At 43.7% G+C, this 65,221-nt stretch overlaps 1 protein-coding gene across 1 annotated transcript; it reads right to left on the bottom strand.

Moving 5' to 3' along the window:
• Window positions 1–8,469: 8,469 nt before the first annotated feature.
• On the bottom strand, window positions 8,470–38,853 carry HMGXB4 (HMG-box containing 4). Its single transcript, XM_073644300.1, has 11 exons — window positions 38,606–38,853; window positions 28,470–28,555; window positions 27,818–27,966; window positions 26,114–26,192; window positions 25,021–25,865; window positions 24,247–24,328; window positions 23,714–23,778; window positions 23,317–23,422; window positions 23,038–23,210; window positions 10,982–11,104; window positions 8,470–10,325 (listed from the first exon to the last, which is right to left on the bottom strand). The coding sequence occupies exons 2-11, from the start codon at window positions 28,489–28,491 to the stop codon at window positions 10,281–10,283; spliced, it is 1,689 nt and encodes a 562-aa protein (XP_073500401.1). The 5' UTR covers window positions 28,492–28,555; window positions 38,606–38,853; the 3' UTR covers window positions 8,470–10,280.
• Window positions 38,854–65,221: the final 26,368 nt, after the last annotated feature.

Below are 65,221 nucleotides of genomic sequence, written 5' to 3'. Positions count from 1 at the left end.
TTTCAGAATATAAACCGCATACATGATTAAATAGATCTTAGTCCTGACAGGGCTGGTGTACTTACATTTAGCTACAGCGGGACTCGCTTTAACTCTAGGTAGGAAATTTCTAAAAAGGATTATGCAGCCACTGACATGGATTCTTAAAGTAAGTACACTAGTCTCATCAAGTCTACAATCTATTCAGCAGTGTATATGGTTTATATTGTTAACCCTGTCCATACTGGTCTGAGAATACTGGAGAAAGCAGATTTCATAGAGGCACACAGTACGGACTCAGAGAAGTATATGAGGCCTGAGTTGTAAATCTGCATTTTACACCTAATAAAATAATGACAGACAGAAATGATACGATACATATGGCATTTTTACATTTCCATTCTACAGAGATCGCTGGTGTTTATCAGTGTGAGATTATGCACTGTTTGGGGTTCATGCACACTCACTGACCCATCTGCTGTGATAGACTAAACGCCAAGTAAAAGGCAATAAACACACATATAATATGAGATATACAAGGCAACACCATGCAAACTGCACTCTGCTGGGTGCGGACACAGATTACTTATGTCAGGGTGGATGCAGGCGACAGGCGTGTGTGAGAGTAAACAGTGCTGAAAGAATCCGGACCTGCACCAGGAGCAGACTTCATAGGAAGCAGGTCTATATATACACTGGATCTCATGATTCATTCTACTTATAATGGCTTCATCTGTTATCACATAATACAAAAGCCAAATCCATGCAATGCATGAGTGTTATTGTAATATTACATTCTGGCTGATCTCTAGGTGAATAACTGAATGCAAAAGTATGTGTGATTATCTGCATGATGAACGCATGTCAGGGCTCAGTACCAGTCTATAATTACTGATGAGTGACAGTAAATATAAACGGGTGATCCCCCTATCATAAGTGCAGTCTGTACTTTGCCTTACACCTCTGAATCGCCAATATCCAGTACGGTAATAGGTTGAGAACAATGCACTTGTATATTCTGCCAAATGCAGCACAAGAAAAACTTTGAAATCTGTGTTATATTTGAAGAGTCATAGGGGCGGTGCCACAATCCTGAAGTCATAGGGGCAGTGCCACACTCCTGAAGAGTCATAGGGGCGGTGCCACACTCCTGAAGAGTCATAGGGGCAGTGCCACAATCCTGAAGTCATAGGGGCGGTGCCACAATCCTGAAGTCTTAGGGGCGGTGCCACACTCCTGAAGAGTCATAGGGGCGGTGCCACACTCCTGAAGAGCCATAGGGGCGGTGCCACACTCTTGAAGAGTCATAGGGGCGGTGCCACACTCCTGAAGAGTCATAGGGGCGGTGCCACACTCTTGAGTCTTGCTCGTCTTTTTGACTTGCTTATTGATGTCTCACAGGCTGGGATATGTCTTTAGAAAGTAGCTTGGACAGCAACTGGCACATGTGCAGTAAAGTAAGGTATACTGGTCTCAGCTTTATCCGTACACCACAGAAACAGTGGATTATGTCCGAACAGGTCTGTAATAATGAATGCCAGCCTCGGGGATGTCCATCAAGCAAGGGCTGTTGATGCATTTACCAATCTACTTCTTCCCACTTTAAAATGCAGTGCATTTGGAAGTAGCAAGCGTTAGATACTCCACACTTTGCCAGCTGAGTAGAGCATTTTCTATATTCTATATCCTACTTGCTAAGTACAAGTATAAAGTAAACTGAAGCACAGAGGACTGATATTATGGGCTGAAGCAAAAAGCTCCTTTCTTTAACTAGCTCAAAATGATTTACCTCCAACACCTGTCATAGTACTTTAATGTCCATACTGGCAGAAAGCAAGGTGCAGAGCAGGAAAGACAAGTTTTTAAATTGCACCTTAGAATTTACATAACAGAAGTCCTCCATATAAGAGTATGGTGAATTAGATTATTCAATGTTTGATCCTATGGTGCTGGCTGGCTCTAGGATTTGGACAGTGGCCTTGGAAACAGAGCAGGACGGGGTTTAGCTAACTGCAGTCTTTAGGACAGACTGTGTTCGCTATATAGACCAAAGTATTGAGACACGTACACATTACACTTACAGGAGCTTTCATGACATTTTACATCCATAAGCATTTATATTCAGTTAGTCTCCACTTCACAGCTTCAATAACATTTTGGAGGGCGTTTGTGGGAATTTTTACCCAGAAGAGCATTTGTTAGGCAAGAGGGCGTTCAATGGGGTTGAGGTCAGGGCTTTGTGCAGATCAATCAACTTCTTCCACATCAAACTCTACACAACCACGTCTCTTATGGACCTTGCTTTGTGGCTCTGCTGTTATGGAGTCAGCAGAGCGATGGCGACTTTTATGCACTAAGCTCCGCAGCACTCTTGACTTTGCTCTGTTACTTCACATGGTCTCAACTTAGCGACTGAGTTGCTTTATTTTTTAAATGCTTCAATACCGACTCCTCTTCCTCCACGGGATCTGACAGCCCAATGGTACCGGAGTCAGTCGTCACTGCTGAAATGTCAAAGGCAGGGCCAAGTTCTGCAGTCACCCCTCAATTGTGATATCCCAACAATTCCTTTTCCCCGCAAATTCAGCATTTTCCAGCAACCCCTGGTATAAAAGTTGATGTAGCTAATTTTGATTTTTTCAAAAGTTTTGTTTACCCCAGAAGTCCTACAATTAAATGCCCACGCCGCTGGGTTCAGATAGGGGCAAGACAGGTTACATGAATTCTTTTGAATCCTGGTGGAACCGTTACTCAGGGCGACCATAGACCATGTGCTGCAGCTTCTCTCAGGCACACAGGGGTATTTACCATCACGCACAGACACATAGGTTGTTTCACTTGCTGACCAGAAACACTTGACAATAGTCCTCATAAACGGTAGAACAGTAGCATTTAATAAGAAGCCACACAGCCAGTGCAAGTTAAGTCTTATGAGCAACAGGCTCCAGTGACAAACAATACAGTTTCCTTAGCAGCACAGCAGTTCACAGTCTTCCCAGTAGTACAGGACAGCACAGTTCTAATGCAAAGGCACATTAATGAACAGCATTCTTTACAGCACAGTGAGATGGAGGAGGAGGGTTTGCTGAGGGAGATGATCCCTGTGACACCATTTCTTCCAGTCCTTATCTTTATGCCTAACAATACTCTGCACTGCTAGTTCAGGAACTCTACCTGACCTGTGCTTAGCTTCACTCCTGACTTGAATCCTTTGCACTTGCAAGGGCGCTTCTGTGAGATACAGAACACACAAACCACCTTTCTCTTCCGCTCCAGCCAGACAATAAACAACTTCCCCACAATCCCCCTGTGGCTCTGCTAAAACACTCCCCTTCTCCTGTAACTGTGTTAACCCCTCTAGTTGCTGGATGCTTTTAAAGCACCAGCACTACTTCTGCATGTCACACTCTGCAAAAGCACCACTTCTGCATGTCACAATATGCCCAACAATCTATTTCCCAAAAACCTACTGCCTTTTATTCCCTTTCATGGATCCCCACAAATGTCCCCGAAATAAAAACAATTTTTTAGATATTACCCTAAACATGAATTTAGTAAAAAAAAAAAAAAAAACAGAAAAGAAAAAAAAACACTCTCCGCTTCTACTGGGCAACAGAATCTGTCCACAGTACCCATGTATTAGCAGCTGTCATGGCCCGAGCCCGTTATGAAACCCTAATGAGATTCCTTTATTTTAATGAGAATTCCCAAACCCCCCCCAAGAAATTACCCCAACTACAATCGCCTTAACAAATCGAGACCCCTAATTTCCCTCCTAAAAGGTTCATTTTTAAATTCATATACCCCTGAGCAAAATGTTGCAGTTGACGAGTCCCCCATGAGGTTCAAGGGCCATCCGTATTCCGCCAATTTATCCCCTCCAAGTGCACCAAATACGGTGTAAAACTTTACAAAATGTGCAAGAGCACATCAGGCTACACATCCACCTTCCTAACATATGAAGGTAGGGACCGCCAAAAAAAACCCACCAAACTGCCCCCAGACAATTGGCATCCTGGGTAAAATTGTCTGGGAACTAACTATGCTATTTTTACATCAAGGGTACCATGTGTACACCGATAACTATTACAAGAGTATCCCCCTTTATAAATCCCTTCACACTGCAAATACAGGGGGCTGTGGGAAGTCCAAAAAAAAACGAGTAGGTTTTCCATCGCAGTTGGTGTCCAGACGTTTAGAGAAGGGGGCGTCGTTCCCACTGGCAAGTGACCAACGTCTTGCAGTGAATTGGAATGACAGGACGGACGTGTACATGCTGACCATGCTGCATGCGTGCACCACTGTGACATTCAGAGACAGGGGTGCCACCAGGGACAAGGAAAAACAGACTATAATAAATTTATGGGAGGTGTTGACCTGTTGGACCAGGTGCTTCAACCGTATCTGGTGAAGCAGGAGAGACCAGGGCTTGGTATAAAAAGGTAGCAATCAACCTCATCCAGATTGCTACCGCTAACCACTCGTCCTCTACAAGACGTCTCAAGGAGCACTCATTTTCCTCCAGTTCCAAGAAAAAAATTGCGTGTCTCCTATTTGACTCAATGACACAGGAGGCAGTCTTCAGAGAATGTCCAGAGACTATCAGAGCATCATTTTATTCGCCTCATCGCTGACACTTCCACCCAAAAGTATCCCCAAAAAGATGCCGGGTTTGTAGGAGGCACGGTAGGAGGAGTGATTACCGATATTATTGCCCCATGTGTCCATCTCAACTAAGCCTTTGCATCCCCCCGTTTTGAAAATTAACACACAACTTCCCATTATTATATTGACATGACTAACACCAAATTGTGTGGTAGCATCTTTTTTTTTTCAAATAATTTATTATTTTCTGTTTAGTGGGAATTTTTATTGGACAAGTAATAAAAAGAATATTTTTAATCAGTAAAACACATTTTACCCCATTTCACAATTAATTCCAGAACTTGTACATCACATACCAAGCTATTATTCAGACAAATTCTCATCCACATGCCCATGTTTGTATACTCCAGAATGTGAACCCCACAAATATTCTTGAAAAGTCAGGTCATCTGACAATTCCAGGACTTGATTACTCACATAAACATTATTGACCATTTATCTTAGATTGACAGTTTTTATGACTATGTCTTGCTACACAACTTTAGTTTCCATTTAGATTACTTATATATTTATATTGGTGAAAGGGGCATGATCATTTTATTGGAGGATCTCTAATAATGAGGCTGTTCTGTACTTGCACACACTATGGGCTTTACTGCATGGTTCTTGCAGAACCTCCTGTACCGGACAATACTTTCAGGATTCTATGGGGGATTGGTAGTTTTGTGCATATAGCGGTTCCTGATTTGCGGACGGGAGCCTGCTATTGTGTACCACGTCTATTGACACATTCGTCTCTCATATAGGGCTTGATGGAGCTAAACGGATGTTGTAAGACCAGTCTTTGGCCACAGCCCCACTATCAGTATTTGGTCAATATTTTTTCTCAGAAGTGGGAGCCAAAACCAGGAGTGGGTGATAAACGCAGGATTTTCTTGTTTGCTCAATGTCCCTAAGCTTCGAATGGGTCCTGGAATTCTGTCAATTTTACCATAAAGACCAAATGGTGTGCCATCTATTATAGGCACAGACGTGTGACCAGTGCTCACATTGGTGCCATATTGGATGTATTTCTGAACACCGAAAAACTAGTGCAATAAAATTTGAGGTGTGTTCCTCAGAACGTACAAAAAAAAGATTCATAAAAGACAGTGAAAAAAATTCAAATTGTAAATTTTCAAACTTGTGTTGTATCAACTGCATAAAAAATGGAGGTATCAAACTACTCACTACCTCCCTAAAAAATCCTTAAGGGGTGTAGTTTCCAAAATGGGGTCACTTGTGGGGGGGGTTTCTCCTGTTTAGACACCTAGGGAGCCCCGCAAATGCAACATGGTGCCTGCCATCTTTCAGCCAAATTTGTGTTCCAAAATTCAAATGGTGCTTCTTCCCTTTCAAGCCCTGCCGCTTGTCCAAACAGAGGTTTTTGACTGTATGTGGGGTATCCACGCGCTCAGAAGAAACTGGTTAACAATTTTTGGGGTCAATTTTGTCACACTATTCCTTGTAAACGTGAAAAAATTGGGGTTAAAGCAACATTTTAGAGGTAATTTTTTTTTTTTTTCATTCCACTTTGAATTCTTGTGAGTTTACAATATTTAGGCCTCTCAAAGTCCATTGAAATCTGAATAGGTCCATAAAGAAAGAGGTTTTGTAAATTCGTTGAAAAAATTAGAAATTGCTGCTAAACGTTTAACCCTTTACATCCTAACAAAATAAAATGACGTTTGAAAAAGATGCAGATGTAAAGTGGACATATGGGAAATGTTATTTATTATTTTGTACAGCATGACTAATTGGTGTAAAGATATAAAAATTGAAAGTTTGAAAATTGCGATATTTTTCCGAAATGTTTACCAAAATTACAATATTTTCAAAAATAAACGCAAAAAGTTTCGACCTAAATTTACCACTAACAAAGTACAATGTGGCATGAAAAAAAACAATCTCAGAATCAGTGCGATCCAAGCGTTCCAGAGTTATTACCTCATGTGAGTGACACTTGTCAAAATTTTTTAAAATTTGGCCTGGTCATGAAGGTGAAAATTAGCTCTGTCACTAAGAGGTTAAAAGGAGACGTGTGTCACAATACTTTTGTTCATATAGTGTAAGTAGCCAGATTTTGCTCTTATTTTATTCCTACTGCTCCCGAGTATTCCAGTTTTTGTTATTAAAAAAAAATAAAGAAAATGCCTAGGGGATAAATACTTTCGCCCCCTAAGCATTTTTCGCTTTTTTTTTTAAGGTTTGTATCAGTTCATGTAAAGAACATGCCTACAACTGTGAACGTTTTAGTGGCTTCATAGCAAAAGGGGTGAATACATAATTATGCACATGCCAATTTTTAGTTATTTGATCCCATAAATGTAATTGATGCCTATTTTTTTTTTCACTTCAACAACAGACTATTTAGTGCTGCTGCATCACACACAAAATCGGATTACAAAAATTTAAACACGTGTTGTAATGTAACAAAATAGGTAAAACGCCAAGGGGGTGAATACTTTCACAATCCACTGTATGTCCGTCATACGGTTCTAGAGATATGGGCCTTATTATTTACTGCCATTTATTACGATCCTTACTGTGGCTCACAGAATTCTCTGGGGTCGTGTCTTTAGGCTGTTCTGAATACTTACCCTGTGAGCACTATTTCCTTGGCAAGGACGATAAAAAATTGCACTTAACAAGTCCTTAGCCCTGGAACTGTATGGTGGATTACAAAAAAAAAAAAAACTCAGGAGAATGGCAATAAATTGGTAGCAAAAAGTGGATACTTATTATTGCATCATAAAGAGGACAGGTATGATTAGCAACATATTACTCGTACGATAGCCACCCATCAATTACCATCTACATTAATGTTCTAGAAAAACTGGATTCCGCCAACTACTTAATAGACTAATGAACTGTGTGGAGCACGCGGGCTGCCGCAGAAACGCACAGCAAGCTGATCCATTGTACAGTTATCATTTATAAAAATCACAAAGACGACAATACAAGACAAAAATCGGAATATTCCTCTGCCAGGTTATTTTTTGGATGGGAATAGTTTTACTTGATTGAAAAAATACACTTTTCTACCAATGAAAAAAAGACTTTGGAAACACAGGTTACTTTTGCAGATGTCAAACAAAAGATAAGCGGATGAGGTAGATCCTTTACTGGACCTGAAGGGAAGCCACAATCAGACAATAACTGATAGTTTATGAAATCAGGTTTTTGTGCTACACGTATTTAAAAGAAAATAAAAGTGAATTTTTTCTCATATCATTATCTTTATTAAAAAATACATACAATTTTTCACACTTGCCACTGGGACTACTTTGGACTTCTGAAGACATGTACAATCAAGAGTTGTGGGCAAAGGGGAATTGTCAACTTATCGACAGGAAATGCCATTAAAGTCTATCCATGTGGGTCCTACTATTGGATCTGCAGTTATTTGGAGTTTGGGGGTCTCCCACTGTACCTGCAAACAACATTCATATTCATTAGTAGGACTTTAGGGCACAAGTCCTATACTCACCAGGCGTGGAGTGTTTTCCTCGACAAGTGTAACGCTCAGTGGGCAGTTGTGCAGATTAGACCGGTGACTTTTCCAGGATCAGATACACTTTGTTTATAACTTACAATACACACGTTCCCGTGTATATAAAGCCATTATAAATGTTGGAAGCTCGGTGGTCATATTTCTTTCACAGTTTGATGTAATTATTTATGTTGCCAGGACTAACTTATGCCCCTGACAGTCTTACAGTCCAATGGACTAAGCCCCTGGTGGTGCCTTGTGTAGACATCCATAAATTAACCAATGTAATAACCAGCTGTCCTGTACGTGTCTTATATATTAGAAAACTGTTACTAAAGAGAGAAATGAATGACTTGACTGACTCAATTGTTTATTCCTATTTAATTAGCCCATGGTTGCAGCAGACTGGATACTTCCAAGGGATAGGTCATCAACTGTGTAGAGACAAGGGTTTCTGCACAATATAAGATTTATCCCTGCTTATATAGTGCCAACTATAATCAGTGATGACAATATGTCACAATCAACATTTCCTACCATTTTTTTTGGAGGGTGGGAGGAAACCCTTGCAGATACAAAGAGCGTCGTTGCAGATGTTGATTTGGTCAGATTAGAGCCCTGGACCGCGGCCCTGCTAAGCACAGAAACCCGGCTATGCTGTTTTAATGGGCACATTCTCATTTTAATAAAAACTATGTACCCCACTGCATGACAACTGCTCTAAAATAATCGTAACTTGTACATCCGGATCACTGATGCAGAGCATAAAATATATTAGTCTTTACAATGTCATTCAATCAGATTGCCATGATCTGATCTAGAGTACACAGATTAACAAACTAGAAGCTATTCCACCAATTATCATTCAATTAAAAAACAAAATGCCAGCTCATGTGGTCATGGTCACTCATACAGTTGCTATACAAAGAACGATGAAGCAGAACTCCAATCATCCTGTTCAACTAAAATGTCATAGAAGTATTCCCATCTCTGAAACGTATGGCATTATCTGCCCAACATGGCACAAATGTCTGATAGATATGGGCCGTGTCTTGAGAATGGTGCCCCATCTTGCATGGCTGTGAATGAAGAATTTCTCTCAGAGAAGTGAATAGCGAGAGTGTGTGCAAGGCCATCCATCTATTCACAGCAGCACGAGACAGGACCCCAGTTTCCAGACAGATAAGGGTCTCAAATCTGGGACACACATTTATCAGACATCCAAAAATGTCAGAAAAGAGAATACCCATTTCAGTATTTTATGCAAGTTTTTGGATAAACAATATCTTGCCAAACTGTCTTTACAGGGGAATTGTGGTGAAATATTATCCACAGGCTAGACAATGTTAGATCAGTGGAAGTTCTGCCACTGGGACCCTTACTGTTCGTTAGAAAGTGGAATATCAGCCCCTCAACACCTTTCCATTGAGAAGTACTATGCCTGTACTACTGTTTGTGTATTATCGCTCCTTACTACTCAATATAAGTTACAGCGTGATGCATGGACTGGCCGCGGGTGTCCTGACTCAAAAGTGACTGCCTTGTATATGCCTATGAGACTGGCGATCAGGGTAGGAGACCAGTGGCAGGTTCGTGCATCATGATCCATAGTCAGACCGCCAAACACGGATGTGTGAAAACCGCTTTACAGAAGGTGAGTGAGCGCTGTTGTGTGTACACAGGGGTCCCCATTCTAGCAGTCAGTAATCGTTGCAGCACTTGTACCATCTAAAGTTCATCACCTAGCCAGTGTGCAAGTTTAAAAAAAAAAAAAAGGATTTTAGTGAATTACTTCCTATAAAGCTCTAGTTCACACAGTGCTGTTCTACAGCAGCCATTGCATGCTTTACCGGAGAACTGCAGCAGAACTGTACTGCTGACAATGTAGCATAAGGTTATGTACCATCTGAATGTGCAGAGGAGCAAATGCTTGTGCTTAATCTTAAAAGATGAGTGCAGTCCGACTACTATACAATGAACCATTTTACAGCTCATATTTAGAGACGTGGTTTCATGGAGCTAAGTGTTTTTTCCCATTTCCATTAAAAAACACAATAAAAGTATGAAGGAATATAAAATAGTTTAGACATTCTATACATATAATACAGCATGTACATATATAAAACACACGTGGCTCCAGACGTCACATGTATCACTTCCACTGTCACAAGCCAGGCATCACATAGGCAATGTTATCCAACGTGCTGGACTGGAGAAATAAGAGAAAATGCATTTTTAAGCATTGAATAAATACAAGCAGTTTCTATATGAAGACAATGTGCCAACACTAAAGATGAAGGCATGTAAGACACCAAGGGCATTTTAGTCCCTCTACAAGGACTACAGTACAGCGTGAACATTTCAACTTTTACCGCATAATACTCATGAGTTATATGTATAACCCATTACAGATATGACATACTGATTCATCATATGTCTTTGATGTGGACTCAAGAGCTGAGACGCATCTTTGCCGGAAGATGATGGCTGTTATTCAGCATTATCTGACTAACACCCTAAAATGCATGTTTGGTATCACCACAATCATACTGACCTGGAGACTCATTGTCAGGTCATTTTTACTGTATAATGAATGCTGTAAAAACAAATCCAAAAAACAATGGCACAATTGCATTTTCCTTGAAATTTTGCCGCACTTGGAATTTTTCCCCCAGCTTTCCCAGTACATTGTGTGATAAAAATGGATGGTGTCATTCAAAACAACTCGTCCAGCAAAAATCAAATCACTGTATGGCTGTGTCGATTGAGAAATTAAAAAAAAGTTACGGCTCTTGGAAGAAAAAAGGTGAAGGCACAAAAACGGAAAATGACTGAGAAATGTGAGAAGGTAGTAACTAAACTTACCAAAACCTGCTTCGGGCAGCCATTTAGCTCAGGAACGTGGCTAGTGAGGCATACCAAAGGGCTCATAGCACAAAGAATGGAGTCTAACAGAACAGATAAGCTGCCAGACACTGCAACCATGCCCTAAAGAGAGACATACAATAAGCCAAAAGAGCAAATATCCAATTATCTATATCAACTATTAGAAATTACTGAGTAGATAATAAATCTCTATCTATACATATCTGTAGCCAGAACTAATAATGGTTTGTAGGGGATCAAATACCGTATTTTTTTCGGACCATAAGACACACTTTTTTCCCCCCAAATTTGGGAGGAAAATGGGGGGTGTATCTTATGGTCCGAACGTTGCGTACCTACGGAGGTGGTGGAGCGGGATCGTGGGGACTCCCTCCTTCAAGGACCCGGTGGTGGCGGCAGCAAAGGAGGAGGAGGAGGAGGAGGAGGGATGCTGCGGGTGTCTGGCTGCCGGCGCATGCGCTGACTTGTATCTCGGGCGGCCATTTTCCTGTAGATCACAGCTTCAGGAAGATGGCCACGCACACTGGAAACCTGCGCCGCTCACCAGCCCCGGCCCGCAGCCAGACACTGCCCGTATCCAGTCCAACCCGCGCCGGCCCCCAGCCAGACACCTGCAGCATCTCACCTCCTCCTCCTTTGCTGCTGTCACCACCGCCGCCACCACCACCGGTCCCAGTCCCCAGGCAGGCCCCGATCGCCAAACACTGGCCCCGGTCCTCAGCCAGGCCCCAGCCATGCACCGGGCCTCAGCCAGGACCCCAGCCATCTCTTCTGCTGCAGCCGCCAGGTTCCTTCCCTAAGGGAGGGCCCTGCAGTCCTGCTCCACAGCAACTCCCCACTGCTGGAGAACCAGATTTCTGAAGGACCCTGCCTCATGTGATCCTCGCTCCACCACCCCCCAGGTAAGATACTGTACCTATTAAGACTATAAGACGGACCCCCATCTTATAAAAATATATTTTTCACTATATTCCACCTGAAAATTTGGGGTGTGTCTTATAGTCGAAAAATACGGTATTTATTTCTCACTGCAAAAAAAAATTATATAATTTATACAATGTGTTTTTCTTGTTTTTTGGGGGGGGATATTCTATCTCTCAATGTTAAAATTAACCGATCCTTAAAATTATAGACTGTTCATGTCTTTGTCAGTGGGCAAACTTACAAAAACAGCAAGGGATCAAATAATTATTTCCCCCTCTATATATATTATACACTCGTTCTCTAAAGTTCATGCCATATAGTTGAAAATAAAATGAGCAATTACGTCGTTTTAGGCACCTACTTCTATATTAGATGCATGTTTAGCTTCCAATACAGACACATGTACCATTGTGTGTTTTTGTTCATATGTAGAATATTTGTTATCAATTTGTAAAAGAAAAAAAATAGACTTCTTTCACTGTGACTAGAGAGGCTTGTGATTGCATGTTCTGCCCACACTTCTGCCTAATCTGACCATCTGTATTTGGGCAAAACTCTTCTGCTATTGTCTTTTCCAGGAATTGATCAAAATAATCCATATGAGGTACTAGTTGGGGGAGGTGGGGGGGGCTTAAAAGGGTCAGATTTGAACACTTTCCAGAACGTCCCTCTTGAAAGCACCATCAGTTTGTCGTCCTTCATATCCTTGGTAGAGACAGGAAACCCACAAGAGATTAAAAGGCCCCTCCCTCCACCCCAACTAAAGCGTTTTTCCTGTCACTATGAGGGAGGGACACAGAAGAGGACTCGCATGTTCCAGGAGCAGGACTATCGGGATGGGATCTTCACATTCCTGCCCTCCCTTCTTCCGGAGGCAGACACCCCGCTGAACAAGGGGTCCCTCAGCCTTTTCCGGTAGGAGAGGGGGCTCCCGGAGAAGAACAGTATCCCCCGCAGAGGGGGCTCTGGGTACCAGCTGCTACAGCCCCGCGCGTACAGCTCCGGCGTGTGCTGCAAGTAAGGAAGAAGCAGCACTTCCGGTTACACAGGGAACGATGTGCGGACCTCTAGTAACCAATGTGGAATGCACTTCCGGTCTATTTGAAAAAAAAATGGTGCCAAACCTGAATTAAAGGGGAAATGCCATTTTTTGACGATTCAGAGGAAAGACAGGTGAGATAAATGCTATTTAAGTACGGGGAAGGGACTGAGGTTTTCAGAATAGCCAGATCACCAGTTATGGAAGGTCAAACCACTGGTCGCTCTGATACATGGACTGGAGGTTCAGCTGGTGTAAGTGATGGATAGATCCCCTCTTAAACTCCTGTTCCCATCTGTCTTTGGTAGTAAATTCCGGTGTCCCTTGTCAATTTAAGACAAGGAGACTCCTAAAAGACACATGACAACATTAGTCCCTAGGAAAAGGAGATGCGCCATCTGTAATAAGAAACTACCGGACACATACGGGAAACAACTTTGCACAGTCTGTATCGCTAAAGTAGTTAAGGAGGAACATTCCTCCTTCATGACCAACCTAAGAGCCAAAGTAAGGGAGGAAGTCCAAAGTACAGTCACAGACTTAGTTTCTCCACAAACTCGTCAAAGTGTGCCCCGTCAGAAAAGGCCACGTCGGGAGCTATAATCCAGTTCAGGGGAGGAGGAGCTGTCAGATTACTCCGATCCTGATCAGGACAGGGAAGGATCCATCTCAGTTCCCCCAGAGGAAAAGAAAAAGTACCTCTTCTCCTGGGAGGATAGAGATACACTTATCAGCGGTGAGGAACACAATGCAAGTGGAAGAAACTTACCAGCCCTCATCGGTACAAGATGATGTTCGGGGGGGGGGTTGAGAACCCGAATGAGCAGGGTATTCCCCATCAATAATCACATAAAAGCAATGATTCTGGAGGAGTGGGAGGACGTGGAAAAGAGACTAATCATTCCCAGAAGCTTTAAATCACGCCTGCCATTCGAACCGGAGGACATAAAATTATGGTAAACTCCCAAAATTGATATCTCGATAGCAAGAGTAGCGAGGAATACATCCATTCCATTTGAGGACTCCTCATATTTAAAGGACTCTATGGACAGGAAGGCAGACAGCCTTCTCAAAAAGACCTCGGAAACCTCTGCCGCAATAATAAAGGCCAACCTTGCGTCTACCTCAGTCGCAAGGTCCATGAACATATGGCTGGAGCAGCTGGAGGGTCATCCAAGAAAGAAGACTTCCAGAGAAGAAATCCTAGACTCCATTCCGCTACTTAAGATGGCAATGGGAAGCATTCTTCAGCAGAATCAATTAGATTTGCTGCCAGGAACGGGGCACTTTCTACCGCATCTAGATGGGCAATAAGGCTAAAAGCCTGGTCGGGGGGATAGCCACTCTAAGAGCAAATTATGTGCCATCCCCTTTTCAGGCCTCTGTGTATTTGGTCCAGTACTGGATGAGATATTGGAGAAAGCATTGGATTGAAAAAAAAAAAAAAAAGGGGGGGGGGGGGGGGATTCCCAGAGGAAAGACCTAAAAAAAGTATTATCCTTTCGGAGGTCAGGTTACCAGCAAAAATCAGAATATTCCCGGAAAGGAAAGTCGGGTAGGTGGAGCTACCCGAAAGGTGGTAAAGGGAGAAATACCCTTCCCTCTACAAATGTTAACATGCGTAGACAATGACGCCAAGAAAATGGGAGGAAGATTCCAACATTTCTTCAGGGCATGGACGGAAGTATCCAGCAGCCCATAGATACTCCGATCTATTGCAGAGGGCTACAAAATAGAACTCAAACAGTTCCCTCAAGGAAGATTCCACTTAAAGGCTCAGTCTCCTCAGGTCTCCAGAAGATTACTGACAGACGTGGGAAAATGGATAGACTCAGGGGCAGTGATACCAGTACCAGAGACAGAATGGTTTCTGGGTCATCACTAAAGTCTTTTTTTCAATAAGAAGAAAAAAAAAAAAAAAAAACAACACAGGGGGCGATTATCGCACATTTATAAATCTGAAATCTCTAAACAGATCAGTCGTATACAAAAAATTCAAGATGGAATCGATCAGGTCAACAATTCCTCTAATCAGACCATGGTAATGTGCACGATAGACCTCAAAGAGGCATATTATCATGTACCTATTCACCATCACAGTCAAAAATATCTATATTTCGCGCTGAAGGAAGGAGACACCATACTACACTACCAATTCACATGTCTCCCACTTGGTCTTTCCTCGGCCCCACAGATCTTTACCAAACTAGTAGCCGAAATTATGGCGTTTCTCAGAGAACAATACCTGGACAACTTCCTAGTATTGGCAGAATCTCCACAACAGCTAAGAGCCAGTTTAACCTCAACCATCCTGACCCTAAAAAAATCTGCGATGGATTATAAACTGAGAAAAAAAAAAAAAAAAAAATCACACCTTTTTCCAGAAAACAAAAATCTTTTTGGGAATCCTCCTAGACTCAGAACAGCAGATGTCCTTTCTACCAGGCAAAAAACAAAAAAAGGAGCTCAGGGACAGAGTCAAGGATTTCGGGAAAAAAAACGAAAGTCACCATCAGAGAATGTATGAAGATCCTAGGTCTCATGACAGCCTCCATACCGGGAGTCCGGTGGATCCAATTCCATTTGAGACAGCTACAACAAATTCTGTCAACCTGGAGCAGGAAGATAGGGGATCTGGACAAGAAAATATTCTTAACAAGGATAACGAGGAAGTCGCTAACATGGTGGTCTTCCAAGGCTAACCTACAGAAGGGAGTTGTGTGGAAATTGGCTCCATTTGTCACAGTCACAACCGACGCAAGCAGCAGTGGCTGGGGGTGTTCACGTAAACAATCAGTACATGCAAGGTACCTGGTAAAAGCAAGGCCTTCCCAGATCATCAAATCTAAGAGAACTTCGGGCAGTCTAGGAAGCACTGAAAAGGTGTCAAACCCAGCTTAAAAAAAAAAAAAAAAAAAAAATCAGAATGTCAGGGTGCTGACGGACAATATCACAACAGTGGCCCTTCCTCAGGCATCAGGGGGGTCCACGACATCACCATCTACAGTCCTTAGAGGGAAACATTTTCCAGTGGGCAGAGAAATCAATTCTTTCGATAACAATAAACCTGAAGGGTTCCCAGAATTCAGTGGCAATTTCCTCAGTCGAGAAACAATTCTACAGTCAGAATGGGAATTAAACTGGGAGGTGTTCCTTCACAACAGATCAATGGGGTGCTCCTCAGTGGAATCTGTTCGCCACACGGAAAAACGCAAAGGCGGCCAAATTCTTCTCCCTCAATCCAAGAGACAGACCTACAGGGATAAACGCCTTATCTCAAAAATGGGGGGTAAGATTGGCGTGCACTCTGTCACAGGTTGAGGTGCAGATGTAATGGGCCAGTAAGCCCAAGTTGAGTATAGTAGAGTTAATACATCGCACTCTCGTATAGATGCAAAGTGTGGTTTAATAAAACAGCATAAGTAGAAATACTTAAACCAGACCAGTGGTAGAAGGCGACAATACAAAGAATATAGCGAACAGTGAAGACGTTTTGGCCCACTCGGCTTTATTCAATTCAGTCGTTATTTCTACTGGTTAGTATATGTATAGAAATGATAGCTGTGTATTCAGGTAAGTAGGGTTCTTTAGAAGCTAGACTCTTAGTCCAGGTAGGCGTGTAGGGACTGGTAAAACATCCGGTTATAGGCTGTCAGGTAATGCTGGATAGCGGTGCTGCCAGCACCTTGCTCTGTGGATCAGCTGAGCACCGCTATCAGCATTACCTGACAGCCTATAACCGGATGTTTTAAAAGTCCCTACACGCTTACCTGGACTAAGAGTCTAGCTTCTAAAGAACCCTACTTACCTGAATACACAGCTATCATTTCTATACATATACTAACCAGTAGAAATAGCGACTGAATTGAATAAAGCCGAGTGGGCCAAAATGTCTTCACTGTTCGCTATATTCTTTGTATTGTCGCCTTCTACCACTGGTCTGGTTTAAGTATTTCTACTTATGCTGTTTTAATAAACCACACTTTGCATCTATACGAGAGTGCGATGTATTAACTCTATTATCTCAAAAATGGAACATGGACCTAGCTTATACCTTTCCTCCTTTGCCCTTAATACAGATAGTACTAAGGAAGGTTCTGGAGGATCAGGCCAGGGTGATAATTCTACCATTTTGGCCCAGGAGAAGCTGGTTCACCTTGCCGAAGATCATGTCCCTGGAAGATCCAATTATCCTTCCAAAGACACGGGATTTGCTTTTCCAGGGTCCGATATACCATCCCAAGGTAGAATTTCTTCAACTTTCAGACTGGACCCTGAAAGGCAGATCTTGAGATCCAGAGGTCTGTCAGATTCTGTCATCTCAACAATGCAAAATAGTAGAAAACCAGTAACATCGGCAATCTACACAAAAATTTTAAAAAAAGTTCTGTGCACAGTATCAATCAATTTCAGAGAGTTCTAGTCCTAGCGTCCCTAAGATATCAGAATTTCTGCAGATGGGATTTGAGAAAGGCTTAAGGCCCAGCACCTTAAAAGTACAGATTGCAGACTGCTTTCATGAATTATCCGCTAGCCCACCATCCATGGGTCGAAAGATTCATTAAGGCCACAACGAGATTAAGACCAACAATTAAAACCTATATCCCACCATGGGACTTAAACATGGTCCTGAGGAGCTTATGTGACCAGCCTCACGAGTCCCTTAAAGAATCGAGCATAAAATTTCTCTCTCTTAAAACAGTATTCTTACTTGCTATAACTACAGTGAGACGGATATGGGAAATGTAGGCACTCAAATCAAAGACCCATACCTGAGATGTGTAGACGACTATTATCCTCAGATTAGACCCAGCGTTCTTGCCAAAAGTAGTAACCCACCTCCATGTGAATCAGGAGGTGGCCTTACCCTCTTTTTGTCAGGACCACAGAAATGATCAAGAACTGACCTTTCACTCTCTAGACGTCAGGATAGTTCTACAGTACCTAGAGGCCACAAAAGACTGGCGAATAGATCCTAACCTGTTCTTACAGTTTGAGGAAAAAAATAAGGGTAAAAGGCATCAAAATCAACGTTCGCAAGATGGGTCACATCAGTAATAAGCCTGGCATATTCATCTGAAGGGGGATCCCCAGCAGAGAACATCAGAGCCCCTTCTACCAGGGCTATATCCACATCATGGGCGGAACGAGCAGGAGCATCGGTGGATCAAATCTGCAACATGGACCAGTCTGAGCACCTTCTGCAAACACTGTAAATTGGACATTCTATCAGGTCAAAAAAATGGCCTTCGGAAGGAAAGTCCTCCAGGCAGTGGTCCCACCCTAAAATGTATACTCTAGTATTCCCTTGATGGTGCTGTCAGAAGGGACGTCCTGGAAAGTAGGCATTAGACCTACCGGTAATCGGGTTTCCAGGAGTCCCTCATGACAGCACCCATTACATTCCCTCCCTAAATATTTCAAACGGCTATGTGAAGGTAACAGATTGTAGAAAAACAAATAAAATAGAGTTGCAACCATCCTGGTGTGGGACTTTAAAAAAAAAAAAAAAAAAATCACTGAAGTTGGGGTAAAGGGAGGGGCCTCTTAACCCCTTAATAACATCTGACGTACTAATACGCGTCTGTGCCCTGGGACTTAAGAGCCAGACCCGTATTAGTACGTCATGGCGATCGCGCGCGCACACAGGCTGTGCGGGCGCGATCGCCGCCGGGTGTCAGCTGATTGTCACAACTGACACCCGGTACTATGTGCAGGGAGCGGTCCTGCACCGCTCCCAGCACATTAACCCCCGCGATGCTGCGATCGAAGTCGATCGCGGCATTGCGGGTGCAAGGGAGGTGATCGCTGATACTCACTTCCTCTTCCGGCTTCCAGCGCTGTCTGCAAAGGCTTCCCGGGTGTTGCCATGACGACCCGACGTCGTCATGACAACATCCGGGTCACCAGAGAGCAGGAAGATTGCTTGGGCATGCGCAGTGCATCTCCAAGCAATCTTCACACTGTGCACTTCTGAAAGCCTTCATGGCATAGGGATGGTGCTGCATTCCTGTGCCATGCAGGCGATCAGAAAAAAAAAAGTGAAAGTCCCAGAGTGGGACAAAGTAATAAAGTGTATAAACTGTGTGAAAGTGGAAAAAAAAAAAAAAAAAAAAAAAATGTGCAAAAATATTATGAAAAAATAAAAAAAATACACCAAAAATAAAAATATAATGTACCCATCAATAAATATTATTATAAAAATAAAAAAAACAATAAAAGCACACATATTTGGTATCGCCGCGTCCGGAACAACCTGACCTATAAAACTGTCCCACTAGTTAACCCCTTCAGTGAACACGGTTAAAAAAAAAAAAAAAAAAAAAAACACGAAGCAAAAAACAATGCTTTATCACCATAGAGCCAAACAAAAAGTGGAAGAACACGCGATCAAAAAGACGCATATAAATAAAAATGATACAGCTGAAAACGTCATCTCGTCCCACAAAAAACAAGCCGCCATACAGCTCCATCAGCCGAAAAATAAAAAAGTTATAGCTCTCAGAATAAAGCGATGCTAAAAAATATTTTTTTCTATAAAATAGCTTTTATTGTGTATAAGCGCCAAAACATAGAAAAATGATACAAATGTGGTACCGCTGTAAACGTACTGACCCGAAGAATAAAGCTACCTCATCAATTTTACCACACGCGGAACAGAATAAAAAAAAAAATAAAAAAAAAATCAATTCCTGAATTGTTGGTTTTTGTTTATTCTGCCTCCCAAAAATCGGAATAGAAAGCGATCAAAAAATGTCACGTGCCTGAAAATGTCACCAATAACAACGTCAAGTCATCCCGCAAAAAACGAGCCGTCACATGACTGTCTGCCAAAATCTGGAAAAATTATAGCTCTCAAAATATGGCGATGCAAAAACTAGATTTTACAAAAAATGCGTCTTTTAGTGTGTGACAGCTGTCAGTCATAAAAACCCCATATGATTCTGGCATTGCTGTAATCACACCGACCCGAAGAATAAAGTCGTCTAATCACTTATACCGCACAAGGAACGGCGTCAAAAATAAACTCTTGGGCTAGGGTTAGGGCTGGGTTTGGGGCTAGGGTTGTGCTGGGGCTAGGGTTGTGCTGGGGCTAGGGTTGTGCTAGGGTTAGGGCTGAGGTTGGGATTTTTTTCAAAAGTAAGAAAAAAAGATGACGATATGGCGACTAGTATTGAGCGCAAGTGCTCGCTACTTGAGTTTGCATCAGGTGCTCTGGCATGCATTGAGTATCGTGGGTATTTGAGTGACATGCTCGAGCCTCTGCCCCATATGCTTCGCGGCCAAAAAACTTTACGGGGATTGCCTGCCATGCACGAGCGATCCCCGCATGTTTTTTTTTGGGTGTCTAATAACCGTGAAACATGCGGAGCAGGGACTCGAGCATGTCACTCAAGCACACGCTGTACATGGTGCATACCTGAGTACCCGATGCAAACTCAAGTAGCGAGCACTTGCGCTCAAGAATAATGACAACTTATTCAATATGATGACCTAATGTAAACAAATTCTGTGCCGTACCTCTGGGTTCAAAATGTTCACTATACACCTTAATAAAATCCTTGAGGGGTATAGTTTCCAAAATGGGGACACTTGTGGGGGAGCTCCACTGTTTAGGCACATCACGGGCTCTCCAAACGCGACATGGTGTCCGCTAACAAATTGAATGGAAAATCGGCTCAAATTGTTAGCGGACGCCATGTTGCGTTTGGAGAGCCCCTGTGTGCCCAAACATTGGAGCTCCCCCACAAGTGACCCCATTTTGGAAACTAGACCCCCCAAGGCACATATCTAGATGCATAGTGAGCACTTGGAACCCCCAGGTGCTTCACAAATTGATTCGTAAAAATGAAAAAGTGAAAAAAAAAAACACTTTTTAATTTTTATGAATCAATTTGTGAAGCACCTGGGGTTCCAAGTGCTCACTATGAATCTAGATAGGTGCCTTGGGGGGTCTAGTTTCCAAAATGGGGTCACTTGTGGGGGAGCTCCAAAGTTTGGGCACAGAGGGGCTCTCCAAACGCAATGTGGTGTCCGCTAACAATTTGAGCCGATTTTCCATTCAATTTGTTAGCGGATACCATGTTGCATTTAGAGAGTCCCTGTGTGCCCAAACATTGGAGCTCCCCCACAAGTGACCCCATTTTGGAAACTAGACCCCCCAAGGCACCTATCTAGATTCATAGTGAGCACTTGGAACCCCAGGTGCTTCACAAATTGATTCATAAAAATGAAAAAGTGTTTTTTTTTTCACTTTTTCATTTTTACGAATCAATTTGTGAAGCACCTGGGGGTTCCAAGTGCTCACTATGCATCTATAAAGGTGCCTTGGGGGGTCTAGTTTCCAAAATGGGGTCACTTGTGGGGGAGCTCCAAAGTTTGGGCACACAGGGGCTCTCCAAACACAACATGGTGTCCGCTAATTATTCAAGCAAATTTTACAATCAAAAAGTCAAATGGCGCTCCTTCCCTTCCGAGCCCTGCCGTGCGCCCAAACAGTGTTTTTTCCCCAAATATTGGGTATCTGCGTGCCCAGGGGAAATTGCACAACAAATTTTGGGTCCATTTTTTCTTGTTACCCCTGTGAAAATAAAAAAAATTGGGTCTAAAGAAACATTTTTGTGAAAAAAGTTAAATGTTCATTTTTTTCTTCCACATTCAAAAAATTCCTGTGAAGCACCTGAAGGGTTAATGAAGTTCTTGAATGTGGTTTTGAGCACCTTGAGGGGTGCAGTTTTTAGAATGGTGTCACTTTTGGGTATTTTCTGTCAAAAAGACCTCTCAAAGTGACTTCAAATGTGATGTGGTCCCTAAAAAAATGGTTTTGTAAATTTTGTTGGAAAAATGAGAAATCGCTGGTCAACTTTTAACCCTTATAGCTCCCTAACAAAAAAAAATTTTGGTTCCAAAATTGTGCTGATGTAAAGTAGACATGTGGGAAATGTTATTTATTAACTCTTTTGTGTGACATATCGCTCTGATTTCAGGGCTTAAAAATTCAAATTTTGAAAATTGCAAAATTTTCAAAATTTTCACCAAATTTCCGTTTTTTTCACAAATAAACGCAAGTGATATCGAAGAAATTTTTCCACAATCATGAAGTACAATATGTCACGAAAAAACAGTCTCAGAATCAGGGGGATCCGTTGAAGCGTTCCAGAGTAATTACCTCATAAAGTGACAGTGGTCAGAATTGTAAAAATTGGCCCGGTCATTAACGTGCAAACCACCCGCGGGGCTTAAGGGGTTAACCTCTTGTGTGTTTCCTGTCCCTATCAAGGATATGAAGGACGACCTCCTGATGGTGCTGTCATGAGGGACTCCTGGAAACCCAATTTGATCCTGAACTTGTTTATGGTCATAAGAAGAAAGGATTGGCAATCATAATCTATTGATCCGTCAGGGTAAGAAAGGTTTCTATTCTTAGCTGGAAAATGGGCTAACCCTTTACATAGAGATGCATGGAAATCACTAGAAACATGTATTTAGCCACTTCCAACACCCACTGATTGTTCTTTTATAACAAATTCTGACAGCTGCAGAGTACAGAGACACATGTCTGGCATAAAATGCACCTTGGAGGCATCGTCCATAATAAACTCTGCGCCTCACAAAAAAATAAAAACAATGGACATTCACCTGCCGCAGCAGAGCTATTCCAGAAATATCGACACTGTTGTTCCTAGTGGGTCACATGACATTGTGGCGTTACATGACTGCTGCAGTCAATCACTGGTAGCTGTTCAGATGCAGCTGGTCAGCTTCCACTGACTGATGTGTCACGTGACTGCTGCAACCAGTTCTAACAGAAAACGAACATTGTTGGATTGCTGCTGCTGCGGGAAAGGAGTATACATTGGTTAAATTTCCAGGGGGAACTGAATTATTAAGCATGTGTTGTCCATTAGTGGACAACCCCTTTAAAAATATATGTTTACTGCTATGTCAGAAAAGTCTGTCATATATTCACTCTCCCTACTTCCAGCAACAGAAATATAGCAGTCATCATTTGTCAATATCGAATTATTACCCAAGATTTGAGAAATGTAATGGAACTTTTGAAAAGAATTACCTCGGTTTCTTGAAGTCTGTGTCCTATCAAGCTTAAAGACTCCCCCAAAAGCTGCAGATGGGCTGCTAAGTCAATAGGCTCAGTATCAGGGACTTTTGCTGGAGAAGAAGAGAAGGATAGGAGACTGCTTGGGGACTTTTTGTGTGGTGGTGATGATAGCCCAGAAGAGGATCCTAAAATATAAAAAAACAAAAACACAGGAAAAGTTTTTTGTTTTCTTCTCTCTAAAATAAAAACACAACTCCACACGCATTATAAAGTAGTAGTTGACAATAATACCTTTATTTTTTGAAGAAGATTCCGAAGGACTTGACTTCCGCTTCACGGTTGTGGCTTCGGCTTTGATCTGCTTGTGCTGGAGATACTGAGCTTTCTGCTTCCAGACCTGTAGTCCACATAGGAAGAGAAACAGTCAGGCATATGTAGAATTATAACAGGGAAATAACCGCTATCAAAACAGCTTTAGTTTGTCATAAAGAAATGGCTTTGTGGCATAACTATTTCAGGTACTCAGCATTTTGTGCCTCTCTCCCCTTTTTGGGGGGGGTGGGTGGGGGTTCTAAACATTCTTACAGTGAGCCTGCATGCAAGGAATAATAAATGCAGGCTAGAAAGTATAGATGGTATACAAATTTATGCAAAAAAAGCAAACATGTGCACGATCTCTTGGACTTACAAGCTTGTCTTTTTCTGGTAGTTGCTTCCACACTTCAGCTAATTTTTTACTAAGTTCTCCAAAATCTAAGAATGAGCGAAAAAGAAAAGAAATCTGGAGTAGTATTTTATAAATTTTGATTCTTATAGTACATTTACAAACATCTGTATCCAAACAAACCTCTTCATATCATGGCTTCTATTAGAGCCAGCTTAGAACAGCTAATGATCCCCCTACTGAAAGTACCCACCGAAAACAAAATCTGATCATAGAGGAGCGCGTAAGATGAATCTGATTGCCACCAGGGCACTCTTAGTTCACATGTTGTGGAAGATCTCTGTTGCAGATTTGGTCACAAATCCGTAACAAAATCCACACAAACATGCGGATTTCGTTGCAGAGTTCTTCCTGCTCCATTTATTAACAGGGTGAATACCACAATAAAAATCTGCATAATCAGGAGTATGCTGCAGATCTGAAATCAGCACCATGTTTCACTTTCCTGTGGATTTTTTTTCCCCCCGGAACTTGCATTGCTTCTGTGCACCTCTTACCTATTCCTGGATGCTCTGCAATTATGCTGCCTCTATATTCTTTAGAGAAAACTTGATATGCAGACATATTTTTCTTCTTAGGCTGTGTATACACAACAAAAAAGTGAAAACTGTTATTAAAGAGGATTTCCTAAGGACAGGTCATTAATGTAAAAGTAGTGGACAGCCTCTAAGTTGCATACAGCCCTTGAAAAGGTTGTTTTTTTAAGAGAAAAAAATAGAAAGTGGTCAAAATGGAATAACGACAAAAAAAAAAAGTAGTACTCTTCTCAATGATCCCCTGTTGGTCACTTTCCATTGATTCCTGGTCCCTCTCAATACACAGAAGATGACCAATCACTGGCCCCAGTGACCAGCCAGTAAAGCTGCAGCTAGTCATATGTTCTCCGTGTTGGGACACTATTGCTGCAGCAGGAAGTAGAGACCGCCAGGGGACCAGACAACTTAAAAAAGAGAGCAGCAGGGGTCCAGGCAGGTAAACATCAGGGTTTATTTTTATCAATTTTAATTAAGAAACTTTCAAAATCCCCTTCAACACTCACATGTAAACTGGAGACCATACAAAATTCAAATGCAAAGAAAATGGTATGAAACATAAGGTGTGTGCAGCTTACATCTGATCATCACGATAAACGCAGCAATGTTATATTCTGTACAATCCATTGCTCGGGAAATCTACGACGTATACACTGTGAGGGCTCAGTGGCTGACAATATGGTTTGAACAACGATCACTCATGTCTGCTACCATTTTTACAATCTAGTTTTTGCTTACCTTTTCTGACTCTTTTTTCTTTTTCTTATCCGATGTGCCTTCAAGATGGGGGACAACGGTGGAGGTCATCAGCGTCGGCACTGGTGGCTGTGCAGGTAACGGGGGTAACTGTGCAGTTGGTGGTGGAGATGCTGCAGTGATGGAGGCTGGTGGTGAAGAAAGTAAAGGAGGAGGACCTAGTGATGGGTTGCTCTCCATCCCATGCTCTCTCTTGCTTTTACTATGTTTCTTGTGCCTTTCCTCTTTGTGTTTGTCCTTTTTTTTCTTGCTCTTTTTCGATTTTTTTTTCTTCTTCATCTCCCGAAATGAATCGTCAATCACCAATTCTCTGGCTTCAAGCTCTCCTCCAGACGTTGATGCCGAATCTGGTGTTCCACTAGGTCTAGGTGCATGGCTTTCCTTCCGGTGTTTCTTATGGCTGCTTCTCTCAGTTTCATCCCTGGAAGATTTTTTGCTGCTCTTCTTGGGAGTTGTGCCATCACCAAGAACTGGACTTTCTTGTGGTGGGAACATGCGATCACTTGTTTTCTCCTTAGGAGAAAGAATAAGTTTCATCCTTAAGCCATCTGGTTCCCGAAGTGTTAGAGGTTTAGGTTTTTTAGGTTTATGTGAGAGGTCCTCAGCGGTTTCTTCTTTTTTCCGATGCTCCTTACGGGATACTTGTATAGGGGATTGGAAATGTAGGGGTCCTGCCAGCAGTTTCTCAGTTCTCTTGGATGAGGATTTGCTTGTGGCAATTAATGGAGGGGAAATGGAATTCAGCAAGTCCATGGCTGTATCTGAGGTAGGTGATGAGGAGCTGGGGAGAAGTTTCTTTTTCTTCTTCAGGTCAGATGAAGACAATTCTAAATTACAGAGGGTGAGATATTACTAAGCTGCCCTAGCCAAAAATGAAGAACAAGAGGGAGAAAATGCAAGTGAAGGTTATAATGCATGAGACTGAAAGACAGAAGCAAATAAAACTATTCACAAAAAAGATTTAGAGAAAAAGAACAAAACAAGGTCCTGTGGAAAAAATAACATGCAAACTGAGGCACAAGGGTACATTACAGATGCAGAGGCAGCAGGTTAAAAACCTGAATGATGAACATACCTGGGTAATAAGAGTCATCCGAGGAATGCTTACTTTTCTTCTTATGGGACTCAGGTGCCACAACCAATAATTCTGCATCCTAAAATCAGAATCATTAGTTGCATTAACTAATGTATATATCCGGATCAAGCAGAAGTCATGTTAAAAGGGGATATCCAACTTGGATTAAATAAAAAAGAAAAAAAAAAAAAGCCGACTGTGTAAACCAAGACTGGACGGATGGCCATAGCACAAGCACTGGTTTGCTGGTAGAAGGGAATACGTGTTTTTTTCTGCTTTATGACATACGCTTTCTTTTAGACACTAGTTTGCCGCTTTATATGGGGTTTCCCTACTACTGAATGTTGTCATCTATCCACAGGATAATGAACCTTCAGCGATGCCGAGAACTGGGATCTACAGAGGTCACACCATTCATTGTGTATGAAAGCGGAGTAAAACACACAGCTATTCCGGCAGTCCCGCAAACAATGAATAAAGCAGAGGTGTACATGCCTAAAGTCTGATCCATTCAGTTCTCAGGATCACTAGGGTGTCCCAATGGTATAGTCTTATGGACAATAAACCCCCGTGAAGTATAATAGTATGCATTACTCGGGACTTGCCTCATATCTTTAAAACATTGGGGCTGCTATATATTTCCATTATGCACATTCAGGAAAAAGAAATGTGCACCTAAGGATCTATGTATATATCTCTTGGTTGAGAAGGAATACAAAGTAGCCACAGACTCGTCCCTTTTCTATAATTCACCTCATGCCAGATCAAAACTCTTTATATATTTGAAAAGTATTTGTCAGATATTTAAAGCAAAGCTTCATGTCAGAAGGCACAATCAGTAATTTACTAGATTGTACATATAACCAGTATGCCTCTTTTTACATGTTGTGGCTGAAAACAAGCAGAGCCTTGTTGTTTTAAAAGGACAGCAGCTAAAAGCTATTTCACTGTTGATGGCTGTACGGTTTGGCAGCAAATCTGTCATTCTCCATGTCATGCACACAGCCAAAAGTATTCAAGGGAAAGCTCCCGGCATATTCACTGCCATCCTATAGGCCCACCTTTGGCCTCTGTCTGGCTCCTATCCAGATTAACTGCAATGACAATGTGTGCTATAGTTTTTTTTTTGTTTTGTTGCTTGTTTGTTTTTTTTATTTAAATGGTCCCTAAGGTGGACAGTGATGCTCACTGACAAGGGCCACGGTTGTTCATATACCACATGAGCGTATGTGGCTGACAGCAAAAACACTGCATGCACTCGGCAGAGATTACATGATGGCTCTCAGGATAGCTACCTAGAAAAAACATTTTAGGGTTCGTGCATATGACGCCTTTTGTGCACGTGTGAACTCGCTTCAGGGGGCTCAAGCGTCTTATTTTATTCTTCAGCATCTTTTTGCTGATTTTCTGAGCAGTTTTTGCCGTCGGCATTTTTATTATTTTTTACATGAATTTCTTAAAATAGTGAGAGTGGTCCGGTCACTTCTTTTAACCACTTTGCTTCTTTGGAAAGCTGCGGTTAAGAGAAACTCAAAAGACTGTACATATGAACAGCGAGACGTTTTTACATATAAATGCTTATGTTCATTCTTTTAAGCGTTTATTTAACACTTTCAGATGGGTTGCAGAGTGGCCCAGCCTGAAAAAGACTGTGTGCAGCCTTAGATCTTTTCCAGAAGGAAGCTGAACAATGGCTTTTCTCACCTTCGATCTTTTCTTTGAAGATTTGCGCACTTGTTCTGCAGTCTCCTCTTCCTCTCGGAGTAGATCTTTATATGAGCGTTTTTTCTCACGTTGGCTCCTACCAGCAGCCAGGCTCACATCATCCATCCCACGTTCTAGATCTAAACTATCTAAACATGATAAACGCAAAAAAAAAAGTACATACAAAGGGTTCACCTATCATCTTAGTCATAACTGTATTTATTAGTTCATGTGAACTCTTTACTGACTTACAATGACATGTCAATAGGAATCTGATTAAAAAAAAGGCCCTTTAAAAGAGTCATTCTCTGTAAGTGGGGCCATGCTGCAGTAAACGGGAAATGTGGATGGAGGTGCAACACTGATGCTGGGCAATGGGATATACCCTTAATTAGCATACCATTGCAGTGCCCACCATATGCGGGGTGAACATGCTACAGCTCTTGTATCCTGTTGACACTGGAGAAAATATGGTGCACATTATTCCCAACTCGTCTCCCCCTTTGGCAATGCAGGTAACAGTAACTACTGAACTCCAGCAATGGTGACACATACATGCAAGGACGACTACCTACGTTCATTTTTGTATCATCATTTTACTTCGTCACAGTGCTCTGATGGTACTCCTGGAAAATAATACATCTATTCCTACCTCTGCTGTCACTGTACGCCATCGTCAAGACTTCACATCGAACAAGCAGTAGCAAGTATCTGGGGAAAAGCTTAAGAGCTCCTAACCTGTAAAATGGAGAAGAAGATTCTGTAGCAAACATTGGTTGTTGATGTTCTAAAACAAAAACAAACTTCATATTTATAAAATTGATTGTGCAGCGGTTTCTTGCTTACTATTTATAAGATGAATTACTCGGCTGCTACATTTATTCACACCAGCAGCAGCCTGAACAGTATTTAGTCACTGCACCAAAACTGCCCGTGTGATGGCACCCATAGGCAATATCAAGTCAGACTGATCCAGAAAGCAAGATGCCCAAAAAATGACAAAAGATTGCACTGAAAAAAGTCGAGAACATCCTATGCCCTAATTTCATTGTCTATTAGACATTTTTTGCACCTTCTGCATCAGTTATGGAGTGTCTAGAAGTTATACAATGTGTAATATTTAATATCAAGTTCTATTTTTACAAAGCTTGTCAATTACAAAATGGTTTAGGAGAGAAGAAACTGCCTAAAGCCACAATTTACATCAATATTTGTAAGCCAAAACCAGGAGTGGGTGATAAATACAGAAGTGGTGACGTGTTTCTATTATAATTTTCCTCTAATTGTAAGCCAGAAATCAGGAGTGGCACAAACACTGGTGTAAAATACTGAACATGGCCTAACATTTAAAGTCCTCATCCTGTGTGAAGTTTTTCATATACTTTGGGCATTTAACACAATGTTAGTTGTTGAAGTGTTACTTACTCAAGGCCATTTTATCACTGCCTCGCTTGTTTGACAGGCTGCAGAGGTGCCATCACAACCACAGTCTGAACTCTGCAGCCAATCACTGGGTTCAGCAGGGTTGCTGATGTAGATGGCACGAGAATGCGGAGTCCAGTGATTGGCTGCAGTGGAGATGTTCTGTAGTCGTGACATCACGGCTGTAGACTGTCAAGGACTAGGGGTGCAGAGGTGAAAAGGCAACTCTGGAGAAGCAGGGGAATGTAACGGATTTTCTTACTTGAACACATAGGATGCTTATGGCATAAAATGTTGTAAATCTGGAAAACATGAAAAGTTGGTAAAACCCACCAATTTCATTTGGTGCAACACTCCCCCAACAGATTATATTGGGGGGACAGAAAGATGTTGTCAAAGACTATAGTGCACAGCCATCTTCCATGTGAGGTACAATAAACTATATTTGACAAGTGAAGCCCTGACCTAAAACACCACTGACATGACGAAGTGGCGCTGTAATTTAGAGCATCTCTGGTCTGTCCACAATGGGGCATTCTCTGCTGCTTTCACAGTAAGGCCTCATTCAGACATCCAAGTTTCACATAATTATTGCATCCATGTTTCACAATGACAGAACAAGTAGCCATTATAGTCATAGGGCTGCTCACATGTCCACCATTTGCAATTTATTGAAGTAGTTTTTATTATCTTATGGTATTAGCTTATTGTTTTTACACCAAACTGTTCATAATGGTGCACACGCAAAATAAGAATACTATTTTTGTCTTTAACTAGTACTTGTGATTTTTTTTTTTTTTTTTTAAAACATTGAAAGTCAGAAATCCTTTGGGAAAAAGGACATAAAAATGCACCAAATTTAAACATCTGCATGAAACCTTACTCCAGGCAGAGACTGGAGTGAGATGCTCAGAAAAAAAACAGACATTTGATAAATGTCGAACTTCATGAAGCTAAGTGCTCATTCACAGTTCAGTTTTTCACATATGAGCGCTCTCCATACTTTTCAGGCATCGCACTCGTACCTATGATAGTCTATAGCGCTATTCACATGCACATGATTCTTTGCAGACTGAGTGGTCAGTGCACAATCATGTAGACATGTCTGATGATGATCCGAGAGTCGGATCAAACTTGCCTTTGAAAGTCTATGGGTCAGTGTTAAAAAAAAAAAAAAAAAAAGAAAAAAAAAAAAGACAGCACTTGAAATGCCATCAATGCGCTGTCCATTTTCACAAATTGTTAGGAGAAAGTGGCGAACATTTTTTTTCTTCTCATTAGGAAAAGATTAAAAATAAAAACAATAAAAAAGACTTAAAAAGAAAGACAACCTAAAAGTGGAAAGTGGCACAAAACAGAGAATAAGGCGCAAAAACAAGAGTCTTTAAAAATTAAAATTACTCCAGAAAAGTGGAAAAACAATTATGAATCAGGGTACAATTGTCGGTAAAACAAAAATACAATAAATAGTTATTTACTGTTAATGGGAAGGAGAAACTTAGATTTTTTTTTTTTTTTTTTAAGAAATAGACACCGCAGTGATGCCAAAAAAGAAACACACACACACAGTTGTGCTCAAAAGTTTACGCACTCCGGCAGAATTTTTCCTTTCTTGGCCTTGTTTCAGAGAATATGAATGATAACAAAAAACTCTCCACTCATGGTTATTGGTTGGGTGAAGCCATTTATTGTCAAACTAGTGTGTTTTCTCTTTTTAAATCTTAATGACAACCAAAAACATCCAAATAACCAGGCTTCCGGGCTGATGAGTGCAAATTTGCCTCCAGTATTTGCGGATAACGTGCTGCATTCATCTTTCTTCAACTTTTACCAAGTTTCCTGTGTCTTTGTAGCTCACACATCCCCCAAAACATTAGCGATCCACCTCCATGCTTTACTGTAGGAATGGTGTTCCTTTCATCATAGGCCTTGTTGACCTCCCTCCAAATGTAATGTTTATGGTTGTGGCCAAAAAGTTCAATTTTGGTCTCATCACTCCAAATTACCTTGTTCCAGAACTTTTGAGGCTTGTTTCTGTGCTGTTTGGCGTATTGTATGCAATATACTTTGTGGCATTTGCACAGTAATGGCTTTCTTCTGGCGACTCAACCATGCAGTCCATTTTTCTTCAAGTGCCTCCTTATTGTGAATCTTGAAACAGCCACACCGCTAGTTTTCAGAGAGTCCTGAATTTCAGCTGATGTTATTTGTGGGTTTTTCTTTGCATCCCAAACAATTGTCCTGGCAGTTGTGGCTGAAATTTTTGTTGATCTTCCTGATCGTGGTTTGTTTTTTACAGAGCCCCTGATTTTCCATTTGTTAATCACAGTTTGAACGCTGCTGACTGGCATTATCAATTCCTTTGATATTTTTTTTGTATCCCTTTCCTATGGTATACAGTTCAACTACCTTCTCCCGTAGATCCGTTGACAATTCTTTTGCTTTCCCCAATTTTGCTTTCACAATCCAGAAACGTCAGTGGATGGATGAAGGATGCAAGAGTCTGTCTGGATCCCAGAAACTCACTCAGTTTTTTTGCACACACACGGATTACAAGCAAACAGGTCACAGGTGAAGATGTTACCTTTAGTAGCCATTCAAACCCATTTGTGTCATGTTATCAGGCCAAAATCACGAGGGTATGTGAACTTTTGATCAGGGTCATCTGGATGTTTTTGGTTGTCATTAAGATTTAAAAAGAGAAAACACAGTAGTTTGACAATAAATGGCTTCACCCAACCAATAACCATGAGTGGAGAAAATGTTTTTTTGTTATCATTCATATTGTCTGAAACAAAGCCAAGAAAGGAAAAATTCTGCTGAGGTATAAATTTTTGAGCACAACTGTATATACATGCACATACAGTACAGACCAAAAGTTTGGACACACCTTTTCATTTAAAGATTTTTCTGTATTTTCCTGACTATGAAAATTGTACATTCACACTGAAGGCATCAAAACTATGAATTAACACATGTGGAATTATATACTTAACAAAAAAGTGTGAAACAACTGAAAATATGTCTTATATTCTAGGTTCTTCAAAGTAGCCACCTTTTGCTTTGATGACTGCTTTGCACACTCTTGGCTTTCTCTTGATGAGCTTCAAGAGGTAGTCACCGGAAATGGTCTTCCAACAATCTTGAAGGAGTTCCCAGAGATGCTTAGCACTTGTTGGCCCTTTTGCCTTCACTCTGCGGTCCAGCTTACCCCAAACCATCTCGATTGGGTTCAGGTCTGGTGACTGGAGGCCAGGTCATCTGACGTAGCACCCCATCACTCTCCTTCTTGGTCAAATAGCCCTTACACAGCCTGGAGGTGTGTTTGGGGTCATTGTCCTGTTGAAAAATAAATGGTCCAACTAAACGCAAACCGGATGGAATAGCATGCCACTGCAAGATGCTGTGGTAGCCATGCTGGTTCAGTAAGCCTTCAATTTTGAAATCCCCAACAGTGTCACCAGCAAAGCACCCCCACACCATCACACCTCCTCCTCCATGCTTCATGGTGGGAACCAGGCATGTAGAGTCCATCCGTTCACCTTTTCTGCGTCGCACAAAGACACAGTGGTTGGAACCAAAGATCTCAAATTTGGACTCATCAGACCAAAGCACAGATTTCCACTGGTCCTAATGTCCATTCCTTGTATTCTTTAGCCCAAACAAGTCTCTTCTGCTTGTTGCCTGTCCTTAGCAGTGGTTTCCTAGCAGCTATTTTACCATGAAGGCCTGCTGCACAAAGTCTCCTCTTAACAGTTATTGAAGAGATGAATCTGCTGCTAGAACTCTGGTGGCATTGATCTGATCTCTAATCTGAGCTTCTGCTAACATGCGATTTCTGAGGCTGGTGACTCGGATAAACTTATCCTCAGAAGCAGAGGTGAATCTTGGTCTTCCTTTCCTGGGGCGGTCCTCATGTGAGCCAGTTTCTTTGTAGCGCTTGATGGTTTTTGCAACTGCACTTGGGGACACTTGCAAAGTTTTCCCAATTTTTCAGACTGACTTTCATTTCTTAAAGTAATGATGGCCACTCATTTTTCTTTACTTAGCTGCTTTTTTCTTTCCATAATACAAATTCTAACAGTCTATTCAGTAGGACTATCAGCTGTGTATCCACCTGACTTCTGCACAACACAATTGATGGTCCCAACCCCATTTATAAGGCAAGAAATCCCACTTATTTAACCTGACAGGGCACACCTGTGAAGTGAAAACCATTTCCAGTGACTACCTCTTGAAGCTCATTAAGAGAATGCCAAGAGAATTGAAGAACCTAGAATATAAGACATTTTCAGTTGTTTCACACTTTTTTGTTAAGTATATAATTCCACATGTGTTAATTCATAGTTTTGATGCCTTCAGTGTGAAATTACAATTTTCATAGTCATGAAAATACAGAAAAATCTTTAAATTAGAAGGTGTGTCCAAACTTTTGGTCTGTACTGTATAAATATATACACACAGAGATAAAGATCCTACTCAGCACATTGTGCAGGAAACTAATGTCACTGGATGAAACTAACGTCATTAATAAACCAATCAGAAATCCGGTGTGTCCTACACAGCCACAATCATTACAAGGTATATACACACAAGTTATATAGAAAAAAATGACCTCACTTACAATTAGCAGTGGGAACATGCAAGGCCTGAACACCTCGGCCTTTGGATGTAAACAAATGACCCCGACTTTACACAAAGACTGAAAAATATAGATATTCAGATCCTCCTGGAAACATGGACCAGAGCTGAAAACGAATCCCTGGTACCCATTGGATTCAGGGAAATCTCCATCCCTGCCCTGAAAAATAAAAACACCATATAGGGCCACTGCTCAGGAAGAATATCGCTCTGGTATAAAGAGGAGCTCCAACCGTACATCAAACCTATTAAGAGGGGAGACAGCCACATATGGATCAAAATCAGCAGCTCCATCCTCATCTCTCAGTCTGATGTCTACCTCTGCGCTACCTACATACCCCAGCCAGAGTCACCCTACTTCAATCCAGACCTTACAGAGAGAAGCTGCCCATTACCAGGCCCTGGCCAAAGTTCTCATGTTTTGAGACCTCAGTGCCAGAACAGGGAGACAAAAAGACTTTGACCATGGACGGAAAGATCTACATATTTGGAGCAGAGGTTAACTGCCACGACTCAGTACACACGGAGAGAAACAGCTATGACAGTACAGTCAAAAGTGGCAAGAAGCTCCTGAACCTATGCAGAAGTTTAGGACTTCATATACTCAATGGCCATACCAAAGGAGACTCTCTAGGAAGATTTACATTAAACTCCCATGTAGGAAGAAGTGTTGTTGACTATGCCATTACAGACATGGACCTGGCAAATATCAGCGCCTCATTGTCACCCCACAAACGCATCTGACAGATCACAGCCAACTTCTTCTATACATGAAATCTTCAAAGAAATCATCAACAGAAAAGCCCAGCTGAACGGTCTCTTCAACCTGCCTCCATCCTATAAATGGTCCAAGTCGTCGGCAACAAAATATAAAGAGGTTTCAAGCAGCCACGAAATACAGGAGATGCTCCACCACTTCTACAACTACGAGTACAAGTCAAACCCAGAAGGAGTGAGTCAAGCTGCAAAAGACCTCATTAATATACTCTACACCGTGGCCGAATTGTAGTTGACTTTAAGGTCGGACAAGAGGCCAAAAGAAAAAAAAACAAAACAGATCTACAGTTGGTTTGACAGAGAATGTAAAGCCGTTCGGAACAGCCTGAGAACAGCCTCAAACAAGAATCACAGAGACCCCCAACCACCCGGATCTCAGAGACGCAACGCCTACAACACCATACAAAACCCTCCTCAGGAAGAAGAAGCAGAGTTACATCTCCACTAAACTTAACCACCTCCAAGACAACTCCTTCTGGGAACTATGGAACCACATGGGCACAAAAAGCAACATCCATATCCAGTACTTCAGCGACCTATAGGCTGTGTGCCCACGATGCGTTTTTTAAACGTTTCCGCAGCGGCAAAAACGCTTAAAAACGCATGGTAGAAGGCCTGCCATGTTCCCCAATGATAATCTACATGTGCTGTGCACATGCTGCGGACATTTCCGCTGCCGGTTATCATTGCGGAAAAAAACGCAGCACTACCAATTATTTTGCGGAAGCGCTGCGTTTTCGTCGCCATTGACTTGCATTGAATCGCTTGGATTCCGCATCACTGGATCTGTAGATGCAGATTCCATGCGTTTCAATGTGTGGATGGTACCCGAGTCTGGAGAAGAGGAGACTCTCCTCCGGACCCGGGTACCATTGAACCTGTAAAAAAAAAAAAAGAATAAAATAAAAAATAAATATCATTTACCTTCCGAAGGCCCCCGCTGCGCTTGTCCTCCCTTGCCGGCAGATCGCGGTGGACTGAAGGACCTGCCATGACGTCATAGTCATGTGACGGCAGGTCCTTCAGTGTAGTACACCGCGAGCTGCCAGGACGGTGCGAAGCAAGACTCCGGGGGCCATCAGAAGGTAAGTATAGATTTATTTTTTTATTTTTAAACATTCTTTATAGTCACACTATAAATCCATGCCGTTTGCATGGATTTATATAGTGTGACCAAGTTGACAAGCACTTTCCAAGTAATGCTAAAATCGCTTGGAAAGAGCTTGTCAACACGCATGCGGAAATGCATGTGAAGAACGCTTCACATCCGCATGTCCCTGGCAGGAAAACGCATGTACAATCCGCATGTACAATCCACATGCGTTTTTTCTGCCAGGGAGATGCAGAAACGCTCAGGAAAAATCCGGAGCATTTCTGCATCGTGGGCACATAGCCTTACAAAGACATCCTGAAGGAAGGACCAAACCAAGAACAGAAAGACATAATGGCAAAACTAAAGACAATGGAGGAAAAAGTAAAAAGTAAACTCTCTGGATACACCAATCATGTTACAGGAAGTTTCAGAGACAATGTCTTCCATAAGGTGTAGAAAAGCTAGCGGCCTGGATGGAATCCCGCCGGAAATGCTGAAACACAGCCCATCAGAAATACAGGCTGCAATGGCTAAACTATTCAACATCGTGCTGAACGCTGGTTACTTCCTTCACACCTGGAACCAAGGCCTCATCTCACCCATTCACAAGAGTGGGGACAGCTATGACCCTGCCAACTACAGAGGCATATGTGTCAGCAGCAACCTGGGAAAACTGTTCAACAGTATCCTAAACAAGAGGACCCTCCGTTTCCTCACCGAACACAACGTCCTCAGCAAAAGCCAAGCAGGGTTCATGCTTAACTATCGCACCACATCTACACCCTGCACAGTCTGATTCAGAGTTACGTCCACAACACAAAGCACAGGAAAATATACGCTTGTTTTGTAGACTTTAAAAAGGCCTTTGACTCAATATAGCACCCGGGCCTGTTCCTGAAATTGCTGGAGAGCAGAATAGAAGGAAAGACCTATAATGTCATCAAAAGCTCCTACACCGAGAATAGCTGCAGCAGGAGTATGAACGGGAAAAGAACGTCTGATTTCCAGCAGTGTCGAGGAGTCAGACTGGGCTGCAGCCCAAGTCCAACACTCTTCAATATCTACATCAATGAGCAGCCACTGCCCTAGAATCCTCTGTGGCACCAGATCTCACACTCCATGACGCCAAGGTGAAATTCCTGCTGTATGCAGATGACCTACTGCTGCGGTCACCAACCGAGATAGGTCTCCAAGACCACCTGAAAATCTTGGAGAAATTCAGCTCCACATGGGCATTACTCATCAACCCAAACAAAACCAACATCATGGTGTTCCAGAAGAGAAAGACAAGATTGGCCAGCACCCTTCATTCGTGCTAAACAACTGCGCTCGCACAGAAACTGACAAGTACACCTACCTGGGCCTGGAAATTCACCGGCCAGGGAGCTTCACACATGCCATAGAGACCCTGAAGGACAAGGCCTACAAAACCTTCTATGCCATCCGTAGTAAACTACCATCTGAAGCCACAAGTGAGGGTCTGGCTAAAAATCTTTGATGCCAAAATCACCCCAATCCTTCTGTCCAGCAGTGATGTCTGGTGTCCTTACACATACCCTGACTAGTCAGAGTCAGATTCCAGCCAAACAGAAATATTCCACCTGGAATTCTGTAAGCACCTTCTCCAGGTCCATCGGAGCACCAACAACTGTGCATTTCGGGCTGAGCTGGGCAGATTCCCACTGCACCCAGCAGTCCTGAAGAGGATGCTGTCCTTCCAGGCACACCTACATAGTAGCAATCCAAGCTCTCATCACCATAACGCCCTGCTACATGTAAGGAGGTCAAACAAAACAAGACCAGCGGAGCAACTCCCTCAAACCCACCCCGACCAAACCCAACCTGACCGAAACAACAACAACAACCACAGCAGCCTGACAAAAGCCAGAATCAGGAAGATGGTAGACGAAGGCAAAGAGAGATTTGTCAGTGACTGGAGGAATGGTATCATCGCCTCACAGAAACTGACCATGTACAGGAGTCTACAGAGAGACTACCAACTGGCTCAATACCTGGAAAAACTTCCAGACCCCAGAGACTGCCAGATCTTGAGCTGCTATAGACTCAGTGCACACGATCTGGCCATCGAGGTCGACTGGCACAGACAGAGCTACAAGCCCAGAGAGGACAGACTGTGCCCACACTGTGACCTGGTGGATGAGACCCACTTCCTGCTACACTGCACCAAATACCCAGCAGGGAAGGACACTCACTTCAGGAGACTGATCTCTTCCCGAACTTCAGATCCATGAAAGAGGAGGAGAAAACATTTATCCTGCAGGGGGAAGAAGAGAGTGCGGTGGAGACAGCAGCGCAGTATGTGAGTGCATGCCATAGGCTGTGAGAAAGAGGACTATGATAAATCATGGACTTCCATAGCCCCCACCCATCGTTCCTACAGTGCCCATCCATCATCCCCACAGTCCCCATCCCTATACCCTACACTTACTTTGGCAAAACTAATGTTTGTTTGGTCCTGCCAATAAAGCTTCTTTGAATTGAACTGAATAAATATATATATATATATATATATATATATATATACACATATATATATATACACACACACACACATATATATATATATACACATATATATATATACACACACACACATATATATATATATACACACACACATATATATATATATACACACATATATATATATATATATATATATATATATATATATATATATATATATACACACACACACACAGTAAATATACATGCATATATAAATGCACACTATGTGTAATGATACCATGAGCTGCACACAACAGACATGGGCACCCTGTGACCTGGGTACGTAGTGAGCAGCGCAGAGCTGCAGTCACCCGTGTGGTGAGTACCTGTCAGGCAGCTCCGCTGTCACCTCCGCTCAGCACACAGTATAGTGGGGTCAGCATCACACCACACCGGCACAGGAGCGGAGACGCCTCCCCAGGACTCTCCCGCCGCGCACACTGCTCTCTCCACACTTCGGTGCACTGTCTACCGGCTTCATTCCGCTGAGCTCCGCCGGCTTCCCGCCATCATGGAGGAGACAAACCGAGCCACGCACGTACAGGCGTCATGACGTACACTGCGAGCAACGGGTGAGACACGGGCGTCTGATTGGTCAGTCAGACTACACTGCGCGTCCTGATTGGACGGCTGCTTTGTTTATCTCCCGCCCCCTATAAATAGGGAAGACAAAAAGCGTATAATGTGCGATAACTACGGCGGAGAGCGGCTGCTGCTGCTGCTGCGCCCTGAGTCTGTGCGCCCTGAGTCTGTGCGCCCTGAGTCTGTGCGCCCCTGGCTGTGATGACTATGGCGCTGTGCTCCGCAGCAGTGTTGTGGTCTATGGGGTACAAATCCTCATACTTTGTATGTTCTCTCTGGAGTATTAATTTCCATCTACTTTCCCGGGGCAACTACAGGAATTTAGGGTTAAAATGACTATTTAGATTTTATTTGCAGCTCAGGATTAGTTCTAATAACTTATCGGCGTAGTCACCTTCCTAGTTCCCTGTAAGGCTGTGTTCACACATCCTATTCCTGTCCGTTATTTTTTCTCTGTCTGCACACTGACCCATAGAGTCCTATTGAAACTCACATCCGTTTTAAAAAGAAATTGGTGTCTTCGGTCCTTGAGACTCGTAGCAGGTCCTAGTCTCATCTGTTTTGTGGATCAGACGCTGATATTAAAGTCTTTGGAGATCTGTGATAAATGGAGGGACGTACTAAAAAGAATGAACAGAATAACGTCTAGGTCCAAAAATATGGAGAGGTATTATAGATCTCTTGTGCAGCTTAGATATGAAATGAACATGGAATATACAATTTCATGTAAAAGTTTGGGCACCCCTGACCAAAATTACTGTTATTGTGAACAGTAAAGCAAGTTGAAGATGAAATGATCTCTAAACGGGCTAGTTGAAGGTGACACATTTCCTTTGTAGTTTAGTCAAAAAATATATATACCGTATATGCTTGAGTATGAGCCGAGTTTTTCAGCACATTTTTTATGGTGAAAAAACTCTCTTCGACCTATATTCGGGTATATAGCTGAGTATATAGAAATTCCGTTGCTGGATAGTGGAGGGGGGGGGGTTTGTGGCGGAGGAGCAGGGCACACGCAGTAGCCGGCTGCTGCAGCTACCACGTGTGCCCGCTGCTAAAGGGAAATGAATATTCCCTCTTCTCCACGCCCATGGTCCTGGTGTAGAGAGGAGTGAATATGCCGGAAGCTCACATCAGCGTCTGAGAACGCATGCCTGTGAAGCCATGCGCTGCTCAGATGCTGACATGAGCTGCTACTGCAGAACAGGACACAGCGCTGGAGCAGAGGTGAGGAAGGAAGGTGAGTATTAGGCTGTGTGCCGACGATGCGTTTTTTAAGTGTTTCCGCAGCGGCAAAAACGCTGCAGAAACGCTTAAAAAACGCATGGTAGAAGGCCTACCATGTTCCCCAATGATAATCCGCATGTGCTGTGCACATGCTGCGGATTATCATTGCGGAAAAAAACGCAGCACTACCAATTATTTTGCGGAAGCGCTACGTTTTCGCCGCCATTGACTTGCATTGGAACGCATGGATTCCGCATCACTGTATATGTAGATGCTCATTCCATGCGTTGCAATGTGCGGATGGTACCCGGGTGTGGAGGAGAGGAGACTCTCATCCAGACCCAGGTACCATAGTACCTGTAAAAAAAAGAATAAAATAAAAAATATATGTTATATTTACCTTCTGACGGCCCCCGCTGCGCTCGTCCTCCCATGCCAGCAGATCGCGATGGACTGAAGGACCTGCGCTGACGTCATAGTCATGTGACGGGTCACGCGAAGCTGACGTCGGCAGGTCCTTCAGTGTACTGCGATCTGCCGGCAGCCAGGACGGAGGGAAGCAAGACTGCGTGGGCCATCGGAAGGTAAGTATAGATTTATTTTTTGACATTCTTTTACGGTCACACTATATAAATCCATGCCGTTTGCATGGATTTATATAGTGTGACCAAGTTGACAAGCACTTTCCAAGTGATGCTAAAATCGCTTGGAAAGCGCTTGTCAACCCGCATGCGGAAATGCATGTGAAGAACGCTTCACATCCGCATGCCTCTGGCAGGAAAAACGCATGTACAATCCGCATGCGTTTTTTCTGCCAGGGGAGATGCAGAAACGCTCAGGAAAAATCCGGAGCATTTCTGCATCGTGGGCACATAGCCTAAGTGTTTATTTTTTATGTGTGCGGTGATGTGGCCATGTATACCAGGATTGGAGATGAGGGTGGCCATGTATACCAGGATTGGAGATGAGGGTGCCATGCATACCAGGATTGGTGGATGAGGGGGCCATACATATCAAGATTGGGAGATGGGGAGGCCATACATACCAGGATTGGGGGATGAGGGGGTCATGCATACCAGGATTGGGGGATGACGGGGCCATGCATACCAGGATTGGGGGATGAGGGGGCCATACATACCAGGATTGGGGGATGAGGAGGCTATGCATACCAGGATTGGGGATGAGGGGTGCCATACATACCAGGATTGGGGATGAGGGGTGCCATGCATACCAGAATTGGGGGATGAGGAGGCCACACATACCAGGATTGGAAATGAGGATGCCATGCATACCAGGATTGGAGATGAAGGTGCCATACATACCAGGATTGGAGATGAGAATGCCATGCACACCAGGATTGGGTATGAGGGTGCCATGCATACCAAGATTGGGGATGAAGGGGCCATGCATACCAGGATTGGGATAAGGGGGCCATACATACCAGGATTGGGGATGAGGGGGCCATACATACCAGGATTGGGGATGAGGGAGCAATGCGTACTAGGAAGAGGAAATGTACCAGTAGCTGGCTGCTGCAGTTCCCACCCTAGGCTTATACTCGAGTCAATACGTTTTCCCAGGGTTTTTTTGGTAAAATTAGGTACCTCGGCTTATACTTGGGTCGGCTTATACTCGAGTATATACGGTAGTCTTTTTTTTTTTAATTTATAAAATTACAAAAAGGAAATGAGCAGATGTAAAAGTTTGGACACCCTTGGCAATTTGTGTGCTCAGATAGCTTTGACCAAGATTTCAGACCTTAATTAGCCTGTTAGGATTATGGCTTGTTCACCATCATCGTTAGGAAAGGCCAGGTGATGCAAATTTCCCAGCTTTATAAAAACTCAGCCTCCTCTAACTTTGTGCCAAAAAACAGCAGCCATGGGTTCTTCTAAGCAGCTGCCTAGCACTCTGAAAATGAAAATGGTGGAGGCCAACAAAGCAGGAGAAGGCTATAAGAAAAGGCACAAAAAATGCACCAAATCTGCCACGTGTGCACACATCCTAAGAAAACAGCAAAGTGTTTTCAAGTTGCCCTTTCCTCAGTTTGAAATGTATTTAAGAAATGGCAGTTACCAGGAAAAGTGGAGGTCGAGATAAGGTCTGGAAGACCAAGCAAAATTTCAGTGACAACTGCTCATAGGATTGGTAGAGAGGCAATTCAGTGCACTGCGGGCATTGCGCTTACGGTGCGCGCATTCCTGGTCTCAGTGACCTTCAGAAAGATTTAGCAGACTCTGGAGTTGTGATACATTGTTCTACTGTTCAGAGACACCTGCACAAATATGGCCTTCATGGGAGAGTCATCAGAGGAAAACCTCTCCTGCGTGTTCACCATAAAATTCAGTGTCAGAAGTATGCAAAAGAACATCTAAACAAGCCTGATACATTTTGGAAACAAGTCCTGTGGACCAGTAGCGTAGCTACCAGGTGGGCAGAGGGGGCAGTCGCCCCAGGCCCCGCACTCTGAAGGGCCCACCTGGAGCTACGCTAGTGTAACTGTATGGGCAGCACGCCCATACAGTTACACTTCAGGGCAGAGCAGGGAGACTCGAAGTCCCTGCACTGGCAAGCTTCCTCTATGGGGCACTTGAGCTGGAGAGCGGGAGGCCCCCGGTGCCAGCATCGTTCTCCCTGCCCGTAACCGCAAGTTCATTGATGAGAGAGGGACCGTGACTCTCCTTCTCCCATCCCTTTGCGTCTGACATCACGAACAGCGGGCACGATGACGTCATCACTTGGCACCCTCTGTCCTGAGATGAGCAAGCGCTCGGAGCAGCAGGGGAGCGAGTAGGAAAGGTGAGTATTTTATTTTTTATGGGGAGTGCATTATACTATGTAGAGACCTATGGAGGGGCATTGATTAGTCTGTTAGGCTTATGACTTGTTCACTATCATCGTTAGGAAAGGCCAGGTGATGCAAAGCTGTGTCGTGACATTAGACAAGGGTAAACAGAAAAACTCCAGGCACACAAAATATTCACTCACATGTAACAGAGGAATGCATCGGGGTGTGAAGGTAAAGGAATAAACCAAAGTAGAGAAGGTTAAGGGATAATCACGCATGCAAACCAAACAACAGTCACTGATTACTCCTCCAACTCTCCTTCTCATTACAAATCCTCTCCCTCCATTAGCCATGCAACAAGAGCTAGCTCTGCCAAGGATTAGTATCAGAGCCCAGATTATAAAGGAAAAAGGAGTGGCTAACCGAGCTCAGCTGTGAACAAGGGATTTCCAACATGGCCGTTTAACCCCTGTTCTGCCAGAAGAAAAGAAACACATTTAAAATGACGGAGAAGTGCTTATTCTCGAAGTTGGAGTAGGAGCCATCCGACACTGTGGCCTTCTGGCTCCACACTGTCGCGGTAACCCCGTGACTCCGGCCTTCTCTAATCTTGTGCCAAAAAACAGCAGCCTTGGGTCCTTCTAAGCAGCTTCCTAGCACTCTGAAAATGAAAGTGGTGGAGGCCAACAAAGCAGGAGAAGGCTATAAGAAGATAGCAAAGCCATGTTGCCCTTTCCTCAGTTCAAAATGTAATTAAGAAATGGCAGTTATTAGGAACAGTGGAGGTCAAGATAAGGTCTGGAAGACCAAGAAAGAATTTCAGAAAGATTTAGCAGACTCTGGAGTGGCTTAACATCTGCACCAAAATATTGTATCAAATAAGGGGGACAAGATTGTTATTGTGTAGTTTGGTGTGGATCCTGCAGAAAACAAAAAACACAGTATTTCTGCAACATGTGAACACGACCTTACAGACACCAAAAAAAAACAAATGTTGTATAGCAGAGCTATATAAAGATGAGAAAGTTCTGGCAGCTCTGACTGTGAATGTAAAAAAAATAATGTATATACTGCATATCATGTTAGAGAGGTGAATATATCCAAAATAAATTCATAAGGTATTAGCCAAAAGAGAAAATAATGCTGTTACTGCATCTATACAAATGGTGTATAAAAGCGAGGACCCCCGTTAATCCCAACCAGGGACATATAATATGCATATAAAGCCTGATATACAACCTTAGTAGGACGTGGATGAGCCCCATCCACGTCCTACTAAGATTGTATATCAGGCTTTATATTATTATTATTATTATTATTATTATTAATACAGAGAACATTATTTGCTCTTTTGGCTAATACCTTATGAATTTATTTTGGATGTATTCACCTCTCTATCATCTTATGCAGTATATGCATTATTTTTCTGACAGTATCACACATATATGTGCACTAGCATTGAAGCATAGTCTGCAGAGCTGTGACATCACTGAAAAGCAGACACAGAAGCGAGCAGTGGCAAGTGAGTATATTAACCCTTTCGCGCCAGGGCCTGTCTTCACCTTCCTGACCAGGCCAATTTTTTCAATTCAGCCCAGTGTCACTTTATGAGGTAATAACTCTGGAACACTTCATCGAATCCTAGTGATTCTGAGAATATTTTTTTCATGCCAAATTGTACTTCATGTTAGTGGTAAATTTAGGAGTATATCTTTTTGCTATTATTTGTGAAAATATCGGAAATTTTGCAAAAATTGAGAAAATTTGCCATTTTTAAACTTTTCATTTTTATGCTGTTAAACTAGAAAGTTATATCACAAAAATAATGAATAAATAACATTTTCCACATGCCTACTTTACATCAGCATCATTTTTAAAACATGATTTTTTTTGTTAGGAAGTTATAAGGGTTAAAAGTTTATCAGAAATTTCTAATATCCTTCAAAATTTGCAAAACCATTTTTTTATGGATCACATCACATTTGAAGTGACTTTGAGGGGCCTATTTGACTGAAAATTCCCAAAAGTGACACCGTGCTAAACACAGAACCCCTCAAAGTTCTCAAAACCACATTGAAGAAGTTTGTTACCCCTGTAGTTGCTTCACAAATTCACCAAACTATTTGTTGCTCAATATCTCATGAATACGTTGATACGCCATATGTTGGGGAAAACTACTGTTTGAATGCACAGCAGGGCTTGGAAGGTAAAAAGCACCATTTGACTTTTGGAATGCAAAATTGGCTGGAATCGACAGCGGACGCCATGTCCTGTTTGGAGAACCCTTGATGTGCCTAAACAGTGGAAACCCCTCCACAAGTGACCCCATTTTGGAAATTAGACACCTCAAGGAATTTATCTAGATGTGTGGTGAGCACCCTCATCTCCCAGGTGCTTCACAGAATTTTCTAATATTGAGCCGTGAAAAATGTTGTTTTAGGGCAAAATTTTTAATTTTCACAAGGGTAACAATAGAAAATGAACCACACAATTTGTAGTTTAATTTCTCCTGAGTACGCCGATCCTCCATATGTGGTGGAAGACTACTGTTTGGGCGCACAGCAGGGCTCAAAAGTGAAGATGCATCATTTTGGCTGGAATGGGTTGAGGACACCATGTCACATTTGAAGAGCCCAGACATGCCAAAATACAGAAACCCCCATAAATGAGCCCATTTTGGAAATTACGCCTCGCAAGGAATTCATTTAGGGAAGTAGTGAGTTTTTTTTAACCCTCAGGCTATTCATAGACTTGTACAGTATAACATTGGGCTGAGTAAATTAAATATTACCATTTTTCCCCTAAAATGTTGTTTTGACCCCAAGTTTGTAATTTGTAAAAGGGGTAATAGGAGAAAATGAACAGTACAATTTGTTAATAAATTTCTCCTGAGTGTGCCGATACCCCATTTATGGTCGTAAACTAATTTTGAGGCACAGTGCAAAGCTCAGAAGGGAAGGAGCACCATATTACAGTGCAGATTTTGCTGTTATGGTTTGAGGGTTGCCATGTCACATTGGCAGAGCCCCCCATAGTTTTACAATCTATACCTCTCAATGAATACATCTAGGGGTGCAGTGATCATGTTGACACCACAGGTATGTCACAGAATTTTATACCATTGGGCGGTGAAGTAAAAAGAATTACATTTTTACCCACCAAAAAATAGTTTGAGCCCCAGATTTTACATTTTCACAAGGGAAAATGGGTAAAAATGGCACCATAATGTATCACACAATTTTTGCTGAATGTTGCAATACCCCATATGTGGCTGAACAGTAACGCTTAGCCACACGGCGAGACTCGGGAGGGACGGAGCGCTATTTGACTCTTGGAAAACAAATTCTAGTATAGTTTTCGGACTCCATATACAGAGCCCTTTAGAGCCAGAAGAGCAGAATCCCCCCCATTTTGGAAATTACACTCGTCTGAGAACTTATTTACAGTTGCAGTGACAATTTTGACTCCATGAGTGTTTTCCAGAAAAAAGCAGCAATGGATGATGCTGTGTGAAAATTGCAAATCTGCCATTGCAGTGCCCGTACATTGTATTGCCCAAACATTATGCCCAGCTTGTGCTTCTGGAAACACACACCCCATAAATTAGGTGGGCTCTCATCGCTATAAAAATGCCAAACATGAACGCTACATGCGGTTTGGGCACACTGTGGTGCTTGGAAAGGAGGGGGTCATTTGATGAGAGTGCAGAATTCTCCATAGAGCTTTTCCAGAGCCTTTGTGCTACCAGTAACATGGAAGCCCCCTATATTTCCATTAACAGATGACAGACCTGAGTGGGGACTTTTTTTGTGGATTGAGTTGAAGCTTTTATTGGGAACATTTTACATAACATTTTGGATCACATTTATCCTGTGCTCTACGCTGAGCACTTACATCAGGGATTCCATCTAAATCTTCGAATGATGTGATCAGATGAAACCCCTGAGGGATCTATTAACTATAATGAGGCAGCAGATTTACACTGGACTCCGTCTGGCCTCTGTTCAGTGGTGTCCTTCTTTTCACAAAACTGTGGCGGAGCGCGCTTTTATGCACGCCTAAAAAGACGGACACCGCCAGATCACAGGCCAGACTGCGTTCACAGTGCCTCCATATGCCTCATTATAGGGAATCTTCCATTGTGGGTTCTGTCTGAATCACGTATTTCAGAGAGCTACACGGAAACGCCAATGTAAGCGCTCAGCGTAGAGCGCAGGATAAATTTGCGCCGAGCCTTACTTCGATCTTTGGGAGGCAGAATTAACATATCAACAGCAGGTGAAGAATTGGTTTTATTTAATTTTTACGCTGTTCCTCCTGCGGTTTAAGTGATTAGACGACTTTATTCTTCAGGTCGGTGCGATTAGAGTGATACCAGATTTATATCAGGTTTTTATGTTTGGCTGCTGTCACACGTTAAAAATACTTTTTATACAAAAAAAAACATATTTTGAGAACTGTAATTTTTCTATATTTGTGCCGACAAAGTCATATGAGGGCTTTTTATTTGCGGGATGAGTTGACTTTTTTATTGGTACTATTTTTGGGCACATAATATTTTTTTGATCGCTTTGTATTCATATTTTTGGGAGGCAGAATGAACAAAAACCAGCAATCCAGGAATTATTTTTTTTATATGCCTTTCCACATGTGGTAAATTGATAAGGCAGCTTTATTCTTCGGTTCAGTACGATTACAGCGATACCACATTTATTTTTCAGACTATAAGACGCACCTAGGTTTTAGAGGAAGAAAATAGGGAAAAAAAATGTAAGCAAAAAATGTGGTCATGATGCCCTGTTATGGGGGAAGGGGTCTGCTGCTGACACTGGTACTGGGGTAATGTCCCCCAATTCTGTTAATATCCTCCATCCTGGTATATATGGCCTCTCCTTCCTGGTATAAGTGGCCCCCATCCCATCCTGGTATGCATGGTACCCCTTGATCCCCCATCCTGATATGCATGACACCCCTTGGTCCCCCATCCTGGTATGCATGGCACTCCTTGATCCCCCTTTCTGGTATGCATGGCACCCCTTGATCCCCCTTCCCGGTATGCATAGCACCCCTTGATCCCCATTCTAGTATTCATGGCACCCCTTGATCCCCCATCCTGGTATGCATGGCACCCCTTGATCCCCCATCCTGGTATTCATGGCACCCTTTGATCCCCCATCCTGGTATTCATGGCACCCCCTGATCCCCATCTTAGTATTCGTGGCACCCCGTGATCCCCCATCCTGGTATGCATGGTACCCCTTGATCCACCATCCTGGTATTCATGTCACCTCTTGATCCCCATCCTGGTATTCATGACACCCCTTTATCCCCCATCCTGGTATTCATGGCACCCCTTTATCCTCCATCCTGGTATTCATGGTACCCCTTGATCCCCCATCCTGGTATGCATGACACCCCTTGGTTCCCCATCCTGGTATGCATGGCACCCCTTGATCCCCCTTCCTGGTATGCATAGCACTCCCTGATCCCCATTCTAGTATTCATGGCACCCCTTGATCCCCCATCCTGGTATGCATGGCACCCCTTGATCCCCCATCCTGGTATTCATGTCACCCCTTGATCCCCATCCTGGTATTCATGACACCCCTTTAGCCCCCATCCTGGTATTCATGACACCCCTTTATCCCCCGTCCTGGTATTCATGGCACCCCTTTATCCCCCATCCTGGTATTCATGGCACCCCTTGAACCCCCATACTAGTATGCATGGCACCCCTTGATCCCCCATCCTGGTATGCATGGCACCCCTTGATCCCCCATCATGGTAGGCATGGCACCCCTTGGACCCCCATACTAGTATGCATGGCACCCCTTGATCCCCCATCCTGGTATGCATGGCACCCCTTGATCCCCCATCATGGTATGCATGGCACCCCTTGGACCCCCATCCTAGTATGCATGGCACCCCTCGATCCCCCATCCTGGTATGCATGGCACCCCTTGATCCCCATCCTGGTATTCATGACACCCCTTTATCCCCCATCCTGGTATTCATGGCACCCCTTTATCCCCCATCCTGGTATTCATGGCACCCCTTGAACCCCCATACTAGTATGCATGGCACCCCTTGATCCCCCATCCTGGTATGCATGGCACCCCTTGATCCCCCATCCTGGTATCCATGGCACCCTCTGAGCCCCCATCCTGGTATGCATGGCACCCCTTGATCCCCCATCCTGGTATGCATGGCACCCCTTGAGCCCCCATCTTGGTATGCATGGCACCCCTTGAGCCCCCCCTGGCATGCATGGCACCCCTTCAGTCCCCATCCTGGTATGCATGGCACCCTCTGAGGCCCCATCCTGGTATGCATGGCACCCCTTGAGCCCCCATCCTGGTATGCATGGCACCCCTTGAGCCCCCATCCTGGTATGCATGGCACCCCTTGAGCCCCCATCCTGGTATGCATGGCACCCCTTGAGCCCTCATCCTGGTATGCATGGCACACCTTGAGCCCCCATCCTGGAATGCACTGCACCCATTGAGCCCCCATCCTGGTATGTATGGCACCCATTGAGCCCCCATCCTGGTATGTATGGCACCCTCTGAGCCCCCATTACGCTGCCCACAAAAAAAATAAACAATCATACTCACCTCCTCTCTCCTCCAGCGCTGTCCCACTCTGCTGCCGACACTCTCACTGTGTGAGCCGCGCATGGCAGGGCGCGCATGGCGTCCCTGCCATGCGCCCTCACACAGCGTGAGACGCTGTGCTGGAATAGTCACGGCTCTCCACGCCTGGACTCTGTGCGTGGGGAGTAGTGATCATTCAGTCTGTTCAATAGCCGGCGCACTGTACCGCAACGCGGCTCCTGCTGCTGCTCTGCGGTCAGTGTGCCTGCTATTAAAAACCATGGATATTCACTACAAACCATGGGAGTGGGTTGTAGGGAATATTCATGAGCTTTAATAGTGGGCACACAGACCGCAGAGCGGCCGCAGGAGCAGCGCCGCGGCTCCAGTGTGCCGGCTATTAAGAGAAATGAATATTCATTGCTCTCCACGTCCATGGGCGTGGGGAGCAGGGAATATTCATTTTTTTTAGTAGCGGGCACAGCTAGGCTGCAGCAGACGGCTGCTGCCTCCTGTGCCCCGCTGATCCCCGCTGCCTCTCCCCCACACCCACCATCACGCACAGCCAGGTATATAGTATTCGGACTATAAGACGCACCCCCCACTTTCCTCCAAAATTTTGGAGGAAAAAAGTGCGTCTTACAGTCCGAAAAATACGGTATATGATTTTTTTATGTTTTGCCGCTTTTACACAAAACAAAATTGTTTTTGCATCTCAGTATTTTGAGATGTATAACTTTTTTATTTCTGCAGTTATGGAGCTGTGTGGTGGCTTGTTTTTTGCAGGACAAGGTGACATTATCAGTGATACCATTTTTATTTCCACTTAACTTTTTGATTGTGTTTTATTCCACTTTTTGTTTGGCCATATAATGAAAAAGCATAGTTTTTTGCCATAGTTTTTTTTTTTTACTGTGTTCACTGAAGAGGTTAACTAGTATGACAATTTTATATATCGAGTTGTTTCGGATGTGGAGATACCAAATATATGTTCTTTTTTTGTTTACTTTTGTTTTTACATAAATATACGTTTTTATTGGTTTAATATTTTTTCATGTTTTTTTATTTATTTTGTGATTTTTTTTAATAGTTTTTAAAAAAATTGTTAACTTACTTTATTACTTAGTCCCTGTATGGGACTGTAATTTTTATTTTTGTGATCACTGGTCTCATGCATGTGTAGTACACATTGTGGTAGATCGGCTAACTTGTTTGCACAAAGAGTGGACACAAGAACACTGTCTCTTTAAATATTCTTGGGTTTATTAAGAGTACTGCATAAACCAGGACAACGTTAGCAAAACAAACATGGCCTTCCTGGACTAACAGTAAAAACAAAACAAGACGTATAGCACAGTCCTTGTTGCTACGGGTAACCGCCCGCTTCAGGAACAAACAACCCAAGGTTTAGTTTTCCTTCACATGACAAAACAGCTCCAGAGCTTGTGCCTCCAGACCCACCCCACACCAAATGCTCTAAAAGGCTGGGAATTTATCCTCTGAACTCCTCCTTCTCTACAGGTTTTTAATAGTGTTGAGCCACCCCCGTAGTGTTCGAGTTCGGTTCGGTTCGTCGAACACCCGTGTGTTCGCCGAACTGTTCGTCGAACTGTTCGTCGAACACCTTCGAACACCGTTAAAACCAATGGCAGGCAAACAAAAACACATAGAAACACATAGAAAACACCTTCAAAGGTGTCCAAAAGCTGACAAACTGCTCAGAAGACATAACTAACACATGGAAAAGTGACAAGTACATATAGTCATGCGAAAATAAAAGAGGTGGAGGAGTAAAAGGAGGGGGAGACACAGATATAGGCATGTCATGCCCTTCTAAAATCCAAAAAGTGAGAAGCCGACACGGCCAGTCCGCTCCTGCCCGTGCCACCTCCGTGTCGCCGGGTTTGTGCCAGAGCCGCGGTGAACCCTGACGGCCAGCCCCCCTCTCCCAATACTGGTGCCTGTCCGCTGGTGGGTCGAGCGAGCCCCCCTGTGGTGGAGGCAGCTCTAAGCTTTTTAATTTAAATTGTCTCTCTAATTTGAATGAATACACTTTAAATCCATTTACAAGGATCTATTGGAGGGCAAGTCTCATGCCAGCAGCCGCGGTAATTCCAGCTCCAGTAGAGTCCACTAAAGCTGCTGCAGTTAAAAAGCTTTTATAAGGATCGAGCTCGGCTGTCCACCGCAAGGCATCCTACTGCCAGTCCCAGCCCCTATGCCTTGGGGTGCCTCCTGATGCTCTTCACTAAGTATCCCATGGTCCCGAAGCATTTCCTTTGAAAAAATTAAGTGTCTAAACTACAGGTGGTGTAGCTTGCTTAACAGCCGGGATAATCCGCTGACTAGCAGACACTGCTACTAGGCACAAAGTATTTCCTGGGCTAGATGCAGTTAAAAATTTGTAATTAGATACTCTCGTTGGATGCTGAGAAAGCATTCCATAGAGTCTCCTGGCACGCCATATATGATTCTCTTAAAAAGCTTGGGGTAGGGGTCTAGGGGACCCTTTTATAGCCAAAATCACGGCCCTGTATCGCAATACGTCACCTAGGCTGAAGATAAATGGAACTGTAGCACCCTGAGGGCTCGGTTGCTACAGACGTATTGCACCTCACCCAGAGGTGTGATATCTCACTCTCAGGTAAGGATGGAGTGTGGATCAGGACCCGACACCTGCATGCATTACACCACATTGCCGTGGGGCAGGGCGACCAATATGCCCCTGAGATGGGCACGACAGTCCCTGTCCCTGGCTGGAGTGGGGGGAGGGAACACTGAGGAAGGGGAACCCTGTAGTGCAGGAGCAGGGAGGAAGCAGTTCCTGGGTGCATTGAGAAGGGAGTATAAAAGGTGGGCACCATCTTAGTTCAGTGCAGAGAAGTCTGAGCAGAAGTGGCAGGGAGCAGGGGCTCTGCATGAGCTCTGCTCCGGAGGCGGGCCTAGTAACAGAGGCCCAGGCCTGGAAGAGGGAGAAGGAAGGAAGAGGAGCGGAGAAGGCTCCAGGAACGAGGAATGAAGGGATCCCAGGGGTGCGGACGGGCGAGTCGCCACCGCACGCCCGAATCCACCTGCGTGGAGGGGTCAGGCCAAAGGGGGAGACCGGTCCCCGAACTAGTGGAGGCAGGAAACGACCCTCAGCTAGAAACCAGAGGCTCTGACATTTTATGTGGCGCAGCCCCTCGCTACACCCGCTAGGAAGGCACCACATAGGGTCAGGGAAACTGGCGCCAAGTTTACCAAGAGGAGGCCCGAGGCAGCCGGACAGAAGTGTTGGTAAGAAAGGCCAGACAAAGGACACACAAAGGGGGTCCTGTGAAGTGCTCCAAAGTTATCTGGGAGTTGTCTGAGCCCCTCACCTGGTGAGCACAGTACGACGTGGGCAGCCGTTACCTGCAGACGTGGTCTGGATAATAAGAACTGTGAGTAAAGGCCCTGGACTGCATCACTGACTCCGTGTCGTTACTGCTGCTGCCCTGCACCATCACCCCCATCCTCCGCATACACTGCCCTGAGGCTATACTCCTCCCGTGGGGAGTTATGCTACGCTCTGCTGCACCCACAACACCAGCCTCAGCGGTCTGCCCTGTAGCGGCGGTTCACTCTGACCGCAATCCACGGGTGGCGTAGTCGGACATTTAAACATCAAAACCACATAAATAGTTCCGCCACTGGTTTGACCGCCCTGAGCCACGGAACCGGGTCGCCGCCACGAAGACTACAACCACCAGCATCCACCAAAAAGGGTCCGGCTCCGGGTGTCCCAAGGCCCAGGGGGTGCGTCAGAACATTTTCATCACCTTTCACAATCACCAATGGGACAAGGCAGGGATGTCCTCTGTCCCCTCTCTTATACATCCTAGTGACGGAGCACCTGCTCTCATCAATTCGCCATAACCCCAATATTAGGTGGATTGAGGTGGGAGGCACCGAGTACAAGTGCTCTCTATTTGCTGATGATGTCCTAGTATATATCACTCAATCACATATATCCATCCCTGCTGTTATGGCTGAAATAGATCACTTTGTTACATGGTAAAATTTTAAAATCAATGCAGCGAAGTCTGAGGCCCTCGATGTCTCCCTCCCCAAATCCATATTGGATTCCATCCAGTCCAACTTTCCCTTTGCCTGGCCCTCACAGGGTATCAAATACTTAGGAATTCCTATTCATAGAGACCTCTCCCATCTATGTTATCTTAATTTTGGGCCCTTTATTGAACAATTCCATACAGACCACGGTTGGCAAGTTAGAACTGTAAGATTCACTACGTGAACCACTGGTGTTTTGTGGAAAAGCACATGTACACTGCGTTCCAAATTATTATGCAAAAAGTGTTTAGGAGTGATAAGGGAAGAATTTGTTTGTTTGTCAGTTAAACTCATTGATGGTGATGTGTGTCAGGGCTCTTTATATCACTGTAAGCAATTGCAGACACCTGTGCTAATTAGTTTGGCAGGTGTGTCCAATGAAAGGCAAGACTACTTAAGAAGGCTCTCTCACATTATTAAGCTGGAACATTTTCTGCCAAAATGGGAAAGAAAAAGGATGTGTCGGCTGCTGAGAAGCAACAAATTGTGGAGTGTTTAGGTCAAGGCATGACTACAATCAACATTGTGCGATGATCAGGATGAAGTGTCTTGGCAATCAAGAAGTATGTAACTGATTCACAGTACACACGTGTGCGTGCTGATAAGGGCAAATTGAGGACTCTTTCCTACAGGCAATTACGTCAGGTTAAAAGAGCAGCGGCAAGAAAGCCTTGTCATAGCAGCAGACAAGTTTTTGAAGCTGCTGGTGCCTCCAACGTCCCCCGAACAACAAGATGCAGGGTCCTTCAGAGGTTTGCAGCTGTGCATACGCCATCCTGTCGACCTCCTCTATCCACTTCACACAAGCAGAAACGGCTCCAGTGGGCCAAACATTACATGAAGACTGATTTCAAAACTGTTTTGTTCACGGATGAGTGCCGTGCAGCGCTCAATGGTCCAGATGGATGGAGTGGAGGATGGCTGGTTGATGGACACCCCACGCAAACATGGCTACAGCGCCAACAAGGAGGAGGTGGAGTAATGTTTTGGGCTGGAATCATGGGGAGAGAGATTGTCGGCCCCTTTAGGATCCCTGAAGGCGCTAAAGATGAACTCCATAATGTATGTGGATTTTCTCAAACAGCACTTCCTGCCATGGTTCAAGAAGAAGAACCGTGTATTTCACAGCAAGATCATTTTTCTGCATGATAATGCACCATCTCATGCTGCACATAAAACATCTGCATCTCTGGCTGATATGGGCATAAAAGGGGACAAACTTATGGTGTGACCCCCATGCTCCCCTGACCTCTACCCCATTCAGAACCTTTGGAGCATCATTAAAAGGAGTGTCTATGATGGCGGGAGGCAGTTCACATCTAAGCAACAGCTCTGGGAGGGTATTCTGTCCTCATGCAAAACAATTGAAGCAGAAACCATCCAAAACCTGACAAATTCAATGGACGAGAGAGTTCAGAAGCTCCTTTCGAACAAGGGGTCCTATGTGAAAATGTAACATCACCTACAATAAAGTTTTGAGTTGAAAACTGTTTGATTTCAGTTTCTAACAACCTGCTAATGCTTAGAATTTAAAAAATGACCATTTTTTTGGTCTTTATTAAAATGAAAAGGTTGATCGAAAAGTTTGGGGGATCTAAGAGTGTGGCAACCCAGTAGTCATGATTACTTCGAATTCTGACAATATGAGGGTCATGCTGCAGGTAGTGCAGCAAGAAGGCACTTATGTGTCTTGCGCATCTCGGAGCCCCAAAATTATTTTCTGGGCTAGATGCAGCTAAAAATTATTTTTAATTTTAAATCTGGTGGAGCTTATTATAGATGGCCTAATAGGATCAGTGCTGCACACTGCTACAAAGCCCAAATTATTTTCCAGTCAAGATACAGATAAACATGATTAGTAATTTGAAAGCTTAAAACGGTTGGTAGGGTGATTTTAACCAATCATCAAGCTTTTACTCTCCCCAGGATGACACAGGGGTAGAAAAGTCGTTTCGGATCCATGATTTGTTCATCTTTATGAACGTGAGTCTGTCTACATTATCAGTGGAGAGCCGCGTGCGCTTATCTGTCAGCACACCACCAGCAGCGCTGAACACACGTTCAGACAGAACGCTGGCTGCGGGGCATGACAAGATCTCCAAGGCGTAAGTGGCTAGCTCCAGCCATTTATCCAGATTGGAAGCCCAAAAAGAGCAAGGGTCCAGTGACACAGTCGTGGCTTCAATGTTTACTTGGAGATACTCCTGTACCATCGTCTCTAGGCGTTGACTATGTGTCAGACTTCTTGTCTCCTGTGGCCTTGCAAAGGATGGGCTAAAAAAGTGGTGAAATGATTCCGCAAAATTGATGTTACCAGCAGATACTGTGGTTCTGTTACGGTTTGAGTGCTGAACACTTGACGGTCCCACGGTTGGCAAGTTGGAACTGTGAGATTCACTACGTGCACCACTGGTATTTTGTGGAAAAGCACATGTAAGATTCTGCAACAGTCTCTGCTGATACTCCTGCATGCGTGCATCCCTTTCTATGGCAGGAATAATTTCTGCAAATTTACTTTTGTACCGGGGATCTAACAGTGTGGCAACCCAGTAGTCAGGATTATTTCTAATTCTCACAATTCGAGGGTCATGTTGCAGGTAGTGCAGCAAGAAGGCACTCATGTGTGTTGCGCATCCAGGAGCACCAAGTCCCTGTTGTGTTGGTGGCGAGGTAACAATCATGCTTCCTTCCTCTGTCCTCTCCCCCCAACCTCGCACAACAGAAATGTGATCAAGGTCTCCCTCATCTGATGAGTCTTCCATCAGTTCGTCCTCCACTTCTTCCTGGGCTCCTGCACCTTCCTCACTAGTTTGGCTGCTACCATGCGCCCTGGTAAAACCATATCCCCCACCCTCACATGCCTGCCGCCTTGGTGCTGCCGACCGTCTGGACCTTGCAGATGTTAGCCCTTCCGCATACAACTCCTCCTCCTCTACTTCCTCCACCTCCTCTTGTGCCACCACCTGACTCCGAATTCTGTTTAACATGTGCTCCAGCATGTAAATCACCGGAATAGTCATGCTGATAATGGCATCGTCAGCACTAAACATCTTCGTCGCCATTTCAAAACTGTGCAGAAGGGTGCATAGGTCCCTGATCTGAGACCACTCCTCCAGCGTGATTTGCCCCACCTCTGAATCTCGTTGGCCCAGGCTATACGTCAGAACGTATTGCACCAGGGCTTGTCGGTGCTGCCACAGTCGCTGCAACATGTGCAGAGTTGAATTCCACCGGGTAGGCACATCGCATTTTAGCCGGTGAAGTGGCAGGCCCAACGACTTCTGTAGAGATGTAAGTCGCTGAGCTGCGGGATGCGAACGGCGGAAGTGAGCACACAGCGACCGTGCCCTCTGCAGAAGGCCATCTAGTCTGGGATAGTGGACTAAAAATTGCTGGACAACCAGGTTCAACACGTGAGCCATACAAGGCACGTGTGTGACATTGCCCCGGCGAAGGGCCGCACCCAGGTTTGCAGCATTGTCGCACACGGCCTTCCCTGGTTTCAGGTCCAGTGGAGACAACCATTCATGAAATTGGTTCTCCAGAGCTGACCACAACTCCTCAGCTGTGTGACTCACATTTCCCAGACATTTCAAAGTAAAAACCGCCTGATGACGTTGAGCCCTACTGCCAGCATAGTAAGGAGGTGTGCAGGATCCCTTCTGCGCAGTTAGAAAGCTTGTGGCATGACCAGACAGGCTTTGGGTGCAGGTGGAAGACCGAGAGGAGGTTGAGGAGGCAGAAGCAGTGGAGGAACTTTGACATAAAGAGGATTGACGCACAACTCGTGGGGATGGCAAGACTTGAACAGCAGCCCCTTGTCCTGCTGTCACCATAGTTACCCAGTGCCCAGTCAGCGACATGTAACGCCCCTGTCCATGCCTACTCGTCCAAGTGTCTGTGGTGAAATGCACCCTGTCACACACAGAGTTTCTCAAAGAAGCGGTGATGTTGTGTGCGACATGCTGGTGGAGCGCAGGCACACCTTTCTTTGAGAAGTAGTGCCGACTGGGCATCTGGTACTGGGGCACTGCGACGGACATAAGGTCTCGAAAATCCTCTGTGTCCACCAGGCGGAAAGGCAGCATTTCTGTAGCCAAGAGCTTGCAGATGGTGAAATTCAACCTCTTAGCTTTCTCATGGCTAGGAGGAAATGGTCTTTTACTTGTCCACATCTGAGGGACCGAGGGCTGGCTATTGTGCTTAGACGGGGTTGATAAGGGTGTCCCCGGCAAACTGCTGGTCTGTGAGGAAGATGCAGGCGGACATGTTAGGTTGCCTTGATCCAAAGGTGGTGCTATCGATGTCGGACAGCGCTCAACACCAGCTGGTGTTACCACCTCCAAAGAAAATGATGACCTGCCAATCACGCTGGCTGTTGCGGGTAAAGAGGTGGCAGGTCTGCGCCCCAAAACAGGTGTGACTGCTGTCCCCCCAGTCACAGAGGATGAAGAGGCCGCGGATGCACAAGATATGGCAGACGGTGGTTGGCCCGGCCGGCTAGGCCGCATTGTAGCACACTGAGCTTCCCACTGCAACTTATGCTTCATGTCCATGTGCCGGTTCATGCATGAAGTACTCAAACTATGTATTTTTTGGCCTCTACTTAGCTTTTGCTGACAAATGTTACAGATAACACGAGTTGGGTCATCTTTATCGATCTGAAAAAATGCCCAGGCTATGCAAGGCTTAGCACCCATGCGACCTGAAGAGCCACCACGACTTGTGGTGAGAGGCAGAGTTGTGTTTGAGGATGCAGTTGTTGACGTGCTTCCAGTACTACGTCTCTGTCCAGGAAGGCGCAACCTGACCTCGTCGTCACTAGCATCTTCCTCCACCTCCTCTGCTGACCTCATCTCTTGGCTGACTGTGGGTTGACAGTAAGTGGGATCTCCAACCTCATCATCATCACCCTGTGTGTTATCACACCCGTCGTCCTCAGAGCCAACCTGTTCCTGCCCTGACAAAAAACTAAAGTTGTCGCTCCAATCAGGTATTTGAGTCTTATCATCGTCTTCCTCATTGTCTCCACCAACAGGAGTTACAGTTTGGGAATGAGGGTCTACATTATGGTCAGAACCTTCTACGTCTGGTCCTGGATCCGACTCATAAAGATTCTGGGCATCAGTGCAGATCATTTCCTCGTCTGGATTCACAGAAGCGCTGGAGTCGACCTCTGATTCCCAGGCTATAGTATGAGTAAACAGCTCTGCAGACTCAACCATCTGTTCTACCTCATACTCAGATGGGCAGCTGGAGATTTGGGAGCTGTGAGGAAGCAAGTGCGATTTGGGTGACACCTTTGAGGACTGGAGTATTTGTGATGTTGAAGTTGATGTGGAGGAGAGCCCACTTAAAGGAGCACTTGATATCCGTTGAAGCACCTGCTGTTTTTGTGCCTCATCTGGAATTTGTAGCGATTGGCGTGGCCGTAAGAAAGGGATCTTATCACATTGTCCGCTAAAAGAAGTAGACATTTTAGTTTGGCTGGAAGATGGTCTTTCTTCTGCAGATGTTACTGTTGCTTTAACACCTACCCCACGGACACAACCTTTTTTCCCCTTCCCAACACGCCTATTCCCCTTTCCACCAGCAGCAGGCCTTTTTCCACTCATTTTGGTGGTTAACTAATTCACAACTCTGGAGTTGTTTGCACAAAAAACAATGGATGGTAACCGAGCAGAGCTGAGTGGCCAAACTGTGGTATTAGGCCAAAACTATTGGCTGGGTTAGATGCAGAAAAAAATTATATTCAATTTGCAACCTGATGGAGGTCAGTATAGATGGACTAATACAACAAGTCCCACACACAGCTAGAAGCCCAATATTTTTTCAGAGGTAGATGCAGAAAAAAATATATTCAGTTTGCAACCTGATGGAGGTCAGTATAGATGGACTAATACAACAAGTCCCACACACAGCTAGAAGCCCAATATTTTTTTCAGAGGTAGATGCAGAAAAAAATATATTCAGTTTGCAACCTGATGGAGGTCAGTATAGATGGACTAATACAACAAGTCCCACACACAGCTAGAAGCCCAATATTTTTTCAGAGGTAGATGCAGAAAAAAATATATTCAGTTTGCAACCTGATGGAGGTCAGTATAGATGGACTAATACAACAAGTCCCACACACAGCTAGAAGCCCAATATTTTTTCAGAGGTAGATGCAGAAAAAAATATATTCAGTTTGCAACCTGATGGAGGTCAGTATAGATGGACTAATACAACAAGTCCCACACACAGCTAGAAGCCCAAATATTTTTTCAGAGGTACTGTAGATGCAGATAAAAATTATTTTGAATTTGCAACCTGATGGAGGTCAGTATAGATGGACTAATAGAGAAAGTCCGACACACTGCTAGAAGGCCAAATATTTTTTCAGAGCTAGATGCAGAAAAAAATTATATTCAGTTTGCAACCTGATGGAGGTCAGTATAGATGGACTAATACAACAAGTCCCACACACAGCTAGAAGCCCAATATTTTTTCAGAGGTAGATGCAGAAAAAAATATATTCAGTTTGCAACCTGATGGAGGTCAGTATAGATGGACTAATACAACAAGTCCCACACACAGCTAGAAGCCCAATATTTTTTCAGAGGTAGATGCAGAAAAAAATATATTCAGTTTGCAACCTGATGGAGGTCAGTATAGATGGACTAATACAACAAGTACCACACACAGCTAGAAGCCCAAATATTTTTTCAGAGGTACTGTAGATGCAGATAAAAATTATTTTGAATTTGCAACCTGATGGAGGTCAGTATAGATGGACTAATAGAGAAAGTCCGACACACTACTAGAAGGCCAAATATTTTTTCAGAGCTAGATGCAGAAAAAAATTATATTCAGTTTGCAACCTGATGGAGGTCAGTATAGATGGACTAATACAACAAGTCCCACACACAGCTAGAAGCCCAAATATTTTTTCAGAGGTACTGTAGATGCAGATAAAAATTATTTTGAATTTGCAACCTGATGGAGGTCAGTATAGATGGACTAATAGAGAAAGTCCGACACACTACTAGAAGGCCAAATATTTTTTCAGAGCTAGATGCAGAAAAAAATTATATTCAGTTTGCAACCTGATGGAGGTCAGTATAGATGGACTAATACAACAAGTCCCACACACAGCTAGAAGCCCAATATTTTTTCAGAGGTAGATGCAGAAAAAAATATATTCAGTTTGCAACCTGATGGAGGTCAGTATAGATGGACTAATACAACAAGTCCCACACACAGCTAGAAGCCCAATATTTTTTCAGAGGTAGATGCAGAAAAAAATATATTCAGTTTGCAACCTGATGGAGGTCAGTATAGATGGACTAATACAACAAGTCCCACACACAGCTAGAAGCCCAAATATTTTTTCAGAGGTACTGTAGATGCAGATAAAAATTATTTTGAATTTGCAACCTGATGGAGGTCAGTATAGATGGACTAATAGAGAAAGTCCGACACACTGCTAGAAGGCCAAATATTTTTTCAGAGCTAGATGCAGAAAAAAATTATATTCAGTTTGCAACCTGATGGAGGTCTGTATAGATGGATTAATAGAACAAGACCCACACACAGCTAGAAGCCCAATATTTTTTCAGAGGTAGTTGCAGAAAAAAATATATTCAGTTTGCAACCTGATGGAGGTCAGTATAGATGGACTAATACAACAAGTCCCACACACAGCTAGAAGGCCAAATATTTTTTCAGAGGTACTGTTGATGCAGATAAAAATTATTTTGAATTTGCAACCTGATGGAGGTCAGTATAGATGGACTAATAGAGAAAGTCCGACACACTGCTAGAAGGCCAAATATTTTTTCAGAGGTACTGTAGATGCAGATAAAAATTATTTTTAATTTGCAACCTGATGGAGGTCAGTATAGATGGACTAATAGAGAAAGTCCGACACACTACTAGAAGGCCAAATATTTTTTCAGAGCTAGATGCAGAAAAAAATTATATTCAGTTTGCAACCTGATGGAGGTCAGTATAGATGGACTAATACAACAAGTCCCACACACAGCTAGAAGCCCAATATTTTTTCAGAGGTAGATGCAGAAAAAAATATATTCAGTTTGCAACCTGATGGAGGTCAGTATAGATGGACTAATACAACAAGTCCCACACACAGCTAGAAGCCCAATATTTTTTCAGAGGTAGATGCAGAAAAAAATATATTCAGTTTGCAACCTGATGGAGGTCAGTATAGATGGACTAATACAACAAGTCCCACACACAGCTAGAAGCCCAAATATTTTTTCAGAGGTACTGTAGATGCAGATAAAAATTATTTTGAATTTGCAACCTGATGGAGGTCAGTATAGATGGACTAATAGAGAAAGTCCGACACACTGCTAGAAGGCCAAATATTTTTTCAGAGCTAGATGCAGAAAAAAATTATATTCAGTTTGCAACCTGATGGAGGTCAGTATAGATGGACTAATACAACAAGTCCCACACACAGCTAGAAGCCCAATATTTTTTCAGAGGTAGATGCAGAAAAAAATATATTCAGTTTGCAACCTGATGGAGGTCAGTATAGATGGACTAATACAACAAGTCCCACACACAGCTAGAAGCCCAATATTTTTTCAGAGGTAGATGCAGAAAAAAATATATTCAGTTTGCAACCTGATGGAGGTCAGTATAGATGGACTAATACAACAAGTCCCACACACAGCTAGAAGCCCAAATATTTTTTCAGAGGTACTGTAGATGCAGATAAAAATTATTTTGAATTTGCAACCTGATGGAGGTCAGTATAGATGGACTAATAGAGAAAGTCCGACACACTACTAGAAGGCCAAATATTTTTTCAGAGCTAGATGCAGAAAAAAATTATATTCAGTTTGCAACCTGATGGAGGTCAGTATAGATGGACTAATACAACAAGTCCCACACACAGCTAGAAGCCCAAATATTTTTTCAGAGGTACTGTAGATGCAGATAAAAATTATTTTGAATTTGCAACCTGATGGAGGTCAGTATAGATGGACTAATAGAGAAAGTCCGACACACTACTAGAAGGCCAAATATTTTTTCAGAGCTAGATGCAGAAAAACATTATATTCAGTTTGCAACCTGATGGAGGTCAGTATAGATGGACTAATACAACAAGTCCCACACACAGCTAGAAGCCCAATATTTTTTCAGAGGTAGATGCAGAAAAAAATATATTCAGTTTGCAACCTGATGGAGGTCAGTATAGATGGACTAATACAACAAGTCCCACACACAGCTAGAAGCCCAATATTTTTTCAGAGGTAGATGCAGAAAAAAATATATTCAGTTTGCAACCTGATGGAGGTCAGTATAGATGGACTAATACAACAAGTCCCACACACAGCTAGAAGCCCAAATATTTTTTCAGAGGTAGATGCAGATAAAAATTATTTTGAATTTGCAACCTGATGGAGGTCAGTATAGATGGACTAATAGAGAAAGTCCGACACACTGCTAGAAGGCCAAATATTTTTTCAGAGCTAGATGCAGAAAAAAATTAGATTCAGTTTGCAACCTGATGGAGGTCAGTATAGATGGACTAATAGAATGATGCTATGCCCAAAAGATTTTACTTCACTAGGTGCAGTAAAAAAATTGGTATTCTATACACAGGTGGTATATCTTGCAACACAGATAGGCTACTCCACTGACTAACACACTCTGCAATAGGCCAAAAAGGATTAGCTTTGCTAGATTCAGCCAAATGCTGTGAAAAAAACTTGCACAGCACTGGCACAGACCTGCCTGGCAAAAACTGATAGGAACTGATGTAACCTAGTCCTGAAAAGGACTCCAATTACAATTAGTCTTTACTCCCACAACCTATCTATTTAAGAGCACAGACCTGCCTGATAAAAGTCGTAGGAAATGCTGTAACCTAGTCCTTAAAAGGACTGCAATCACAACTATTCCCTACTCCCAAGCTATCTGTAGATTTGTGCGAAAATTGGCTTGAAATTAACAAGGTATAGCGCACACAGCAACAGCGGTGCCGTCTAACACGCAGCTGCAGCAGTGAGAAAATGGTGGCGACGGGGAAAATGGCTTGGTCTTATAGGGCAAGGACATGTGACATACACTGCCAATGACACATGCCCTTGCTTGTGTGAAAAACAGCAGTTCGCTCCGTGTGTGCGCTGCTGATAGGCTGACAGACTGCACCTCCCCACTGCAAATGCGGGAAAGAGAAAAAAAAATGGAGATCTTCATTATTCCTGCAGAGATCCATCCCCTGCCCCTCTCCCCACCCCGCTGTACACTCAAACTGCGTATTAACATTAATTTTCATCATTACTGAGAAAAAATCCAGTTATGATTTTGGTGCACGAACAGTTATCGAACATAACCTCGAACAGCCGAATTTTTCTCAAATTGTTCGTGTTCGCCGAACGGCTCGAACACCGCCCAAAACAGCTCGAATTTGAGATTGGCGAACAGTTCGAGTAGAACAACGCTCATCTCTAGTTTTTAATCACCCTAGCATTAAACATGGCTGATTAACCCCTCATTCCTTCCTGAGCTGGAACATTTTTCCTTTTAATTACTGGAGCTAACAATCTCAGTGCTACATATCTCCCCTCCAGTACTTTGCCAGTGACTTTGTCTCAACATGTATTGTAATGCATGAGAACTGTCAGCTTTACTGACAGATCGCCTGTTAGACACTGCTACTGGCAGACCCAGACGTCATCATGTGACCTTTTGCTGCCATGGCAGCCCTCAGATCCCTCGTGATCATGTAACGGTGGCGCTGGAGAGGTAAGAAAAGGAGCGCGCTCCTTCTCACAATCTTCTAAATGCCACAATCGGTATTGATTGCAGCATCTATAAGATTACAAAGGGTTAACATCATTGGGACTTGATCCAATCAGATCCGGATGATGTAATCTATCAGAGGTATCGATCTGCACTGGAATCGCAATGCTTGCAGGACCTGAGCGCTGCAAGACCGCCGATCGTTGATAAACATCGGCACTGCACAAAGCCCAGTGACGCGCCCCCTGGGCCATATTCTTTAGGGGGAATATCCGGAGCCGGATCAGATGGGGGTTGTAGTCTTCCGAGTGGCTGTGACCCGGTCCGTGCCCAGGGTGTCAAACTCAGTTGTATGTGGCAGTCATACAGATGTTATAAGTTCTTTATTGTCGACTACGCCACCCGTTGTGTTGCGGTCACTGTGGCCGCCGCTGCAGCAGGGTCCGCTGAGGCTGGTGGTGTAGGTGCAGCTTTGGTGATATAACCCCCAACGGGTGGGGTATAGCCTCAGGGGGATCAGGTGCAGAGGATGGGAGTTGTGGTGATGCAGTGTAGACGGCAATCAGAGACAGAGTCGGGTTATGCAGTTTAGGATGTTTTACTCACTGCTGATGTTCTGGTCACTCCAGCTTCGAGTGACCTCCCGAGCCGTGCTGCGTCCACCAGGTTCTGGATCCAGCCAACTCCCAAATAAGTCCGGAGCGTGACCCTGAGCTCTCCTTCAGTCCTTTCTCTGGCCGTCCCCACTATTGATCCACCCAGGTCCAGCTCCCTCGGGCCTTCTGTTGGGAGACCCTTGGCCTTGGGTTCCCTGACCCTCCTCGTGGTATGCCTTCGTGGTGGATGTGGTGGGTGACCGTGACAAACGCTGCCCACGGTCTCCGGTCTCTGGCTGGGGA

The sequence above is a fragment of the Phyllobates terribilis genome, unplaced genomic scaffold (genome assembly GCF_046119375.1).
Source record: "Phyllobates terribilis strain yellow unplaced genomic scaffold, ASM4611937v1 Scaffold_8__6_contigs__length_399053987, whole genome shotgun sequence".
NCBI lineage: Eukaryota > Metazoa > Chordata > Amphibia > Anura > Dendrobatidae > Phyllobates > Phyllobates terribilis.
The sequence above is the reverse complement of the archived record's forward strand: the minus strand, read 5'-3'. Positions and strand labels throughout refer to the sequence as shown.

Excerpts from the sequence above, each read along its gene's own strand:
- HMGXB4 (XM_073644300.1), bottom strand. The coding sequence starts at position 28,491 with ATGGCGTACAGTGACAGCAGAG. Across the intron at positions 24,329-25,020 it reads AGAAAAAAGAGTCAGAAAAG|CCTAAGAAGAAAAATATGTC; the intron begins GTAAGCAAAAAC and ends GTGTATACACAG. Across the intron at positions 11,105-23,037 it reads ACAGACTTCAAGAAACCGAG|GGCATGGTTGCAGTGTCTGG; the intron begins GTAATTCTTTTC and ends GTCTCTCTTTAG.